Source organism: Pteronotus mesoamericanus, unplaced genomic scaffold (assembly GCF_021234165.1).
Source record: "Pteronotus mesoamericanus isolate MK-2021 breed Mesoamerican mustached bat unplaced genomic scaffold, CSHL_Meso_final scaffold_128, whole genome shotgun sequence".
Taxonomy (NCBI): Eukaryota; Metazoa; Chordata; class Mammalia; order Chiroptera; family Mormoopidae; genus Pteronotus; species Pteronotus mesoamericanus.
The window spans coordinates 929,146-986,623 of record NW_026555305.1 but is presented as its reverse complement, the minus strand read 5'-3'; the positions used below and the strand labels follow the sequence as shown (position 1 = coordinate 986,623).

The 57,478-nt window shown below is 43.4% G+C and overlaps 2 protein-coding genes and 1 non-coding gene across 4 annotated transcripts; 2 read left to right on the top strand and 1 right to left on the bottom strand.

Annotated features, from left to right (window-relative positions):
- Positions 1-3,639: 3,639 nt before the first annotated feature.
- On the top strand, positions 3,640-10,768 carry AURKC (aurora kinase C). 2 transcript variants are annotated; one of them, XM_054588283.1, is made up of 7 exons: positions 3,652-3,700; positions 3,812-3,851; positions 4,076-4,267; positions 4,812-4,950; positions 6,376-6,524; positions 10,251-10,425; positions 10,598-10,768. In XM_054588283.1, exons 1-7 carry the CDS (start codon positions 3,652-3,654, stop codon positions 10,766-10,768), a joined length of 915 nt encoding a protein of 304 aa, XP_054444258.1. The 2 variants fall into 2 exon arrangements, with proteins under 2 accessions (XP_054444259.1, XP_054444258.1); XM_054588284.1 differs by lacking the exon at positions 3,812-3,851 and having other exon boundaries at positions 3,640-3,730; positions 4,060-4,267.
- Positions 10,769-13,264: 2,496 nt separating this feature from the next.
- On the top strand, positions 13,265-50,988 carry LOC129082427 (uncharacterized). The gene is given in 8 exon segments (XM_054588131.1): positions 13,265-13,505; positions 15,370-15,496; positions 19,601-19,696; positions 25,057-26,686; positions 35,732-36,281; positions 38,609-38,735; positions 45,351-45,446; positions 49,163-50,988. Coding segments are annotated over 8 exon segments (4,446 nt in total). The 5' UTR covers positions 13,265-13,475; the 3' UTR covers positions 50,953-50,988.
- LOC129082637 (U6 spliceosomal RNA) lies at positions 41,738-41,842 on the bottom strand. The gene has a single exon (XR_008530431.1). It is a non-coding gene; the product is annotated as a U6 spliceosomal RNA (small nuclear RNA).
- Positions 50,989-57,478: the final 6,490 nt, after the last annotated feature.

The following is a 57,478-nucleotide window of genomic DNA, read 5'->3' as shown; positions in this document are numbered from 1 at the left end:
CTATATAAATGTATATACCTAATATACAAGGTGGGGCAAAAAGTTTACAGTTGCATGGAAAATAATAACATAAACTTTCACATAAAACTGTAAACCTCCTTTTGACCCACTCTATATGTAAGGTACTTACGTGTGCATAGCATCCTCATCACTCTCCTTCCTTATCCCTAAGAAATACTTGGGTATTTCATAGAAACCTGTCTCCAAATAATTTGGATTCATAAAATGGCTCTCACTTCTCCCTGATTCTAATCCACTCAGCCTCCCCTCAGCACTACATGGCCTGTTTACTTACCAAGGATAAAATTCCCTGACTCAACATCATTACCTCCATTTCTCAACCCTTGGACATCTTTAAACCTGTGCCCTTGAGGCTACCATTTCCTTTTCAAATTTTTTTAAACTTGATTTTGGAGGGAGGAAGGGGGAGAGAAAAACATCAATTTGTTCCACTTACCCATGCATTCATTAGTTACCTGTATGTGCTCTGACTGGGGATTGAACCTGCAACATTGGCGTATCTGGGTGATGTTCTAATAAACTGAACTGCCTGGCCAGGGCTACAAAACTTTTTTAAATTGAAGGATGCAATACTTACAAGTCTGATCATGGACACTGTCTCCAGTATCCAGAGCAAAGATACAAACCCCATCATTCACCATGAATCACATTGTTAGCATAAGTTATGTAGTCAAACTGATACAGTGGGGTCTATAGATTTAGGCATAACAATCACTCTTAGCAGGCATGATACTCCAAGGACTCAGGTGATCTTCATAGAGCTGGTCAAAAGCTAGTTCTGTTTCAGAATGTACCATTGGAGCAGCTGAGGCCTGTTCAGGTAACACTTTCCTGTGCAGTTCAACCCCTTGGCCCTTGGCCTAGGCTCTGCTAATCCTATCTGCTTGGGCATCTTCATATTAAGAAGCATTTCTGTACCAAATACACCATATTATTATCAGGAATTTGCCTCACATATAAAGGAAGGAGTGTGAGAAATGGAAAGATTTAAAGAAACAACCAGTTCGTCCTATAAAGATACTATGTTCATATCCATATTTTTGTACTAATTTGATTACTCGTGTTCTTTGATCAACTGTTACTTGTACTTTGTGATAAACTACCTCCCCGCTCACTGCATTGGTTTAAGTCATTACCCTCACCATCTGGAAAGTAGCGAGAACTTCTTACAGATCTTCCTCTTCTCTTGCCCCTCCTGTACTTGAATTTTCTAATTTCCACGCAGCATCCAGACTGACCCTTTAATACACAGATCAAATTACCTTACTGTTCAGCTCAGAAATGTATGGTGGCTTCCTGTTTCACGTGTAATAACTATATAATTTTTATTTTCTGTAATCTTGGCATTTGGGACCCCACTGACTGGGGAGATACTGCCCCTCCCAGCGCTAGCCAGTTCGTAGACACATCGACAACCTGCCCTGAACCTGGCCCTTCATATGCAAACTAACCACCTTTCTCTAGCTCTTGAACTCCAGGTGTCATCTTCCTGTGCCCTAAAAAACTTCAGGGCCAGGTACCAGGCAAGCAACAACTCCTATGCTCTGGAGTCCTACAACAGTTTTCAAACCAGCCAATCCTAAGATGTTTACCTACCCTGCTTCCTCTTTCCTGCAGAAAACACAACAACGGGGCTGGGCCATGTTTTCTCCTTGGAGCTTCTGCCCCCTGAACCACCCTGGTGCTTCCCTCACTTGGCCCTCAGTGGTGTGCCCCGCCTCCTACTCCATAGAGACCCATGAGCATAAACTTCCTTCATGACAATCACTTCCAAGGCTGCATGTCTTTCCTGGTTAAGCAAATCTCAGGTGCATGTAGAACACCTGAGATTACATACTACCACCTCTTAACCATGGACAAGGTTTTATACAACGTCTTCATTTATCTTGTACCACTCTAACCCGTACAGGTGCGGATGTAGCCACACTAGGCTTGTACACTAGCCTTACTACTTTTCCTCAAATCCCCCAGAGCTCTGTGAACCCAGGAATGCCATTCATTCTCAAAGACCTAGGAGCCATCTCTGAAGTGAAGACATGACAATAGGTTGCAGCCCTATCTCCCAGTTCCTGTGAAAGGGGAGGAGCCTAACTTCCGTGGGCACCTTGCTCCAAGTTGCAAAATTACCTTGTGTCCGAAAGAAATGAGAAGTTTGTTTTCTAGAAAACGAATGTAAGGGCAGGTAGTCTCCAATTACCAGTAAGTTTTGGGTGAACTATGTGTAACATGTTGCTGCCACGTTTTCTTACTTAAGGACTAATTATCTTGAAAACATAATAGGTTGTGTCTGCTTGGCTGTATAATAGGGTGAGATTTCTGTCTTTTCAATGTTAGTGAATGTCTGATGCACATCCCATTCTGCTTTAATGTTTTTTTTAATAAACTTTTCTCTACTAATTTTGTGATGAGGTTTTTCTGGATTGGGAAATTTGTTTTTGAATTGTTATTTATCTGCCCTGGCCAGATACCTCAGTTGATTAGAGCATCATCCCAATATGCCAAGGTTGCAGGTTTAATCCCCGGTCAGGGCACATACAATAAACAGTCAATGAATGCATAAATAAATGGAACAATAAATGGACTTCTCCCTTCCTCTCTCTAAAGTCAATAAATAAAAAAAATTTAAAAATACATCCATGTTTAAAAAGTAAATTCTATTTCCCAAACAATTTATCTGTTGCCTCTTTAAAGGAATTTGAATGTTGAAACTTCTGTAATATGCCAAAATAGGTGTGCGGGTGGACTTGCAGAGCTCATGAGCACAGGATATGGGGTACAGAGGCCCAAACTTTGGGGATCCCTCATGTATGTGTGTGATTGATGGGGCCCTGGGGAGTGGCCCGACCTTGACACAACCTTCAAGCGGCGGTCATCTGGGAATGCACTTGGTTTTGGAGTTTTCTAAGTTCCCCCAGCAACTTCCTGGGGTTGCTTTATATTCACTCACACGTGTGTCTTGTCTCTTAGTTCCTGTATGTGTCCTTTCATTCATGCATTCACTCTTGCATTTACAATACGTACGTAAGTGCTTATCCACTGGAGCCTTTGCTGTGTGGCTTTTTGTTTTGTTTTTTTTTCCATTGAGAACTACCTATTTGTTGTTCCACTCATGATGCATCCATTGGTTGATTCTTATATGTGCCCTGACCCAGGACCCAACCCGCAACCTTGGCACACAAAGGGGGACGAAGTTCTAACCAACTGAGCGACCCGCCAGGACGCAAACGTTTCTCGCGCCATTTCGGGCGTTTCCTCGGCTCCTTTGTTTTCAGCACCCGGCGCCTCCCGCCGCCGCCCCAGGTCCCGCCCCCTTCCGGTTCCCGTGCCGGGGTCTCTCTCATTGGCTCAGCGCCCTGGCCTCAGACATTTCAACCTATGGAAATCGGCCAGGAACTACCCGCTCAGCCAATGGGGCCAGAGTGCGAATCTAAAAGGCCTGGTCGGCAGCGCCTCGCTATTTCCTGAACCGCGGGAGAGTCGAGTCGTTGAGGATCTTCCAGGCGGCGCCCTGACGACGCAGATCCGGAGTGGAAGACCCTCAGCCTCTGGCCCCTTTTCGGGATCAGCCGGACCTGCACACCCGCCTCCGCAGAGCTCGGGAGGGCGTCCTCTCGCCACTACCGCCTCCTCATGAGTGTCCCACAGCCTGTGGTGAAGTCGGGCAATGCTCAGCCCGCAGGTGACAGAGAGAAGAACCAGGACCAGAAACAGAGGGTTGAGAGGAGCGGCCCGGGGTCGGTTGTGGGGGTGGGAGAGCGCCAAAGAAAGCGTTGACTGCCCTTTTTTTCAGCAGCTGCAGACGGCCCTACGTTGCCCAGCGTGTCCACCGCGTGAGTGCCCTTCGGCTTTGGATCTGCAGGAGAAAGGGAAGTGGGACGGACGGATGAGAAGTGAGCTTGAAGTGTGGCTCATGGGACTCAGAGCTGCGGCGCACACCCCTGGCTGGGCCCTGGAGAAGCCAAAGGGGCCGAGGGAGGGTGAACGAAAAAGGAAGGGGAACCCTCGAAGTCCACTGAACTCGCACACTGAGGCTCTTTTCTTCCTCTTCTGTCAGCCGGAGCCTCACCATTGATGATTTTGACATCGGGCGTCCTCTGGGCAAGGGAAAATTTGGGAATGTGTACCTGGCTCGGCTCAAGGAAAGCCACTTCATTGTGGCTCTGAAAGTCCTCTTCAAGTCCCAGCTCGAGAAGGAAGGAATGGAACACCAGCTGCGCAGAGAAATTGAAATCCAGGCGCATCTACAGTAAGGACTGCCTAGGCATGGTAGTTCTGTTCTGGTTCTTACCCTTGTTCTTCAGTGTCGTCGTTTTTTGCTTTTGTTTTTTTTAATTGATTTTTTCCTTTTTTTCCTTTGAGAGAAAGAAACATAGATTTGTTGTTCCACTTATTTATGCATTCATTGGTTGATTCTTTTATGTGCCCTGACCAGGGGTCAAACCTGCAACCTTGGCATATATGCATGACTCTAACCAACTGAGCTACCCAGTCAGGGCATCCTGTGTCCTCTTTTATCTCTAACATCTGAACCCAGCATTTCCCCCAAATAGGCACTTGCTTTCACCTGGAAGATTTTTTTCTTAGCTATTCATTACAGTTACACCGTATAAAGCTCCGTGCATCACACACACCAAATGCCCAGTCCCTTTTCTCCCCTCATGCTCTCCCAGATCAGGCTATTATTATTCTGGTCCCCGTACATTTTGCTTCTTATGTGACCAATCATTTGTAATAGCATCATGAATTTGGCCTCAAGGAGAAGTCTGACCCTTCCTCCATCTCTCCTCCAGACACCCCAATATCCTACGCCTGTACAACTATTTCCATGATGCACGTCGTGTGTACCTGATTCTGGAATACGCTCCAAGGGGTGAGCTCTACAAGGAACTGCAAAGGAACCACACTTTAGATGAGCGCCGTACAGCCACGGTGAGGTGGGGGGCTGTGGTGTATGGGGGCTTTGGGGTCAATGAGTTTACTGTGTGTTGGTGAGGGTGGAGGGTCACTGCTTGTGGCTGTCATGAATGTCCAGAGTGCTTTTTTCTTTATCTCTGAATTTTATATAAAGACATGTAGCCTACAATTTCACATTTGTACACCTAAATTACCCTCACATATGAACAAGTTGTGTGTATAAGTTTGGATTCTAAGCAACAGAATCTAATTCGACTGTCTTATGCGGCGAAACATTGATAGGCTACGAGGGAGTTTGCTATGTCAGTGGAACCTGGCTTAGAAGTAGGAAATGAGATTTCTCGAGGACTCCTAATGTAGAACCAGAGCTGAGATCATCCCAGCAAGAATGGTTGGTCATCTTGCTGTCAGAATGAATGATCTTCCTATTTTCCTCCTGTTTTTGTATTATTTCCTCAGGCTTCAAGTCCTGTGGTAGATAATCAAATTGGCTCAGCATAGATCCTGTGTTGGGCTACTAGATATGCTGGGGCAAAAGGGAGGATCTGTCCACTTTAGCATTTATCCTATCAGACTACATAAAAAGGAGGAGAGGAAATCCTCCCTCACCAAAAATTGTGCTCTTAAGAGGGTAGTGGAGTTGGTAACAAGGAAATAAAAGATTCCACTACAGCCCTGACGAGGTAGGTCAGTTGGTTAGATCATCGTCCCGGTAAGCCAGGGTTGCAGGTTCAATCTCTGATCAGAGCATGCACAAGAGTCAACCAGTGAATGCATAAATAAGTGGAACACCAAATCGATGTTTCTTTATCTCTCTCTAAAATCAATAACTGCAAATTTTTAGAAATGAGACATTTTAAAGAAAAAGATTCCACTACAATTATACAATGTATGATGAGTATGTCGCCTGAGGAAAATTGTGGCAGGCTTCATTTTATCAGACTGCTTTTTTTTTTTTTTTTTTAAAGAATTCTCACTTGAGGGCATATTTCCATTGATTTCAGAGAGAAAGGAAGGGGACCAGGGGAGAAAGATTATCAATTGCCTCCCTCAAGTGCCCTGACCAGGGACCAAAACCTGAAACCTGGGCATGTGCCCTGACTAGGAATTGGACCGGGTGACTTTTTGGTGTATGGGACTTCGCTCCAACCAATTGAGCCACCTAGCCAGGGTCAGTCTTCTTTTTTTTCTTTCTTTTTAAAAATATTTTTTAAAGATTTTATTTACTTTTAGAGACAGGGGAATGAAGAAAGAAAGGAAGAGGCAAGGTTTCCATTGATTGGCTGCCTCCTGCATGCCCCCAGCTGGGTACCTGGCCCATAATCCAGATGTGTGCCCTAACCAGGAATCAAACCTGTGACCTTTTGGTTTACAGGACGATGCCCAATCCACTCAGCCACACCTGTCAGAACCAGACTTTATTTTTCTTTGCTCACACAGATAATGGAGGAGTTGGCAGATGCCCTGACCTACTGCCATGAGAATAAGGTGATTCACAGGGATATTAAGCCAGAGAACCTGCTGCTGGGATTTAGGGGTGAAGTGAAGATTGCAGACTTTGGGTGGTCTGTGCACACTCCCTCGCTGAGGTAAGCCATGGTGATGGTGGGGTGGGCCGTGGGTACTAGTTAGGAATGCCCTGACTGGTATGGCTTATTTGGTTGGGCGTCATCCCGTAGTGTGAAAGGTCACCAGTTCGATTCCTGGTAATGGCACGTGACTGGGTTGCAGGTTCAGTCCTTGGTCGGGGTGCGTGCAAGAGACAACCAATCCATGTTTCTCTTCTGCATTGATGTTTCTGTCCCACTCTTTTTTCCCTTCTCTAAAAATAATTTTTTTAAAGGAATGATCCAATTTAATACATTTCACATGTAAGACCCACATACAAGCCTAGGTTTGTATTTTAATGCAGGCATGCACTACATAATGATGCTTTCTTTGGTCAACGATGGACTGCATATAGATGGTGGTCCTGTAAGATTATAATGGAGCTAAAAATTCCTATTGCCTAGTGACATAGCTGACATAATGTTGTAATGCAATGCATTACTCACATGTTCATGGTCATGCTGGTGTAAACAAACCTGCTGCACTGCCAGTTTTAAAAAAGTACAGTCTATGCAATTATATGTAGTACGTGATGATTGATAATGATAATAAACGACTGTGTTACTGGGTTGTGTAATTATTGTACTATACTGCTGCAGTTCTGGAAGGATTACAACATCTATGACTGCATCAAGAACCTTGCTTGGCCTTGGGATGATGTCACCAAGGAGTGTGTGAGTGGCATCTGGAAGGAGACACTTAAGAGGTTCTTCTGTAACTTCAAAGGATTTGCCAAGGAGGAGGAGGATGCAAAAATCAGCAGGGCTGTGGTTGAGATGGCAAACAACTTTAACCTGGGTGTGGATGAGGACTCCATGAGGAGCTCCTAGACATGGTTCCTGAGGAATTGACTAATGAGGAGTTGTTGGAACTGAAACAGGAACACATAGCTGAGGAAGAGGCAAGAGAAAAGGAAACTGCAGAAGAACCCCAAAGAAAATTTATAAAGAAGTATCACAAATTTCTGCACACCTCATCAAGCTCCTTAAAAAGTTTGAAAACATGGACCCTAATAGAACATTCATGATGTATTATCTGCTTAAAAGCAAGTCTATGATGAAAAAAAGGAAAAAACAAGTAACCCACAATGCATATATTTCTGAAAAGAGTAACGCCTTCTTAACAAGAACTTCAGGCAGGTCCTTCAGGACATATTTCAAAAGGCATTGTTATAGAAGGTGACAGTTCCATTCATGTTATCGCCACTGAAGACCTGGTGTGACAAGATGTGGAAGTGGAAGACAGTGATAGTGCTGATCCTGACCCTATCTAGGCCTAGGCTAATGTGTGTGTTTGTCTCTTAGTTTTTAACAAAAAAAGGTTTAAAAGGGAAGTCCTGGCTGGTGTGGCTTAGTGGATTGGGTGCCGGCCTGCCAACCAAAGGGTTGCTGGTTTGATTGCCAGTCAGGGCACAAGATTGGGTTGTGGGCTGGGTCCCTGGTTGGGGGCACGCAGGGGTTGGGGGTGGCAACCACACATTGATGTTTCTCTCCCTGTCTATCTCCCTACCCCTCTCTAAAAATAAATAAATCTCTTTTTAAAAAGTTTAAAAGGGAAAAAGAATTGCAAATAGGTAAAAAAAACATATAGAATAAGGTTATTAAGAAAGAAAATATATTTGTACAGCTATACAATGTGTTTATGTTTTAAGCCAACTCATTACAAAAGAGTGAAAAAGTTTTTAAAAATTATAAAGTAAAGCTGTGGCCAGTGTGGCTTAGCTGGTTGGAGTGTTGTCCTGTAGACCCAAGGGTCGTGGGTTCTATTCCTGCCCAGGGCACATACCCAGGTTGTGGTGCAATTCCCATTTGGGGCACATATAAGAAGGCAGCCAATTGATGTTTCTTTGCTTTCTCCCTCTCTCCGCCCTCTCCCTCCTTTCTCTCTCTGAAAGCAATGAAAAAATGTCCTTGGGTGAGGGGGAAAATTATTTAAATTTATAAAGTAAAAAAGCTACAATAACCTAAGATTAATTTACTACTGAAGAAAAATATTTAAAAAATAAATTTAGTGTAATCTCAGTGTACAGTATTTTAATGTAGAATACAATATAATTCTACTTTTTACTTCAAAGTCACAGAAGTAACAGCCATATGATAATTATAAATCTTACTCTCCATTTTCAAGTTCTCAATCCAAACATAGAGATTAGGGCAGGTCATTCATGGAAGGACCAGGTTCCTCATAAAAAGACAAATTACATTTGACTGGGAGCAGGGCATTGCCCAACTAACATATTAGCAGAATTATGGCAGACAAAGGCAATTCTTTTTCCTTTTCCTTTTTAAAATATCAAGGGAACAATAGAAGATTGGCTAACTGGTGTGTGGCCCGCTAAGTGTACGATATTATGAATAAAATCAATGTTAGTGTAATGTCCTAGGCTTTCACATTCCCTTACCAGTCAGTCACTCACTGACTCATCCGGAGCAACTTACAGTCCTGCAAATTCCATTCATAGTTAATGTCCTATACAGTGCACCATTTTATCTTTTATACTGTATTTTTACTGTACCTTTTCTATGTTAGGATGCACAAATACTTCGCATTGTGTTCCAATTGCCTACAGTATTCAGTATAATGAGATGCTGTGCAGGCTTGTAGCGTAGGAGCAATAGGCTATGCTATGCAACCCAGGTATGTAGTAGGCTAGACCACCTAGGTGTGTTTAAGTGCTTCCATCACGTTTGCACGATGATGCAGTCACCTAATGATGCTTTTCTCAGATATATCTCCCCCGTCATCAAGTGGTCCATAGATGTACTGCCTTTTTCAAATGTGTGTGTTATGTGTTTGAAAACAAAGAATGTGGTTTAACCATATCTTTTTTTAATCTGTTAACATATAACTATACCAATAAGTTTCCATGTAAACAAAGAACCATTGCTCCGTAATTTCAGGAAATTGACTGGATAAATAAAGGATGACTCAGTTACTTGATCTCTCTTTATGCACCAGAAGTTTGTTCCAAACCTTTATTTTTTTTCTTTTGCTTTTATTTTATTTAATTTTTTCCATCACCATTTATCCTCCCTCCACCTCCATTCCCCCACCTCCCCCCAGCAATCACCACACTGCTGTCTGTGTTCATGAGTGCTTTCTCTTTTTTTATCCTTTTTGCTTAATCCTGTTGCCAGCTGGGACTTTTCTTTCCTTTCTTTCATTGGTCTGGCTGGTGTGGCTCAGTGGATTGAGTGCTGACCTGCAAACTAAAAGGCCACCTTTAGACTCCCAGTCAAGGCAAATGTTTGGGTTGTGGGCCAGGTCCCCAGTAGGGGGTGTGTAAGAGGCAACCACACACTGATGTTTCTTTTTCTCTTTCCCTTCTCTCCCAAAAAATTAAAAAAAAAAAAATCTTTAAAAAATAAGTAAAAGTAAATTTTTTAAATTTTTTTCAAAAGATTTATTTCTAGAGAGAAGGGAAAGGAGTTAGAAAGAGGGAGAGACCCAAATCTTTCTTGATGGCCAGAATATTCTTGTGAAAACACTCTCGACCATGAGTTAAATAATTTTATGAGTTACTCCAAAATATAGAATTGGCGGGATCCAGTACTTGCCTTCTCTGAATCTTGATCCATATTAAAACTTGTTTCTAAATTCCCATGTTGGGGAGGGGACTTCCTAGGGTCTCCCATCTCACTGGGAGCTGGGAAAGGAAGATTTCCCTTATTCTGGGCCTCTGGGCAGCACACTTCCTTGTCCTCTAGGAGAAAGACAGTGTGCGGGACTCTGGACTACTTGCCCCCAGAAATGATCGAGCAGAAAACATACAATGAGAAGGTAGACCTGTGGTGCATTGGAGTTCTCTGCTACGAGTTGCTGGTAGGAAATCCACCCTTTGAGAGCACCTCCTATTCTGAGACCTACAGGCGCATCCTCAAGGTGAGATGGCCACATTGTAGGCATTCATGGGGAAGCCAATCAGTGGTGGCTGTTGGGTGTGCACAGTCTGGGAGATACACCAAGCTTGTCTCCTTAGATCCAGTGCCTTGCAGGGTCTTAGAACACGGACCAAAAAAATTAACCATACTTGTTTCTTCTCTGGTCACATCAGGTTGACTTCAGGATTCCTCCATCAATACCTTTGGGGGCCCAGGACTTGATCAGCAAGCTTCTCAGATACCAGCCTTCAGAGCGGCTGCCATTGGTTGAGATCCTGCAGCATCCCTGGGTTCGGGCCCACTCTCGGAGGGTGATTCCTCCCTCTGCTCAGATGGCTTCCTGAGCCCTGTCCCTTCCTGTCCCTGTGTGTGTGTTCAGGGAGTTCTCCTGGTCCCACTACCTCATCTGCCTTTCGTTTCTTCTCTTTCAAAATACAAGATGTTAATTAATAAAAGGGTAATCATTGTGTACCACATCTTTATAGTTGCATAAGTAAGGGGCTCAAAACGATGCCCCTCCTTGCCTCCAGATGGTGAATTAACCACCTTCCTTGAAAATTAGTGACTGTTTTCTGGAGATAAACACCAGTGGTGCATAATCTGCCATCTATCACAGTAACTTCTAGACTCAGCTAACCTGTATGTTTTCAGGAGTACAGGACTGGTCAACCCAGAGGTTCACTCTCCTCATACTGACATGCAACATGTTGCCATCTTTGCAATAAAATATCTTGTGCACCAGTACCACCCAGTTCTCAGATGAATTCACTAGCACCTCCAGGGTGTATCATTTTCTAATTGCTTCAGAATAAATCATCCTTAATAATAAATGTAACATACTTTCTTCTGAAATAACATTCTCCACTTGTAGCAGGTTAAGGAGTGTTTTTCCAAACTTCCCCTATGGCCCCTGTCACAGTTTCATGTGGCCAGTTATTCCCGTTATGCACAATAAGGTGATGCCACCAGAGTGAACACGTAGACTCCAGCTGGGAGATCAAACCTGCATTCTGTTCATTGCAGTCATCATAATTGCTGTATCTCCTGACTAAACACACTGCATATAGTTTGCCTTGGTAATGTTACTACCACCACATTGTATACATGTGAAATGTCCAGCTGGTGCAGGACCACAGCCCTGTGATGACCGGACCCAGTCATTAAACACAAATATTTTAGCCACTCCATTCTCAGATGCACAGCTCCACTGTTGCAGATCGATCATTTAACCACTCCCAGACACTAGCTTGTGATTTTTCACCTCTGCCATCGATACCTCTCTGTGCTTTCTAGATTCATCCTATCAGTTTTCTTAATACTTCAATTAAACACTTGGTAATTCCTAATAAATTAACTGGTCTATACTTAGGGATCCTGCAATAGTACTCATTTCTGGTGGTGGATAAATTTATATCACCGGGCACATTTTGGACAGTAGATTATGATGGAAAAACCAACTAGGGCCCTCCACGTTGACTGCCACATCATGTATGTTTCCATAATGGGAACTCTGCCATGCTTTACAGTAGGGGTTCCTAAGTTCTCCAATAGCTACATAGCTTTCCCCACTACTGATTTCAGACATTCTGTCTCCCATGACACAGATAATATAAGAATCCTAATTTTAATAATTTACATCATAGCCCAGTATCAATTTAAGGGTTAACCTCACGTGAAAAGAAGTGTGTCTTTCAATATAGGCAAATTATGATCGCCAATGATAGATACCATAGTTTTTGAGTGCTAATTCACATTTCTCTGTAAACTTTAATTTTTTAATTTTTATTTATTGACTTTTATTTATCTTTATTATATTTTTACCATTTAGTCCCTTTATATTCACCCCCCAGCAATCACCACACTGTTGTCCATGTCCCTGATACTGATTTTAGAGAGGAAAACAGACATCGACTTGTTCCACTTACGCATTCATTGGTTGATTTTTTTAAAAAATATTTCATCTATTTATTTTTAGACAGGGGGGAAGAGAAGGAGAAAAAGAGGGAGAGAAACATCAATGTGTTGTCTCTCACGTGTCCCCTCCTGGGGACCCAGCCTGCAACCCAGGCATGTGCCCTGACTGGGAATTGAACCAGTGACCCTTTGGTTTGCAGGCCTGCGCTCGATTCACTGAGTCACACCAGCCAGGGCTTTTTTTTTTTTTTTTTTTTAATTGAATTTATTGGGGTGACACTGGTTATCCAAATTATACAGGTTTCAGGTGAACAATTCTGCGACACATCTCAAACACTGTACCGTGTTTTCACCATCCCAACTCTCCATCACTGGTTAATTTTCTTTTAAAATTTTTACTTGAGGTCTTATTTTTAGAGAGAGGGGAAGAGAGGGAGAAAGAGAGGGAGAGAGATATCGATTGGTTGTCTCCCCTACTCGCCCTGACAGGGGATGGTACCCGCAACCCGGGCCTTTTGTCGTGACCAGGAATTGAACCTGCAGCCCTTTGCCCTGCGGGAACGACGCCCAACCGACCGAACCACACCGGCCAGGGCGCTGGTTCCTGTCTGTGCCCTGACGAACCGCAAACTTAGCTTATCTGGACGACGTTCTAAACAACCCAATTACCTAGCGGGAGGCGGCGGGCGCGGAGCGGGGGCGGTGGGTGGTAAGTCTTAAACATAGGACACCTGCTCCAGCTCTAGCTCCACAGCTGGTGGCTTGCAAGGAAAAACTACGTTACCCAGAAAACTGTGCATCGAGTGTGCGTGTAGGCCGCTAGACCAATGACGGCACAGCGTTTCCGCCAGTGGGGCTGGACTTCCTGTCCCTTATTGTTACGTCATTTGCGTGCGACCGTTCAGTCCACGCCAGCTGTGGGGAGGCGGTCGCTGTTTGTGGTCGATTCTAGAGGGGCCTTTGGAAAACGAGCAGAAGGGAGGCTAAGACGCACCTCCGCCCCTTCGAACGAGCCGTGAGCCTCCCCGTGGGCGGGGAGTGCGACAGTCAGCCGAGGTCACCCCGAGGGCAGGGAAAAGGTGACGCCCGCGTGAGCTCTCGAGACCCGCCTCGGTCGCCGCCTCTCCGGGTCCCGCGATGGCGGCGGCGTGCGTGGACCCGGCGCAGGTGAGTGGACCGTGGTTAGGGCATTGTAGCTTTTCTGTCGGTTCGGAGAGGGCTTCTGGGTTAGGGTGGAGGCTAAGTCAGCCATTGAATTCCTCTTTGTCCTTGTCCTTAATTTAAAGTGGAGCTGGCATGTCACTTTATTTCCAGTCTTAGAGCGCGAGAGGTTTAAGGAACGAATGGACAGTAGACAGACCAGACAGGAAAACGGAACTTTGACCCACAACCTGCAGCCACCTGCCCGGGAAACCAGGCCCTTACCTACAATGAACAACGCAGGAAAACAGATCACTGTCTTTAAACAATATCTTCGTTAACTGTCAGCCCTAAATGGCCAGAACTTGATTGATAACTACCACTTTTTCTAATTTTTTATCCACTTCCAACCTAAGACCAACCAAGTAAAATTATATATGCACCTTAACCAATCATACAGGATGTTACGTGATTGCATGTCAGAGACTTTATAATTATTTAAACATACATTGTCTGGTAGTCAGTGTGGCGGTTCTGTTTGGTTTTTCTCTTATCTACCTGTCCAAAATGTGCTCAGTGATGTCAGTTCATATAGTACCAGAAATGAGTACTATTGTAGGATCCCTGTGTATGGATCAGTTCACTAGGAATTGCCAACTGTTTGATTGAAATATTAAGTCAAAACTGATAAGGAGGATGAAGCTAGAAAGCACAGAGAGGCGAGCACTGAAGGTGGAGGGGGAAACCACAAGCCAGTGTCTGTTTGTTTATTTATTGTTTTTGTTTTAATAGTTTTTGTCCCAAAGATTGATTTATTTAGTTAATTTTTAGAGAAGGGAAGGGAAGGGAGGGAGGGAAACATCAATGTGTAATTGTATCTCGCGCGCCCCCTACTGGGGACCTGGCCTGCAACCTAGTCTTGTGCCCTGAACTGGGAATCGAAACGGTGACCCTTTCATTCGCAGGCTGGCGCTCAATCCACTGAGCCACACCAGCCAGGGCAGTTCTTTGTTGTTGTTGTTGTTTTTCCCATTACCAGTTATCTCCCTATACCTCCCTGATCTGGGAGCACTTACATGACAGAGCTGCAATAGTAAGGCTCTGCGTCTGAGAGTGGAGTGGCTGAATTATTAGTGTTTAATGAGAGGGTCTGGTCACCGCAGCGCTGTGCTTTTGTATCCGCAGGACTTTTCACATGGAGGAGAATGGGTAGAAGGTGGCGGCGGGAGTAACATTAGCAAGGTAGACTCCATATGCAGTGTGTTCAGTGAGGAGTCAGTGGTGAGAATGATGGCTTGAAAGCTGAGGACTTGTGATGTGGGTTTGGAATCTTTGATTTTACTCCTTTATGAATTGTCTCATAAAACAATAAATTTATTATAGATTAAAAAAAGAGCTGAGGACTTTTAGTCACTTTAAGACATGATGCAACTAATAGAAAATAATAATGAATTTCATCTGTAACGGGGGGGGGGGCGGGGAGGCATGATGTAAAGCCCCCAGCATGGGGCGGGCACCTGGCAGGGTCGGGGAGGCTCAGGCCCATCTGTTATTACCGCCACTGATACGGTTACTATCAGTGTTTCCTCATCCTTCGGACGTCCTGGAACCCGTCGTGCTGTCCACATCTCACAATCTGCGTGTCATTTCCATTGTCTTCTGTCAGTTACAACGGTCCTGCGCAGGAGGCCTTGGTCCTGCACTGCTGTGTTCTGTCCAAAGCGCTGTCCACCTCTGCCTGAGCCCAGCCCAGAGCTCGGTCCTCAGGAGGTGCTTGCGGCTCTGGGCCTGGATGTCGCCCCTTTACCACCTCGACTGCGGTGCAGAGACGGTGGCTGATCCCATCCCGCAGCTCCAAGGCCAAGTCGACGTCCTGTGTTTGACTTTCCAGGTGTCTGTGTCCTTCGATGATGTGGCTGTGACCTTCACGCAGGAGGAGTGGGGGCAGCTGGACCTGGCCCAGAGGACCCTGTACCAGGAGGTGATGCTGGAGACCTGCAGGCTCCTGGTGTCTCTGGGTGAGTCCTCCCCAGCTCTGCCACGCGGGGATCGCCTGGCGCTTCCGTGTTGCGCCCCCGGCTCCAGACCCGGTGGTCAGGAAGGTCTGGGGAGCGCTGTCTCCTCCTCCCCACAGCGTCAGTCATTTCCTAGACTCACCTCTCCTGTCTGGTCTCCAGGTGTGTCTTGGGCAGGAAACATAGTTTCCCCTTTGGTTCCCGGAAGAGGTGGGAGGACAGGGGGTGTTGTGCAGAACGCAAAGGCAGAATGCCCCGTCGGGCCCTTGGGGGACTGACACGGGGACGGGGACCCCCGCGGGTTACGCCCTGGCTCCTGGGCCTCTTGTCCGGGCCCCTCTCCCTGGGTGTGCTCCCGTCACGCTCTTGAGAAGGGCTTTTTCTGCTGAGGGAGTTTGTGGCAGGACTGGCCCCCTCAGTCCCTGCTCTGTGTGGCCCCCAGATTCTTTGTCCCTACTTTTTTGCTGCTTTATGTTGTTTTTCATTCTTTCTTGGCCGCTGGGCTCTCTGGGGCGACTTTGAGGCAGCGATGGCCCCTGAGCCCATTTTCCCCAGACTCCTCACGCCCAGTGCCCGGCACAGACTGGCCCCTGTCGGGGGTTCCTGTCTTGCATTCCAGAGAGGAATCTGACTGAGTGAGCCTGGTGGCCCCGGCGTCCCCTCCAGGGCAAGTGTCAGGACCCTGCGTGACAGGATGCTCTCCCAGACCAACGTGGGTCGGGCGGGCCCCCAGGAGGCCTTTGCCCTCGTTGCCACCAGGTATTGTTCTAAACGCAGGGCTTGGTCTTGGTCTTGGTCTTGGTCTTGGTCTTCTGTGCGTTCTCCTATCTTCATGATGGTCTCTCCCTTCCTTAAGTCCCCAGTGCCTCTAAACAGTTGCCAGCTTTGTCCCCCAGGAGACATTTAGCCATGTTTGTGGTCACTTTTTCTTTTTCTTTTTTTAATCCTCACCCAAGGATTTGAGAGACCTCAAATCTCGATTGATTTTAGAGAGAGAGAAGGGCGGGGGGAGAGGAACATCAAAGTGAGAGAGAAACTTTGATCAGTAGCCCTATGGGCCCTGACCAGCAATCAAACCTGCAACCTACGTATGTACCCTGACTGGGGACTGAACCTGCAGCCTTTTGGTGTACGAGACGACGCTCCAATCGAGCTACCTTGCCAGGGCAAGTTGGCACTTTTAATTGTCACGGCTGGGTTGTGGGTGGTACTGGCATCCAGTGGGCAGAGTCCCGAGATGCTGCTACATTGTACAATGGCCAGGACAGCCACCCTCAACAAAGAATTGTTCAGCCCACTTGTGAAGAGTGCCAGGGTTGCGAAACACCAGCTTAGATGGTCTCTTGCTTGGAGATAATCTCAGGACCACTCAGCCCAAGAGAGAGGAGGGCTGAGAATCCTAGGCACGCCTGTTTTTACAGAACTGGAAGTATGATTTGTGTCACTGAGAAAATATTAAACAAAATGAAGAAATGTTTGATATATTTAGATATTTTGTAACAAAATTTGTAAAATTAAAAGTCAGGTACCTGTCCCTGCTGCCCTCCTCACTCACCTTCACGTGCTTCCCCACGCTCACCGTGCTCCAGGTAAGCAGGCTCTTTGCCGCCTCCCTGCCCCTTGCCCATACCTGCCCCCAGGCTCTGCACTGCTGTTCTGTCTGCCTGGGGGGTGTCTTGGGTGGTTCCACCTTTCAGAACGTCTCCACGTGGCCCTGTCACCACCTCCTCACCAGCTGTTTCCTGCTCTGTCACACTTGCTTTCTCCACCACCCAGTTTATATCTTTCTAAGCCAGTGCTGCTCATCGAGGACAATGTTGTTTCCTAGGGGAACTTGACAGTTTCTGCAGCTTTTTATGGTCATAACTGGGATGAGGATGCTTTGGCCACGTAGTGGGTGAAGCCCTGCAGTGCTGCTGAGCATCCTTATCATGCACAGGACACACCCCCCCCTCCCTCCCACTCCAAAGAACAGTTTCCTGGACCTGGATGTCAGTTGTGCAGAGGGTGAGAAACCCTGTTTGGGGTGTGCATGGGCACATCCTCAGGGGCATAAAGACACCCTGTGGAAGCTGCTCCTTCATTTTATCTCTTTCCTGCCTCCCGATTGTTGAGAGAAAGTCTGGGTTTAGAGCTGAATCTTGTCCCCCGCCTCCCACCTGTTCTAATTTTCCATTTTCTAAGAGAGAGCGTGTATCGCTGACTTCACTGCTGCACTTACCGGTTGACTTGCCATCGAGGAAATGACTTTCTGTTTCCCATTTACCAGCATGAGACAGGAGTCCCATTCTAAAGCAATGCAAGAAAAATAAAAAGAGGGCCGCTTTTAAGAAAAGTGGTTCATAGCAGTCACAGCTCGCTCAGGTCCTTGGAGTGCTGGCCACAGGTCAGGCCTGTTCCCGGTACTTTCTGCTCCAGCCCCTTAATTCTCAGAGTGTCCCAGGCCTCAGCGAAATCAGGAAGACTCGGCCGCTGCAGTGCGTCTTCCATACAGCTTAACTTACTCAGTGTAAAGCACACACCTTTATTTTTCGAAGCTGTCCTCTATATTACTTTCTGTAGTAATCGTTTTTGTGACATGCGGAAGACGGTATTTGATTCTGTAAATTTCTGTATGTGACCATATCACTTTATGGAATTCTCAATTTTATTATTTTTTAGTAGTTCATGAGTTGCTGGAGTCTTCCCTCACTGAGTCTGCCCTTCCCCCAGCCCCTGTTCCCTGAGGATGAATCTCCTCACTCAGGTCCTTGCCTCACCACCCTCCTCCACTTGGTCTCAGGCTGCTGGCCCCACACAAGAGTGTTTCCTGTTTCTTCCTTGGTGGAGTGTTTGGGAGACAAGTGTCTGGAGCCAGGTCCCTGGTGTTCAGTCCAACTCTGCTCCTTAAAAACTGTGTGGCCTTGGGCAAGTTACTAAACCTGTGTGTGCCTTGGTGTGCTCATCGGTAAAATGGGGTAACATGGTATCTGCTTCCTAGGAGTGTGACAAGACTAAATGGTAACTTACGGAAAAGGCTCAGAACAATGCCCTGTGTGACTAGGTTATGTGCAGGTTAGCAGTCCAGGACCCTGCTGCTACCACCAGTGTTAAGCTCATCAGGATTCTCATCGTTCTCTTGTCTGGACTGAGCACCTTCTGGAGCGGAGTCATGTAGCTTTGTGGCAACACAGCACAGACAGCAGAGAATGCTAGACCTGGGTTTCCACATTCATCACTTCTGTTCTCTTTGGTAAATCCTGCTCTCTGGTGGAGTCTTGGGTTCTTCATCTATAAAATGGTGCTGATTACAATACATACTTGCTGGGGGTGCTATGAGGAAATCCTGAGAGAGAATCCTCATTTGTCTCTGGTCTGTAGCAGAATAATATAAAACTTAGGATCTAAAAAAGACCTAGGTCAATGAGGACATACCTTGTTTTATTTTTTTTGTTTTTGCTCATTTTTTAATTGTATTTTTTTCCATTACCATTTGTCCCCCCTCTTTCCATGCCCTCTTTCACCTCCACCCACCTCCTCCCCTTGAACATAGCTTGTTTTGAATGAAAGGAGTCAAGCCTTGACTGGTGTGGCTTAGTTGGTTGAGCATTGTCTGGCAAAAAGTGAAAGGTCACTGGTTCAATTCCAGCCGGCGCACAGGCCTGGGTTGCAGGTCTGGCGCCTGGTTGGGGTGCATGCGAGAGGCAACTGATTGCTCTTTCTCCCCCTCTCCTCTCCCTCTCTTCCTCTCTCTCTAAAAAGAAATAAATTAAATGTTTTTTTTAAAAAAAGAAAAGAGCCAGTATTTTAAATGTCAGTTGTTTAAATTACTCCATAAATTCATTTCATTTTTGGAACAACATAATGCATTTAATTTGCTTGTCATAGTGTTTTGACTATGGTTATACTCTATATACTAAGTTTTTTACATAGTATTAGGAATAAAAAACTCCAAGTCAGTATGGCATATCTTTGATTTCAGGTCACGTGTCATTTTTTTGTGTGTGTGGATGGGAGCAGCTTCATTCTGAGGTCCTGTCCACATCCTCAAGACCCAGACGAGATTGAGAGACTTTATTTCTTTTCACAAAAATCCTTGTGTCCTCTTTTTTCTCCCTCCATGAACAGGGTGTCCTGTTCCCAGACATGAGCTGGTCCATCAGCTGGAGCACGGGCAGGAGCTGCGGATGATGATGAAAGACCTCTCCCAAAGCACCTGTCCAGGTAGGAGCCAAGATGGAGGCAAATGGAAGACCCTGCAGCCCGGAGACCTTCATGAGACACTGGCCGTGGGTTTGGGGAGACTCTGTGCTACTGGATTCAGTTTGTTGCTGCCTAGTTGAAGGTTTTTGCATCAGTGTTCATGAGGGATATTGGCCTGTAGCTTTGTTTTCCTGTAGTGCTTTGGCTTTGGTATCATGATAATGCTGGCCTCTGAATGAGTTTAGAAGTGTTTTGTTTCTTTTCTTTTTTTAAATTTCATTATTTATTTTTAGAGAGAGGGAGGGAGGGAGGGAGAGAGGGAGAAACATCAATGTGTGGTTGTCTCTTGTGTGCCCCCTACTGGGGACCTGGCCCGCAAAGCAGTCATGTGCCCTGACTGGGAATCTAAAGAGCGACCCTTTTTGGTTCGCAGGCCAGTGCTCAATCCACTGAGCCGCACCAGCCAGGGCTAGAAGTGTTTCTTATGCTTTGATTTTTTTTGGAAGGATTTGAGAAAAATTGGTATTCTTTAAAAAGATTTGGTATAATTTGCAAGTAAAGCCATCAGGTTTATTAGCTTGTTGAGATTTTTTTATTAATAATTCAGTCTCCTTTGCAATTATAGGTCTGTTCAGATTTTCTATTTCTTCACGATTTAGCCTTGGTAGGTTTTGTGTTTCTACGAATTTGTCCATGTCATCTAGGTTTTCTGGTTTGTGGTATATACTTGTTCATAGTATTCTGTTACGCTCTTTTTTTTTTTCCCTATTGTTTCTGAGGAAGTAGAATTGACAGGACTGTCTCTACTTCTATTTCTCATTTTAGTAATTTGAATTTTTTGTTGTTGTTGTTTTTTGTTAGATAATCTGGCTAAAATTTTGTCATTTTTGTTATCTTTTAAAAGACCAACTTTGGTTTTTGTAAAAAATTTTTTTAGTTGATTTTTTATTTTAGAGAGAGAGAAACATCGATTTCTTGTTCCACTTATTTACGCATTCATTGGTTGATTCTTTATCTCCTGACCAGGGATGGAACCAACAACCTTGGTGTCTCAGGATGACACCCTCTAATCAACTGATCTACGAGTAGGGCCTGTTTTTTAAATTTTCTCTATTTTCTGTTCTCTGTAACATTTATCTTTAATGTATTTCCTTCCTTCTACTAGTAAGCTTAGTTTGTTGTTATTTTCCTACCTCCCTAAATTGTGAAGTTAGGTTGTTGATTTGAGATCTTGTTTGTTTTTAATGTAAGCACTTAGAGCTATAGATTTTCCTCTTAACCATATTTGCACTGCATTCTGAAAGTTTTGGTGTGCTAAGCTTTTGTTTACATTACAAACAATTGTACTTTGTATGTCTTTTTAAATTTATTGAGACGGGGGCGTGGGGGCTTGGTGTAAGGGAAAAAATGAGGGACATCTGTAATACTGTCAACAACTAAAACATAGATAAAAGAATATTGTTGAGAATTAATTTGTGGCCTAAGACATGGTCCAACCTGAAAAATGTCCCATGCACACCTGAGAAGAATCCGTATGCTATTGTTAGGTAGAATGTTATGTGTCTGTTTGCTTTAGTTAGTTTATTATGGTAAGTCCTTTATTTTTTTTTCTTATCTTTGGTCTGGTTGTTCTGTTACTGAGAATAGGGCATTGAAGTCTTCATGTATTATTGTAGAAGTTTCTTTCTCCTTCCATTCTGTCACTTTTTGATTTATATATTTTGAAGGGCTATCTTTAAGTATGTATTTACTATTAATGTCTTTTTGTTTTATTATACCTTTTAGTAATACAGTCATACTCCACATAACATTTCGGTCAGTGATGGATTGCTTATACAATGGTGGTCCCATAAGATTGTCATCTTAGTTTAATCATTTCTACTGTATTTATACTGTACCTTTTTTACTTTTAGGTATGTTTAGGTACATACATACTTAATCATTGTATTAAAATTGCCCACAGTATTCAGTATAGTAACATGCTGTATGGACTTGTAGCCTAGGAGTAATCTGCTATACCATGTAGCCTAGGTGTAAATATAGTAGGCTATAACTTTTAGGTTTGTATCTTAAGTACACTTTGTGATCTTTGCACGATGACTAAATGGCCTAGTGATACATTTCTCAGAACAAATCCTTTTGGGTATAGAATCTCCTTCGTTGTCTCCTGTTTTTTTGATTTATCATTTGTTTTTGGCTGATGTTAATATAGTCACCGGCTCTCTTCTGGTTAGTGTTTGTATGGAATATCTTTTTACATCCTCTTACTTTCACCATTTCGTGTCTTTGGATATAAAGTGAGTCTCTTGTAGATAGCACATACTTGGATCGTGAGTTTTTATCAATTCTCCCAATCTGTCTTTCAGTTGGAAAGTTTAATTGATTATGGTCAAAGTAATTACTGATAGGGAGAGACTTCTGCCATTTTGATACTTGTTTTCTACATGCATGATAGCTTTTTTGTCCCTCATTTTCTGAATTACTATCTTGTGTTTAGTTGATTTTTTTTGTAGTAAAATGTTTAAATTCTTTTCTCGTTTCCTTTTTGCTCTCCTATTGCTATTTTCTTTGTAGGATTACATTTAATGTCTTAAAGTTGCAACACAAATTTTGCTTTTTACCAGCTAAACTGCAGTAACATAAAACAACACTTCTTTACTGCTCTGTCCTCACACCTTTCAGTTGTTCATATCACAAAATCATGTCTTTATTGTATGCCCAAAAACTTAAACTAATAACTTTTAAATGCATTAGTCTCTTAAATTATGTAGTAAACTAGATATAGAATTACAGTGTTACAATAATATTAGTTTTTAAAAATATTTTTAAAAAATTGCATCTTCTAAATCATGTAGAAAACAAAATTCGAGTTAAAAACCATTTTTAACCCTGGCTGGTGTGGCTCAGTTGATTAAGCACTGGCCTGTGAACCAAAGGGTCGAGGGTTCGATTCCCAGTCAGCGCACATGCCTGGGTTTCAGGCCAGGTTCCGGGAGGGGGAGGCGCATGAGAGGCAACCACACATTGGTTTGTTCCCTTCTCTTCCTCCCTTCCCCCCTCTCTAAAAATAAATAAATAAAATCTTTTTTTAAAAAAACATTTTTGTAACACTAGCTTTTATAACTGTCCTTGTATTTATCTTTATTAAGATTGTTATCTCTTTGTATGGCTTTGAGTTCCTGTTTAGTGGCCTTTCATTTCACCCTGCAGGTCTTCCTTGAGAATTTCCTGCAAGGCAGTTCCTTTTTTTTTTTTTTTTTTTAAATGTTTTTGGATTTTAGAGAGAGAGGAGGGAGGAGGAAGAGAGAGAAAAGTATCAAAGTGAGAGAGAAACACTGTTTGGCCCTGGCTGGTGTGGCTCAGTGGATTCAGCACTGGCCTACAAACCGAAGGATCAGTGGTTTGATTCCCAGTGTAGAGCACAGGCCTGGGTTGCATGCCAGGTCCCCAGCAGGGGGCATGCGAAATGCAACCACACATTGATCTTTCTCTCCCTCTCTTCCCCTCTCTAAAAATAAATAAGTAAAATCTTTAAAAAAAGAAAGAAAGAAAGAGTGTTTGGTTGCCTCCTGTGCAGGCTCCAACTAGGGACTGACCCTGCAATTTAGTCATATGCCCAGCCAGGAATCAACCACCAACCTTTTGGTGTACAGGATGACACTCCAGCCAACTGAACCACACCGACCTGGGCTCCCTCAGCTTTTATTTATGGGAGGGTTGTGATTTTTGCCTCACTCTTAAAGGAGAGTTTTGCCAGATATGTGATTTTTAGTTGACAGTTTTTTCCTTTTACACTTGAATATATTTACCCATTCCCTTCTGGCTTCTCAAGTCCCTGATGAGAATTATGGTGATAAATTTATTGAAGATTCCTTCTATGTGAGGAGTTGTTTTATGCATGCTATCAAGATACTCTCTTTATCTTTGGTATTCAAACATGTGATTATAATTTTTCTTAGAGTTAGACTATTTGAATTTATTTTTCTTGGAATTCATTGAGATTCTTGGATGTTTATATTGATACCTTTATTAAAATTTGGGAAGTTTTAATCCCTTTCTTCAAGTATTCTCTCTTAATCTTTCTCTCTTCTGGAAATCGCATCATGAGTATATCAGTTCCCTTGGTGATGTATCACAGGTTTGTTAGGCTCTGGTCACATTTCTTCAGTCTCTTGTTTTGGCTATTGTTAAAGATTTTATTTATTTATTTTTAGTGAGAGCAGAAGGGAGGGAGAGAAACATCAATGTGTGAGAGAAACATTGATAAGTGGCCTTTCACACAGCCCCAACCAAGGACCTGGCACGCAACCCAGGCATGTGCTTTGACTGGGAATTGAACCTGCAAGCTCTTGTTTGTGGGATCACTCAACCCACTGAGCCACACCAGTCAGGGCTCTTCAATCTCTTTCTTTTATGTTCCTCAGATGTGATAATTTTCATTCTCCTGTATTCAAGTTTGCTGATATCTTCTTCTTCTTACTCAGTTCTTTCTTTGTGTCTCCCTGTGAGAAAACCTATTGCAAGATACCAGTTGCCATCCAATGGGTCATATTGAAAAATGACCCTGCCTAGAGCCTTTTACTCTGCATCTGAGAATTCATCCAGGAGAGTGACCCCGTGGTTATTAGGCACTTAATATTTCCAGTTTGTTTATACATAATTATTTTTACTTTCTTATCTCCCTTCGGCTCTTTGAACTTCTTTAAAATGTTTTTTTTAAAAAGACTTTGTTCAGTAAGTCTGCATTAGGTGTTTCTCCAAGTTTTTGGAGGAGTTCCAAACATGAGTTGCCATGTCCTTAGGGACTCATTAAACTCTTAGCATTGATGTTGACAGTACATGCATGAAGTAGTTCCAACTTTGGAATTTTCACTTGGCTTCAGGGTTCAGAGTTTTACTGACTCTTATTTCATAAACACAGTTGATTGACTAATACCTACATGACTACTCAGCCTCCTACCCTCCCTCTATTTTTTTCCAGAAGCCCAGTTATCATATAGCTCAGTGCCCTAACACTCTAATCATATAGTTAGTCTTTCAGGTGGGCTAGGCCTTGATCATAGTCATCTTTTCAGCATAAACTGTGTAGGGGCCCAAGTGAGTTACCTGTTTGCATGAATGTCCAATCTGGAATTGACTGTGTCTCCTCTGCAGCACTCTGCCTTTTAACCCAGTCACTTCCCTCTGTCTCCCTTCAAAGTGTCAATGATCCAAGGTCTAGAAAAGAAAGGAATTGTAATTCTGGTATTCAGAGGTAACAAAACATAGCAGACACAGAAGCACTACTTTTGCCTTTTTTTTTTTAAATCATGGAAATGCTGATTTTTTTCCCCGATGTTGGCATTACTAACAGGCCCTGTTGTATATTGGATTTCTTTCAGATGAGGAAGGAAAACCCAAGACCACAGAACCTACTACTTGTGAAACTGCCATTTCTGAGGGAGCCTCACTTCAGGAATTAACACAAGGAGCTGAACGCACAGAATACTTCCAGGTGGATCACGCCAAGGATCAGAGTGGGCCATTGGAATTGCAGGAAGGACAGCTGAAATCAGATACAGACCTGCAGAAGGAGAAACTTCCTAGGAAATCAAGCTCTGAACGTGGTGGCTTAGGGACAGCTGATGATGTGTGTTCAAGAATTGTGCAGCAGGCAGTACCTCCAGGAGGTGCTCTCCTTGACCATGACTCACATGAAATTGATAAACATCCCATGATTCAGGAAGAGGAAAATATCTTTAAATGCAATGAATGTGGAAAAGTTTTTAACAAGAAACGCCTCCTTGCTCGACATGAGAGGATTCACTCTGGAGTGAAGCCATATGAATGCACAGAGTGTGGGAAAACCTTTAGTAAGAGCACTTACCTCCTTCAACACCACATGGTCCACACAGGGGAGAAGCCATATAAGTGCATGGAGTGTGGCAAAGCCTTCAACCGCAAGTCACACCTTACCCAACACCAGCGGATTCACAGTGGAGAGAAGCCCTATAAGTGCACTGAATGTGGAAAGGCCTTCACCCACCGCTCCACTTTTGTCTTGCATAACAGAAGCCACACCGGAGAAAAACCCTTTGTCTGCAAAGAATGTGGAAAAGCCTTCTGAGATAGGCCAGGTTTCATTCGACACTACATCATCCACAGTGGTGAGAATCCTTATGAGTGTTTCGAGTGTGGCAAGGTCTTCAAACACAGGTCATACCTCATGTGGCACCAGCAGACTCACACGGGGGAGAAGCCCTATGAGTGCAGCGAGTGTGGGAAGGCGTTCTGTGAGAGTGCAGCCCTCATTCACCACTACGTCATCCACACTGGGGAGAAGCCCTTTGAATGCCTCGAGTGTGGGAAGGCCTTCAACCACAGGTCATACCTCAAGAGGCACCAGCGGATCCACACTGGCGAGAAGCCTTATGTTTGTGGTGAGTGTGGAAAGGCCTTCACCCACTGCTCCACTTTTATCTTACATAAGAGGGCCCACACTGGAGAGAAACCTTTTGAGTGTAAAGAATGTGGGAAAGCCTTCAGCAATCGGGCAGACCTCATTCGACACTTCAGCATCCACACTGGAGAGAAGCCCTATGAGTGCGGTGAGTGTGGCAAGGCCTTTAACCGCAGGTCAGGCCTCACGCGGCACCAGCGGATTCACAGTGGAGAGAAGCCCTATGAGTGCATGGAGTGCGGGAAAACCTTCTGCTGGAGCACCAACCTCATTCGACACTCCATCATCCACACTGGAGAGAAGCCGTATGAATGCAGTGAATGTGGAAAGGCCTTCAGCCGCAGCTCATCCCTCAGTCAGCATCAAAGGGTTCATACTGGGAGAAACCCTGTCAGTGTAACAGAAGTGGGAAGACCCTTCGCAAGTGGACAATCCTCAGTCAACCTCCAAGAACTCCTGTTGGGGAAAGACTTTTTGAATGTAAACACTGTGGAAAATGTTTTGCCAGAAGAAACATCTTACTCAGAATCTAATCATTCATACCAAAGAGAAGGCCCACAATTTTCTTCCCTGTGAGAAAAACCTATTGCAAGATACCAGTTGTCATCTAACAAGTCATATTGAAAAATGACCCTGCCTAGAGCCTTATTCAGCATCTGAGAATTCATTCAGGAGAGTGACCCAGTGGTTATTAGGCACTTAGAAAACCTTCAGCTATACTTTCTTCTTAGTTTACACTGCAGTGTTATCTCAGGAATTTTTTTCACTAAAAAGAAGGGGGAGACTTAGAAGAGAAAATGAACTAAAACCAGTTTCTTTCAGACTCCTTACCACACCTTTGACTCTTTGTCATGATTTCTTAGTTTGGTTGTCAGAAGGAGAGTTTTGTTCCAGAGGTAAAGGACCTAGGTTCTTTATGTGTCTTATGCATACATTCTTTTGCTGCAGTGTCCAGAGAGTTTGACAACTGAGGGCAGGTCTGGAAACTTTCATTGAACATCTTCTTTGTTCTAAAACATTGTCTCCTCTTAAGGAGCTTAATTTTTGTGAGAAATATGAAGGCTTGAACCATCAAATACCCTTCTATGTAAGGAGATAAGAGTACACATATGAATGGTCACATTTTTATTGCACCAGTTAACACTGTTTAAGGCTTTGATTTTTAACAGACCTTTTCTTCATGTGGTTTTAAAGACGTAATAGACATTTTCTTGGTCCTGTACTGTTGGTTTACTAGATTGCTGCAGTTATATGGTAAATTTTTTTATTGGGTAAAGTGATTCTTCTGTCCATATTTTTTATTTAAAACTTATTTATCACTCTAAGTTACTTTGAATTTTTTAGATATGCTTGACTTTTTTTTCTTTTACTAAAAAAACTATCAAATTTTGATAGACTTTGAGTTAAGTTGGCAAATCAATTTGTTGAGAATAGGCATCTTTATTGTGTTGGGTCTTCCAGTCATATAAGATGGTATGTCTCTACATTTAAGTATTGTTTATTTCATTACTGTTTTATAAATTTTAATAACTGTTCTTGTACAATTTTTATAAATCTTTGGTAGTATACAAATATAATGATTTTTGGATGCTATTTTAGGCATCCTACTAACTTGCTGAACTATAACCATTTATTTTGATAGAATGCTTGGGATTTTTCTATAGAAGTATAAATTGCAAATAGAGATAGTTTTATTTCTTTCTTCTCATCTGCATATCCTTTCTTGTCTTATTGCACTAGCTAGGATTTCCAATATAATGTTGAATCATAGTAATGAGACAGATATCCCTGACTGGTTCCTGATGTTAGGGGGGGAAACATTTAGTTTTTCATCATTAAATATGTTAGTCTTAAGGTTTTCTTAAAGGTTTCTTATCAATTTTAGAAGGTTTCCCATATTCCAATTTTCTAAATTTTTTTGTTATTTTGAATGATGTTGAATTTTTTCAAATCCTTTTTCTATCAGTTAATATAACCTTTTTTTGTGGCCTATTGATATGATGTTTTGAATATTGTTTGTATCCTTGGAATAAGCCCTACTTGGTCATGGAGTATAATTATTTTATATATTACAGTATTCAATATGCTAGTATTTTTATTGAGGAAGTTTTCCTTTATTTTCATGAAAGATAATATTTAGGGTTTTTTTCTTAATTCCATTCTTGTGTTTGTTTAGTTTTGTACTGTCAATGTCTGGTTTTGATGTCTATTTGATACTGGTCTCTCCCGACATGTGTTGAGAGTTGTTGTTCTGTTGTTTAGAAGACAGTATGTAGAATTGGTTTTATTTGTTCTTTTAATGTTTGGTAGCATTCTCCAGTGAACCATTTAGTCCTGGAGGTATTCTTTTGGATGTTTTTAATTATGTATTTATTTTATTTAATATGGATAGAACTATTGAGAGTATCTATTTCATATTGGATGAGTTTTCATTGTTTGTTCTTTCCTAGGAATTATATCATTTCACCTAAATTTTCTCATTTGCTTCAAGTATTCCTTTATTATTCTTTTGATGGCAGCAGAATTTGTTTATACACCCTGTTTTATTCCTGATATTGGAAATGTTTTAACTTTCTTTTTATCTTTGTCAGTCTTGATAGTATTTATCAATGCTTTGATCATTTGAAAGAAGTAGCACTTTATATCAGTTTTTGCTCCATTGTCTTTCTGTTCCTAATTTCACTGATTTTCTGATCTTTACTATATTCTTTTTTTCTACTTGCTTTGGTTGTATTTTCCTCTCTAGTTTCTTGAGGTAAGTGCTTAGGTTATTGACTTGAGATTTACTTTTGTAAGCATTAAATTGTATAGTTGTTCCTCAAGGCACTGTTTTAGCTTCATCTCACAAGTTTTGATATGTTTTAATTACATTTCATTCAGTTATAAATATTTCTTCATTCAAGACTTCCTCTCTAAACCAGTTTGGCATATTTGGTGTTTTCTTTTTGTTATTGAGTGCTCGTTTGTTGTACATTTGCTGGCTGTTTGGATTTGTTGTGGTTTGTTTTATTATCCATGATATAGTCTATCTAATGAATTTAGTGTAAGGCTGCTTGAAAAAAAATGTTTTCTACTGTTGTTGGATGGGGTTTCTGTAGATGTCAAAACAATGCTGTTGGTTGATAATGTTATTCAACATTTTCAGTATCCTTGCTGATTTTCTGTGTTGTGTTTCTATCAATAGCTGAAATATGGCTGTTGAAGCCCTGCCATATAATTGTGGGATTATCTGTTTCTCCCTTAAGTTCTATCAGTTTTCGCTACATGTATCTCAAAAGCTCTGTTGTTTGGTGCATACACGTTTAGGATCACTATGCCATCTTGGTCTATCGACCCTTTCATCATTATTTAATGTCACTTTTTGCCCTGTAAATTTTCTCTGCTTTGAAGTACACTTTATCTAATGTTAATATAGTCACTATTGAATTTCTTGGTAAATGTTTGCATGGTTTATATTTTTCCATAATTTCATTTTCAACCTTATCTATATCATTACATTTGAAATAAGTTTTTGTGAATAGCATATACTTGGGTCATGCTTTCTTTTTATCCATTTTACCAATTTCTGGTCTTAAATGGGTATATTTAGACCACTTAAAACTATTTACGATAATGTTAGGGCTTAAGTCTGCCATTTTAAGATTTTTGTTTTTGTTCCCCTGTTTCTGTTTTGGCTTCCTGTGGGTTACTTTAGTTTTTAGGATTCCATTTGATATAAATATGACGTTTTTGTGTATATCTCTTTGTATTTTAGTGATTACTCTAGGTATTGTATTATACATTCATAACTTAACTTACAACATCAACATTTTAGCACTTAGAAACCTTACTTTCATTGGGACCCTTTACATTCCCCATTCTTTAATATAATTAAGTATTTTCTGTTCATACACTGTGCACTGTATTGGGTGATTTTTTTCTCTTTTTTTTGGTTCACCTTTTGAAGAGTTTTTACAAAACTCACGAGGAGCATAGTCTGTTCACCTTTACTGTTACACATTCCATTGTTCGTTCTTCCTAAAATCCCAAGATTTCTTCCATTAACATTTCCTTTCTTTTTCACTAACTCCTATACTCTTCGAGGGTAGGTCTTTCTGGTAACAAATGGTTTTGTTTCTCATTTAAAAATGTCTTTATGTCCCTTTGGTTTTTGTTTTTTTTCAATGTCCCCTTCATTCTTAAAGGATATTTTTGTGGGATATAGGATTCAAGATTAGCCTTCCTGGGTTTCATACGAGAAATCTGCTGCCATTTGAACCATTGTTTCCTATCTGGTGCATCCTTTCTGTCAAGCTGCTATCAGAGTATTGTTTTCTTTGGATATGGGATTCAGAAGTTTGATTAGGGTGTAACCTGGCATGAAATTTGGAAGGGAGTTATCCTGTTTGGTGTTTGTTCAGCTTTTGAATCTGTTGGTTTAGGCCCTTTGCCAAATTTCAGAACTTCTTAAAATTATTCTTGAAATAGATTTTTCAGCCCCACACTTTCTCCTCCCTTTTAGGGACTTTAGTAACATGAGGTAGATCTCTTGTTTTTGTTCCTCAGGTCTGTCAGGCTCCCCATCTGTATTTTCCCTCCAGTCTATTTTTCCTATTACACAGACTAAATAATTTCATTTTGTCTTTCTGTGAGTTCACTGGTTTCTCTCTCATATCTAATCTGTTGAAATGGCTCAGTAAGTTTGCAGTTTGGCTTTTGAAATTTTCAATTGTTTAATTTCCCTTGGGTTTTTTTTTTTTTTTTAAGGTCTTTTTTTTTTATTTAATATTTTTTAGATGAGGGAGGGGAGGGAGGAAAGGGAGAGAAACATCAGTGTGTCGTTGCACCTCACGCACCCCCTCTTGGGGACCTGGCCTACAACTTAGGCATGTGCCCTACACTGGGAATTGAACCAGCGACGCTTTGGTTCACAGGCCGGCGCTCAATCCATTGAGCCACACCAGTTAGGGCTCCCTTGGGTTCTTTTATACATCTGTTTTTTTTGCCTACTTTAATGCCAAGGAAGGACTCAGAGAAAACAGGCAAAACCATAGTAGTCTAAAGTCATGGTTCTCTGGAGGAATGGAAGACCTATAGTCTCCTATGTCAGTATCCACAAATACTTCTAAGAACAAATATTATCACGGGGGGGAGATGTGCATGTTGTCCAGAGTTGTGTTCTCCAGGGAAGGTTTCTGTGTAAAATTCCCTAGCTCTCTAAATGCTGTTACTGCCTCACAGGAGAAGAGGTCAGTCCTCTTCCAGGATTAGTCTCCTCTTTGGGGCTGAACACATACCCCCACTCCCCAGTGTCTAGGATCACTCTTTGTTTTATGCCCCCACTGCTTGTTCTCTGACTTTTCCCTTTTAATTCCCTTCTCATAATCAATACCTGTGTTCAAGTTTCTAGTTTCACCTCCAGGTGCTGTCTGCCACACATGCCCATTGAGCTCTGCCCTTCTCTTTCCTCTCACAGACACATGTGTTACTGTTGTATCTACTTCTGTCCCTTTCCCTCCATTGACAACTAAAGAATGGCTTTTACCACTGTCACCTGACTTAAGCAGTTCTCACAAAGTTCTCTTTTGCCCCTTTCCCTCCCCCACTCCCTACCTCCATTGTTGGACCTTTTTACTGCCACCCTCCTCTGACTTAAAGGTTCTTAAAACCTGTTTTCTGTGAGTTCCTTCCCTTCACTTTCAGAGGATCTGTGTCTTCCATCTATTGAACCTTCGTGCTGCCAAGGACTCATCTGTGGTCATTGCTTTCTCATTTGTGATGTGTTCCACAGATGCGTTAATTCCCTCAAAGTACTCTACTCACAATAATCCACACTTCCCCCAAATCCATATTTCCAGGTTGAATGTTTCTCATGTCTCTTACCTCCTGGTCATCCTTCCACACCTTCTCCATATTCACATAAACTGAGTTTATGCATGTTGTCAGGTGGCAGTGGTGCTGGGAACATCATCATAATCCTAAAAAGAAAACAAGCATGGCATTACTTTGTATCAGCCACTGCTCTGAATGTTTTACACACGTCACCTTTTAACAACGTCAACAAGTCTATGTGGTAGGTAATGTGTCCGTTTTACAGAGGAGAAAACTTAAGGAACAGAAAAGTTGAGGAATTTGCCCCAAGTTCTGTAATTGATGAGGAAGCATGAGATAGGGATGGGAAGTGAGTTAGCCACAGAATCCATGCCCTTATCACTTGTCTTGTAGTCCTTCTCACAGGGTGAGTCTTTGTTTTCCTGGTCACCATTCATTTCTACCGAAACGGATAAAATAATGCTCGTTAGCTGTAACCTCCTTTTCTCATTTGACAGTACATCTTGGCCATCCTTCATGTTGAGCAAGGTCAACCAAACTCATTCTTTAAGGACTGTATAATCTGTTGTACCTCTGTAGGAAATACAGATATCTGGGCTTAAGGTTGGGGGAAGGTAGGGAAGGGCCAAGGCACGTGTTTGGTTTTAGATGTTATGTTTGAGGTACCTGAATACCATCTCAGTGAATCCTGTTATCTTCTGTCTTGTCCAAGCCAGACACCTCACAGTCCTTTTTTCTCATCACCCTGCATCCAGCCAGTGTCTCATTTTGTTCATTTTACCCTTTTATTTTCCTTAGTAGACACTCAATATGTGCATTTTAGCGAATGGCCACACACAGCACTATGTTTTTATTGTAATGTTTGGGTTCCTCACAGAGTGCTTATACAAAGCTGTGTGTATAGTCAGCACACTATATGATGACCTATGATGACCTCAAAGAGAAACTACATAGGCTTTTATGGCCATATCTCTAAGACTTTAAAAGTCATAATGAAGAATTGTGTTGGATGGCCTCAAGACCCCCAGGTTTGATGATTTACTACAGAGACTCTAAGGACTCAACATATTATCTTAATGGCTATGATTTATTACAGCAAAAGAATACAAAGCAAACTTAGCCAAGGGAAAAGCCTCAAGGACTGAAGTCCAGAGGACATGATGGACAAGATTTAGCAGTTCAGAGTACTTAATGTAAGCTTCATCAATAAATTGACAGTAAGTGTGAAATGACTACTAGGGAAGCTATTAGAAACTCAGTGCCCTGGGATTTTATTGGGCACTTTTTGTTAAACACGTAGCCAGGATTTTAGACCTCCAGAAAATAGCAGGTCCCCAGCATACACCACATTGTTTACACAAACAGTAGGCACACTGAGCCATTCATCCTTTCTGGGAATGGTGGGAAATCTAAGTTCCCAAACTCCACCCAGGGCAAACTTTGAAACTCAAAGGATAACACTCTAAGGTCTGCTATGTTAACTCTTTACAGTGACTAGAATGGTATTAAAATATTAAGTTCAAATGTCTAACAAATACTAAATACAGTTTACTACAACAAAAAAAGTCATAGCTTTGCAGCAAAGGCTCATATCATATACACGTAAACCGTTGTAGCTAAAACAATCAAGTCACAGTGGAAATTCTTACCGAGCAGTTAGGATTTAATTTAGTGATGACAAAGTACAAAGAATGGTGAGAAAGGACCTTGTTTCTCATACGTCTGCAAGTGATTTGACTTGCAAATATCTCCTTTGTTTGCCGTTATTTCTACGAAGATGTAATGGCCATCTGGCCATTAATGCTATGTTTCCATTGCACAGACTTTAACGATTTCTAACTTACTCCTTGTTCCCACTGTTGAAACTTTTAGCCTTTGCAAGAAAGAAAAAACTAAAGAATATGGGGTCATAACAATTCCTGTATCATTAAATGTGCATAACTTGAGATTAAAGAGTGTGTTGTTGCAGGCTTAGTCACATTCACGGACATTTGTGTGAGTTTCACTAGGAGGGAGGGAGAGCTGGGAGGGTCCTCCACAGAATCATGGTGCTGGAGACCTAGGGGAACCCAGTCTCTGGTTGCAGCACCCTCTGGCCCATAGGCAGCCTTCCCTCTCTCCATTGTGGGAAGCTAGGATGCCTCCAGAGTGCTCATTGATGTCATCCTTGTGTTTCGAGGGTTAAAGATACATGTGTGCTCACGGGTATGTTCCAAATCTCATAACTGAATGGTCTCAGTTAAATTGTAAATGGGCAGTGATGAGCCTGTGTCCTCCAGTCAGACTACCTGGTTATACGTCCTGACCCCTGCCTTGTTTTGGCCTCTGGGGCTTTGCTCATACTGGAGACTGACTGCTCCACGCAGGACCAGATGATCGCTAGAGGTAGCAAAAGACTCCCCTGTGAGCATGCCTTTTACCCGCAAGCAAGCAATCCAGAGTCTGCAGCCCTCACTTACCTCCTTGCAGTCTCACAGGTGGAGCCACTCTCTCTTTACCCTAATCAATCCAGGGTCATGTACCAGGCAACTAAGGGACTCAGGTGGTCTTCCTGGGGCTGGTCAAAGGCCGATTTTTCCTTGGAATGTTTAGCATTTGAGTGAGTGAAGCCTGTCCAGTTAATAACTTGAGTGCACGTCCAATCCCCTGGCTCTTGGCCTAGGCTTTGTTACAGCAAAGCAATCGTATTTGTCCAAGCAACTCCGTGTCTGGAAGCATTTCCGTAAGACACACCATCGTATTATCTGGAATATGCCTCATATTTGGAGGAGGCAGTGTAAGGAATGGAGAGATTTAAAGAAACCACCAGTTTATCCTATAAAGCTATTAACGTCCATATCCGCATTTTTTGTATTAATTCGATTATCAGTTGTGTTCTTTGATCAACTATTATTTGTACTTTGTGATAAACTACCTCCCCTATCACTACATTGGTTTAGGGCAGCATCACCACACATCTGGAAAGCAGTGAGGACTTCCTAACAGATCTTACCCTCCTGCCCCCTCCTGCGTCTTCCAAGGGCTTACGTTCCATGCAGCACCCAAGGTGGTCTTTTTAAAACATTAGATGACTTCATGACGCGACTCAAAGCCCTTTGAAGCCTACACATTTCACAGTGTATTAACTATATTTTTCTTTTAAGTCAATTACGGTTTACATGCAATATCGTATGTTTCAGTTATACAGTATACACTATGTTTTCTTACTTAGTTCTTGATGGTCTGAATTCAGGGTCTTGCTCACTGGGAGAACACTGCACCTTGCAGGGCTAGCCAGTTCTTACAGATAGTGAACTAGTCGTAGGGACTATGTCCTTCATATGTAAATTCAACAATCCAAAATCCCTAACTGGGACCACCTCCTGTTTCTGGTTCTGGCTTTTACACTTCAAGAGACAATATTGTTCTGTCCTGGTCCTCCCAGGGCCTGGTACCAGACAGATACGTAAGGCCCTATTCCCCAAAGTCGGCGACAGTATTCAACTAGCCAGTCCTAAACTGTGTCCCTGCCTTGCCTTTCTAGTGGACAAATCCAATACAGGTTCTGGGTCAAAAGTTTAAGGTCCCCCCGTTTGGTAGTGTCAGGGCGGGACTTCCGGCGTTCTTTTGTTAAAGCGTCAGGGCGGGACTTCCGGCGTTCTTTTGTTAAAGTGTCAGGGCGGGACTTCCGGCGTTCTTTTGTCGGTTACGCTCCCTCCAGCAGGATCAGGAACCCAGAGTTGATCCCGAGCCGGTGCACTCGCCTTGGCTCCTGGCGAAGGTCTTTGCCTCCTGAGCCTGGACTGCCTTGCCCTTTGTACCCCCAGTTGTGCCCACAGTGAAGAGGTGGGTCCGACTCCGCGTTCCAGGCTTCGCGGGAGAAGACAGGCTTGGACAGTCCCACACATCCGGTTGTCTGTAGCTCAAAATTACACTCTTGAGGCACCGCGGTGCTTGTCGGAGCGCGCGCTGGGCCAATCTTGGCTGAAGACAGGACCGTTTCCGGCGGACGACGCCGGTGTGGGCGGGACTTCCGGTCCCCCGATAACCGTCATCTGCCTGTGGCCAGTCGCTCTCCCCCTGCTGTGGGATCTGGAGCGATGGGTTCAGTGGGTTTCCTGGGCCGGAACCGGGAAGGCCCGTCCCGTGACCGCCCGCCGGGGCCCCAACCTCGGTCCCCGCAACCCTGAAGCGATGCCTTGGGCCTCGTGTGCGTCTTACACGGGGAAACTGAGCTTGGAGTGCGACCGTCAGCCACGGTCACCCGCTCTTGCTGGTCGCCTGAGGCGGTGGGACCTACCTCGGTCACTGCCTCTCCGGATCTCGCTTTGTCCACAGAGTCCCGTCATGGCCGCTGCGTGCGTAGACCCCGCTCAGGTGCGTGGGCGAGGGTTTGGGCGTTGCTGGTTCGCAAAGGGCTCCTGGGCAGGGCGGAGCCCCAATCAGCCATCGGATTCCTCTTTGTCCTTTTCATTTGTTTACAACAGTGTCGCATTTGTGACACGTGTTCAGTCTGCGCAAAGCATAAATCATGCTTCCTCCCCAGGGCTCCCGTCACACCTGTAAATCCTGGCGCCACCGCGATCTGCAGGTCCGTACCCTGTCCCCGGCCGACCTCTGACCTTCCGGTCTCCCCCCCTGGGTCACGGCAGGCCCAGCAGCCTGACCGTGCCCCGTTGTTTTCCATCCCCAGCCTTTGTCCTTGCACTGGCCTTTGCCTGGAGACTGTCCCTATGTCTCTGCAGGTCCTTCCTGTCGCATTCTTCTGGCCTCTGCCCAGATGTCACCTATTTTGAGAAGGATCCTTCTGACCAGGTTGCTCTCAGTTGGTTAGAGTGTTGCGGGAGCAAAGAGAAAACAGCCAAAAAGCGTGGAGTCCTTGGGCTGAGCGGCAGGCGTCACATACGGTCCCATTTAATCTCCAGTTCCTCGGAGCGGAGTTCTGTTGTTATCACTGCTTCGGACAAGAACCACCCGAGGCCCAAACTCACTGTAGTCCTTAAGGGGCAGAAACGACCAACCCGTACGGGACTGCGGCAGCCTGTATGTTTAGCCTCTTCTCTAGGAACACTGTATAGGGAGCCCTGTGGGGGACACGTGAATTAAATTTTGCAAACCAAGCCAGATTCCTTCCCATAGGTGCTCTTGAGCATGAATGGGGGACATGGCATTTCTGCAGGGGGAAGTGGGCAGACAGACAGGCATGTTGGTGGTTTAGGGGGTCCCCAGAGGACCTGTGAGGATGGCTACGGTCCCCCCGTGCTCTCCTCTTCACCGTCCGCTTGGGCATGTCCTGCGAGGGCCAGACTGTGTGGTCATTTGCTTAATGTTCCATCCTCAGCCAGGGTAGACATCATCCTTTTCTGGTGTCATGGCTTCAGTGCACAGCCTGCGTTGTCCTCAGCAGCTCCTGTCCCTGGTCCTGAAGTATTCTTTCCTCATGGGTACAAGCTGTCAGGACTCAGGTAGCATAAAGAAATGATGGCTCGTGGAGGATGCTCCCTGGGGTTCTGCAAGGTGCATAATGGGGGGGGGAGGCTCTTCCTGCCACTTCCCAAGCAGGTGCCACCTCCTCAGGTAACTCTCCCACGAGGTGGGTCGTTGGTCATGAGTCTGCTCTTCTGCCCATGTCAACAGAGATATTTTTCATGGTGGGTGAGATGAGGAGAACTGAGAAATTTATTTGAAGTGCTTCCCATCTTCATCAACTGTGGTTTTGCTTCGGTAATGGAGGAATGCCAGGGTTATGCCATTAGACTCTAGACTAGAAAGACATAGGTTCAAATTCTGCCTCTGCTCATGACACATGTAAACTTTGGGTGAACTGGTAGAGCTCCCTGGGCTGCAGGTCTCTGATCAGCACAAAGACAGTGACAGCGTTGACTTCACGGGCTGTGGACCCCGCGTTTCTGTTACAAATATATATATATTTTTTTCTTTTTTTTAAAGATTTTATTTATTTTCAAAGGGAGGGCAAAAGAGAGGGAGAGAAACATAGATGTGCGAGAGACACGTCAATCTTTTGCCTCTCACATGCCCTGTCCTGCAAGCCCGGCATGTGCCCTGAGTGGGAAGTGAACTGGAGACCGTTCGGTTCGCAGGCCAGCACTCAATCCACTGAGCCACACCAACCAGGACTATGTTTTAATTCTTATAACATTGCTGAGTGAGAATTATTGTATTGATTCAGAAATTGAAATTCCAAGAAATGAAGTGGGGTCTCCATGTTCATATTGCAGGCAAGCATTGATTTTTAAGATTTTACATTTACATCTTAGCATAACTTCAGAGTGGGGGACTTCCAGTCACTTTGACACACCAGAGAAAACCCTCAGCACAAGGCAGGCACACAGTAGGGACCAGTGAGTGTTAAGTGCAGTCTCTGTAATTATTATCAGTATTGTTTTCATTATCATTAATACCCATTTCCATTCCTTTGACATCTCAGAGTCCTCACCATTCTGTGCCGCACAACGCACACAGGACGGCCCTGGCTCTGTGACCTTTCCATTGGCTCCACGTAGTAGGCTTCTGTCTCCTACCTGCTGTCATCAGTGCAAAGCAGTGTCTGCCTCCCTGAGCCCAGCACAGGGACCTTCCCTCAGGAGGTGTTTGGTCTCTTCACCTTTTCCTTCGAGAGGTATATTTCTGACCCCATCCTATAGCCCCAAGACCAACACTGCTGCCTCTGTTTGACTTTCTAGGTGTCTGTGACCTTCGATGATGTGGCCGTGACCTTCACCCAGGAGGAGTGGGGGCAGCTGGACCCAGCCCAGAGGACCCTGTACCAGGAGGTGATGCTGGAGACCTGCAGGCTTTTGGTGTCTCTGGGTGAGTCCTCCCCAACTCCACCAAGTAGGGGACCTGTCACCTCCTTCATTCTGTCCTCTGTCTCCAGGCCTGGCTGGTCAAGAAGGCCTCTGTAGTCTTCCTACCCTCTCACCCCCAGCTTCAGTCATACTGGGCAAAAAACACAGTTTGCTTTTGGTCACAGCCAAAGGATAAGGATGTGTTGGGAGGAAGTGGGGGGCGCCTCACACAACGCAAAGGCAGGCATTCCAGCTGGGTTCTTTCAGGGGCTGGCGCAGGAACTTAGAGAGTCATGGCCGTGCCCTGGCTCCTGGCTCTCTCGTCCTGACTTCTCTCTGTAGGTCGGCTCCTGTCACTGTCTTCACAATGGCTTTTTCTGCCACAGCTGTTTTGTAGAGGGAGTGGTCACCCAGACACATTTCTCATCTCTACTTCTTTCTGTATGTTTTTATTGTTTCTGTCCACTCATTTAATCCTCCCAGCATGCTGTCCTCAGCAAGTAAGGAAAGTAGGGCCATTGCAGTGAGTCTCCCATAAAGCTTAATCCATTCAATTCAGAAGGTATAGCCCTGGCTGGTGTGGCTCAATGGATTGAGTGCCAGCCTGCTGACCAAAGGGTCACTGGTTCAATTCCCAGTCAGGGCACAGGCCTGGGTTGTAGGTCAGGTCCCCGGTGGGGGATACATGAGGGGCAACCATACATTGATGTTTCTCTCCCTCTTTTTCTCCTTCCCTCCCTCTCTCTCTAAAGTAAATAAATAAAATCTTAAAAAAAAAAAAAGCTAAAAAAAAAGTACCTCTTTACTGTGAAAAGCTGTATTTTTTGATAGTACACCCTTTTATTGTGTGTGAAAGTTGATAATAGATATTTGATGTTTGTTCAACTGTTGCAATTTGACCAAATCACTGTATGGAATTCCCAATTTTTATTTATTTATTTATTTTATTATTTCTTTGTGTATGTATATATGTATTTTTCATCCTCACCCGAGGATATACCCACTGATTTTAGAGAGGGAGGGAGGGACGAAGGGATGGAGGGAGAGGAACATTGATGTGAGAGAGAAACATTGATCAGTTACGTCCCATTTGTGCCCTGACCGGGGATTGAACCTACAACCTAACCTTTTGGTGCATGGGATAATGCTCCAACTAACTGAGCCACTTCGCCAGAGCCCCAGTTTTTATTTTTAGGGGTTCATGAAATGCTGAAGTATGGCCTCCCCAAGTCTGCCCTTCCTCCAGCCCCAGTTCCCTGAGAGTTGAAATCTTTTGCTCACGCTCCCCTCTCATCACCACAGCCTGCTCGGTCTGAGCCTGCTGTTGCCGTGCAGGGGTGCTCCCCATTTCCTCCTTAGTGTAGCACCTTGAAGATGAGGGTCTGATGCCTGACCCTTGGTGTCCAGTCCTCCTCAGCTACTTTTGAGCTCTGTCTTCCTGGGCAAGATACTGAACCCAAATGGGGCTCAGTTATCTCATAGGTAAAACGAGGTAACACAGTATCTACCTCACAGGACTGTTGTGGAGGTCAATGTCTTAGAACAATAATACTTGGTGATACCTTGCTGTGTGCAGGGTTAGCAGCTGGTGACCCCTGCTGCTCACTACTCTTAACGATCTCATCCTTGTCCTCATTGTCATGGTCATCATCCTCACACGTGGGTTCAGCATTTCTAGAACAATGCTGTGTAGCCTTGTAGTTAAGCAGGCCAGATGCTAGAGATGGCTGGACCCTGGTTTCCATCTCGGCTCAGCCATTTATCATTTCATTATTTCAACAAATCACTTTATCTGCCTGAGTCTTGGTTTCTTCATGTATAAAATGGTGCTGAGCACAGTATGTAATTCATGTGGCTGCTGTACAGAAATCATTAAATGGAACTTTTCTTTTTTAAAGTTGTTATTTATTTTTAGACAGAGGGGAAGGGTGGGAGAAAGAGAGGGAGAGAACCATCAATGTGTGGTTGCCTCTCGTGCGCCCCCTACTGGGGACCTGGCCTGCAACCCAGGCCTGTGCCCTGACTGGGAGTCGAACCAGCGACCCTTTGGTTCGCAGGCCAGCGCTCAGTCCACTGAGCCACACCAGCCAGGGCCATAGTAGTTATTTTTAAAGGCTGTTTTTACAACTGTTTTAGGCTAACATTAAAATTGAAAGAAAGGTGTAGAGATTTTTCATAAACCCTCTGCCTCCACACTTGCACAGCCTCCCCTACTATCAACATTCCCACCAGAGCAGGACATTTGTTAAAACTGATGAATCTACACGGACATCATAATCACCCAAAGTCCATAGTTTACATTAGGGTTCACTCTTGCTATTGTACATTCTATGAATTTGGACAAATGTATAATGAATGACATGTATCCATCCTTGTAATATCATACTGAGTATTTTTGCTGCCCAAAACATCCTGTTTGCCCTGTGTATTCATACTTGTCCCTCCATCAACACCTGGCAACCAGTGATCTTTTTACTGACTCCATGTGTGTTTTCCAGACTGTAATATAGTTTCAGATTGGCTTCTTTCACTAAGTAATGTGTATTTAAAGGTCTTCCATGTGTTTTCATGGCTTGATAGCTCGTTTGTTTGTTTTTTAGCTTTGAGTAATATTCCATTGTATGGATGTACTATAGTTTATCCATTTACCTACTGAAGAACATCTCTATTGCTTCCAATTTTCAGCAGTTATGAGTAAAGCTGCTATAAATATCCATGTGCAGGTTTTTAGGTGCCTGGTAATGTGTTTTTAATTTTAAATTCTACTTAATTATTACTGGTAGATAGGAAAGCAATTGACTTAAAAAAAAATATGGCCCCTGGCTGGTGTGGCTTCGTGGATTGAGCGCTGGCCTGCGAACCAAAGGGTCGCTGGTTTGATTCCCAGTCAGGGCACATGCCTGAGTTGCAGGCCAGGCCCCCAATATGGAGTGTGTGAGAGGCAGCCACACATTTATGTTTCTCTCCCTCTCTTTTTTCCCTCCCTTCCCCTCTGTCTAAAAATAAATAAATAAAATCTTTTAAAAATATATGGAATACTTCATGAATTTGTGTGTCATCCTTGCACAGGGACCATGCCAATCTTCTCTGTGTCATTCCAGCAGTTGACTTTTGTACATTAATCTTATATCCCGCAACCTTGCTATGATTGCTTATTTGTTCTAGAAGTCTTCTGTTTATTTTGAATTTTCTATGTAGGAGATCTTGTCATCTGCCAATAAAGACAGTTTTATTTCTTTCCAATCTGAATACCTTTTATTTCATGCTCCTGTGTTATTGCATTAGCTCGTACTTTCAGTACGATGTTGAAAACTGGTGATAGAGGACATCCTTGCCTTTTTCCAGATCTTAATGGGACAGCTCCAGGTTTCTCACCTTTTAAGTAGGATTCTAGCTATAGGGGTTTTTGTAGGTGTTCTTTATCAGTTTGATGTATTTCCCCTCTATTCCTAGTGTGATGAGTTTCTTTTTTTTTTTAATTGAATGGATGTTGGATTTTATCAAATGCTTTTCTGTATCTATTGATATGTTTATATGATTTTTCTTTTTTTAGTCTGTTTATGTAATGGATTACGTTAACTGATTTTTCAAATGTCAAACCATGTTTGTATACCTGGGGTAAATCCCACTTGGTTGTGGCATATAATGTTTTTATATATTGTTGGGTTTGAATTGCTTATATTTTGTGGAGGATTTTTTTGTACCTATGTTCATGAGAGATATTGTAGTTTTCTTGAATGTCTTTATCTGGTTTTGGTATTAGGGTAATGCTGGCCTCCTAGATTGAGTAAGAAAAAATCCCCTCTGCTTCTATCTCTGGAAGAGATTCAAGGAATTGGTATAGTTTCTTTCTTTAGTCTCTTGTAGAATTCACCAGTGAACTCATCTGGGCCTGGTGCTTTTTCTTTTGGAAGGTTTCAATCATTAATTCCATTTCCTTAATAGAATCCCTGTTCAGATTGTTTATTTCTTATGTGTGAGTTTTAGCAGGTTGTGTCATTCACGTAATGGCTTTCATTTCATCTTGGTTATCAAATTTGTAAGCATAGAGTTGTTAATAGTATTCTTTCACTATCCTTTAGTGCCCATAGGACCTGTAGTGATACCCCCTCTTTCATTTCTGATACTAGTAACTTGTGTTCCCTTTCTTTTTTCCTTATTCTCTCTATAAGCTTACTAATACTATTGATCTTTGCAGAGAACCGGCTTCTGGTTCCATTGATTTTTCCCTATTGATTTCCTGTTTTCATTGATTTCTACTCTAATTATTACTTTTTTGTACTATTTACTTTGGATTTAATTTGTTCCTGTTTTTCTAAAGTAGAAACTTATATAATTGACTTCAGACTTTTCTTCCTTTTTAAAAAATGTGCATTCAGTGCTATAAATTTTCCTCTAAACATTGATTTCACTGCATCTCAAAAATTTTGGTTAGGTATATTTTCATTTAGTTCAAAATATTTTTTACACTCTTGTGATTGCTTCTTATACTCATTTGTTATTTAGAAGCATGTTGCTTAATTTCCATGTGTTTGGGGAATTTCAAGTTATCTTTTTGCTACTGATTTCTAATTGATTACTTTCTGGTCTGAGAGCAGGTATTGTATGATTTCTGTTCTTTTTAAAATCTGTTAAGGTGTATTTTATAACCCAGAATATGATCTGTCATGGTAAATATTCCATGTGAGCTTGAGAAGAATGTATATTCTGTTCTTGGATGAAGTAGTCTGTAGGTGTCAATTATATCCAATTAATTGATGGTATTGATTTCAACTATGTCATTACCAGTTTTATGTCTGTTGTAGCTGTTCATTTCTGACAAGTACTGTGGTCTACAGTTGTGGTGTGTGGACTCATTTGTTTCTCCTTGTTATTCTATTAGTTTTTGACTCATATAATTTGATAATGGGATTAGTTTTTAGGCACATACACATTAAGGATGTTTTTGTCCTTTGGAAAATGGACCCCATTGTCATTATATAATGCTCTTCTTTTTCTCTCATCGCCTTCCTTGTTTTAAGTCTGCTCTCTCTGAAGTTAATACAGCTACTACTGCATTCTTTTGATTAGTATTAATATGGTATATTCTCCATCCATTTACTTTTTTTTTTTTAAGATTTTATTTATTTATTTTTAGGGATGGGGAGGGAGAGAAACATCAATGTATAGTTGCATTTTGCACGCCCCCTGCTGGGGACCTGGCCTGCAATTCCAGGCATGTGCCCTGAACTGGGAATCAAACCAGTAACCCTTTGGTTCGCAGGCCGGTGCTCAGTCCACTGAGCCACACCAGCCAGGGCTCCATCCATTTACTTTTAATCTATATGTGTCTTTATATTTACATTGGGTTTCAGGTAGAAAACATTCAGTTGGGTCCTGTTTTGTGATTGGAGCATTTAGACCTTTGATGTTCCAAGTAGTTATTGACAGTTGAATTAATATCTATCATATTTGTTACTGTTTTCTATTTGTTGACTGTGTTCTTTGTTCCTGTTTTTCTCATCCACTCTTTTTCTGCCTTTTGTGGTTTCAGTTGAGTATTTTGTGTTGTTCCATTTTCTCTTCTTTCCTAGTACATGATTTATTCTTTCTTTTTTTTTTTTTTACTTTTTTTAGTAGTTGCCCTAGAGTTTGTAATATGCATTTAACTAATCTTAAGTCCACTTTCAAATAACAGTATACCACTTCACAGGTAGCTTGAAACCTTATAACAAAAATAATCCTAATTCCTCCCTGACCGCTGTGGCTCAGTTGGTTGGGCATCATCCTCCAACGTGAAGGGTTACCAGTTTGATTCCCAGTTAGGGCACATGCCTGGGTTGCAGGTTCAGTCCCCTGTCAGGGTGCATATGAGAGACAACTGATCAATGATTCTCTCTCACATCGATGTTTCTCTCCCTCTCTTTCTCCTTCATTTCCCCTCTCTGTAAAAATAAGTAAAATCTTTTGAAAAAAATCCTAATTCCTCCCTCCTGTTTTTTGCATTTTTTGCTGTTATTTATTTTACTTATATTTCAACATACACACACACGCGCGCACGTGCGTGTGCTACATATATACATAAGGATGGACACATAATCCAATACATTGTTGCTACTGTTTTGAACAGACTGTTCTGCTAGGTCAGTTAAGATAGGTGAACATTTTTATTTTACCTTTCTGTCCTCTGTCCTGATGCTCAGGCTGGTTCCCTCACAGGAGTTGTGAGACACTTCAAACGAGAGCTTCAGAGAATCGACCTGGCGAGCTTTCAGTTCATAGGCCGGCACTCAGTCCACTGAGCCACACTAACCAGGGCGAGATTTTGTATGAATTGCTCTGTGTGGTGCCCCCGAGGATGCTGATGCACAGGGAGGTCGAGGTCCCTGGCTTGAATTAACTAAAAAGCATCTTCAGGAAATAGGTCTGAATCGTGTGGGGGTGCTGTGCAGACATAGGATAGGAATCAGCCAGCACCGATGTCTGTAGCGTGTGGGCCCCAGCAGTGGCGCTTCTGCAGTTGGTTTCCAGGCCAAAGCATTTTGTTTGCATAGATGGGAGTGGCTTCGTTCCAAGATCTCCTTACCCTGAAGTCTCAGACTAGACTGAGAGGTTTTCTTTATTCTCACCCCATTTATTCTTTCTTTCCCGTGAACAGGCTGTCCTTTACCTAAACTGGAACTTATCTGCCCATTGGAACACAGCCTGGACTTACAGACATTGAAGAGAGGACTCTCCCCAAGCTCCTGCCGAGGTAGGTGCCAACAGCTGGCCAGGTCAGGGGTCACTCTGCAAACAGTGAAGTGACCACTGCCTCTCCCTTTGTGGAGACTCTCTTGTGGCCTCTGTGGAGGCTTGGAATCCATGGAACTTTTTTTTTAAGATTTTATTTATTTATTTTTAGAGAAGGGAAAGGAGAAAGAGAGAAACATCAATGTGTGGTTGCATCTTGCGCGCCCCCTCCTGGGGACCTGGCCTATAACCCAGATATGTGCCCTACACTGGGAATCAAACTGGTGACCGTTTGGTTCACAGACTGGTGCTCAATCCACTGAGCCATACCAGCCAGGGTGGGATCCATGGAACCTTTTAACCTGTGGTCCTTCTGTCTTCACTTTTCCAGCCCGGTCACACTCTTCACCACTCCTGGGGTGTATCAGGTACCTTTGAGTTCTCAACTCCAGCTGCCTGGCATAAAGCGAGCTGTGACACACAGCAGCCTTGTGGCCCCAGGGAGGTTGTGTGATCTCATCGTGCCACTGCTGTCTCAGCAGTTTCATGTCAAAAATAGAGTCTTGCCCTGGCTGGTGTGGCTCAGTGGGTTGAGTGCTGACCTGTGAACTGAAAGGTCACCAGTTTGATTCCTAGTCAGGGCACAGGCCTGGGTTGCAGGCCAGGTCCCTGGTTGGGGGCATGTAAGAGGCAACCGGTCGATGTTTCTCTCACACACTGATGTTTCTCTCCCTCTCTTTTTCCCTCCCTTCCACCCTCTCTACACATGAATAAATAAAATCTTTTTAAAAAAGAAGAAGAAAATAAAATAAAGTCTTCATCTTGTGTTGCTTCTAAACATAAATGTCTCCTCTGTGTAGCTTCCCTTCTTACCTGCCGGAGGAGGTCTCACCCCAATCACAGCCAATTCCTACACTAGAGTCTAGATCGCACCTTCTTGGGGAAGCTTCTTCAGTTCTTTTCTGCCTCTTCTGTAGTTTTATCCATTCTCTATGCAGCATAAAAATACACTCAGGGCCTTATGTTTGGGGAAAGCCGATGCCTCCCTAATGTCTTAATACCTGTATCCACTCTCCTTTCCCTGCACAATTGCTCTTCTTGCAGAAGTTGTCTGTTCTTATAAGAGATGTCTATATTTACATGTCATGCCTCCCTCTTACTATGATTTCTAGTGCTTCTTTTAAAAAAGATTTTATTTATTTTTAGAGAGAGGGGAAAGGAATCAGAAAGAGAAGGAGAGAAACGTCAATGTGTGGTTGCCTCTCATGCGCCCCCTACTGAGGACCTGGCCCACAACCTAGGCATGTAGAGGGACTCAGAACTGAACCAGCAACTCTTTGGTTTGCAGGTTGGCACTTAATCCACTGGGCCACACCAGCCAGAGTGATTTCTTTGACTTTTTAAAGGAGGTTTAACTCCTATGCAGCATTGTGTAAAAATCTGTAGATGCCTACGTGATAAACTTTTGCATATGTATAAATCCTCGTAACCACCACCTAGATCGATAGAGTATCTCCAGCACCTCATTGGGCCCACGACCTCCATAGCCCCTACTCTGAGTAACCCCTGCCTAGAGGGAGAGAAACGTTGATGTGAGAGAGACACATCTATCGGTTGCCTGTCTCACACACCACGACCGGGGACCAAACCCGCAACCCAGGCATATGCCCTGACCAGGAATGGAACCTGTGACTTTTCAGTTTACAGGACAATGCTCCATCCAAGGAAGCCACACCGGCCAGGGCCAGAGAATATTCTTGTCATGTTTTTTGGTGTGTGTAAGCACTGATTTCTATGAGGGGTACAGGTTACAAGGTCGAGGTGCATTCAGCTTTCATAGAAACTCCCAGATTGTTGGGCAAAGAGGCTGCCCCGCTCATATATTTCCATGACTCGCAGATAAGAGCATCCATCGCTCCCCGTCCTCTCCAGCCCTTGGTAAAGTCGTTACCTCTGGTCTTTGTGGCCCCAAGGGAGGTTCCTCTGCACCAACCACAGCTTGGAAGCTGCTCCTTGCACAGTCCCTGCTCTGCTCCTAATTCTCAGATACAGCCTGGCCCATAGTTTACCGAGCTGCTGCAACATCTGGCACTGTGCTGAGTGCTTACTGGCATTTTCTCACTCAACCCTCATGGCAGCCCAGGAAACAGAGATGGAGAGTCTCCTGTCTTCTAGGAAAGGAAGTTGGGACAGGATCAGCTAAAGAATCCGTCCGGTGTCAACTGACTCTGTGCAGGCAGAATTAGAGCTGAGGTGTTCTGGCTCCAGCGCCTACCCTGGTAGCCGCCATGCCCTGGGAGCTTGCAGTGCTGCACAGACTTCCAGGCTGTACCATGCTCGAGCGTTTGGACCCCTTGGAGTCTCTGCCCATGTTCAACACTGGACTTTTATTCTCCTCTAATTCTGGTCGCTGCTCTTAACATTGGCTCATCAAACATCTCATGGCCCATTCTTTCTGCCGTTAATACTCTCCAACATTAGTTCATGCATTCTTACATGTTTTCCAGCTAGGTCCAAAAGTACATTATGTGACTAACCCATAATAAAAAAATCAAAGCTAATGCACATTGATGTTTTCCTTTGCTCAGTGTCTGTCACCATACCAAGCATGGTACATGCATTGTTTTATCTCCTCCAGCCCACAGTTCTACAAGGCGGGCTCTATTTTTAGCTCTATTATTTAGAAGAGAAAATGAAAGCATCACAAAACTAATACTGAGTTCTAGAACTTGAGCCTAGGGATTTTTTGGTCCGAGACCATGATCTTAACCACAATAGCCATGTGACCTCCAACTTTTGTTGAGTGGAACTCAGGTTTAGAGCTCAAGGAATCATAAACCTTGGTTTATGACACATTGTCATCGTGATTCATGAAAGACCTTGACTGATTGGTCTATTAATTAAATTGTTTATTTTCTGATTCATTTCTTTTTTAAAATAATACAGTTAATGTTGCCAAACTCAATAGTGGGAACATTGCTCATAACCCTGCTGTCTTAGTCTGAGCTGTTATAACAAGAATCCTACAGACAGTTCTGGAGGCTGGAAAGTCCAAGATAAGGTGCAGGCAGACCTGGTGGGGGCCTGCTTCCTGGTTGCAGGTGGTCGTTTTCTTGTTCTCTCCTCACGTGGCAGAGAGAAGAAGCAAGCTGTCCTGTAACTCTGCTTGTACAGACACTAATCCTGTGAGGGGGCTCCAGTCTCACCAACCCCATCCTCTTAGGCACTGTTGTTCCCTGATTCTGGGAAGACTGTGTTTTTGTTCATTCAGTGTCCTTAGGCTGAGGTGGGCTTCCCACTTTCTCTATATGGCCACTTCTACCACTCTCATAGGACTCAACTCAAGGCACATATGCCGTCTAGGAAGGCTCCCTGGCCTTCCTTATTCCTATCTTGGCTATACAGGCGCCCTGTCACTGGACCCTTGTAGCACCTTGAGATGTTCTTGCTTTCATCAAGCTCACCATATGCAATGTGCCTTCATTAGTCTGCACCTGCCCCTGGTCTCCAGACCCTCTGTCCCCCATCTGTCTTTTCCCTCTGGGTCTCCCCTGTAAAGGTTTCCAGAGTCTAAGAACAAAAAAAAAAGAATTGCAAACCTGAATTTCAGATCTGAATACACAGCAGCTTCAGACAACCATTTTCATCTCCTTGCTCTCACTGAAATGGTGATTTTGTTTCTTCTGCATTTCCATCACTAACAAGTCCTTTTGTGTATTGAATTCCGAATTCCCTCAGGTGACATCACAAAACCCAAGACCACAGACTCCCGCCCTTGCAACCGGGCCTTGTCTGAGAACATCTCACCCCAAAAGCAACTGACTCAGCGAGATTCAGGGGGTGCCCATGTGGGGCAAAGCAAAGACCGAGATGGACCATCAGAAGTTCAGGAAGGCCACCTGAGACCAGGGACAGATCCCCTGAGGGAGAAGCTTCCTGGGAAACTGAGCCCTGAACATGACAGTTTAGGAAGAGGTGGTGGTGTGCAATTCTGGACCATTCAGGAGCCTGTGTCTCCAGGAGATGCTTTGTCTGAACAAGACTCACACAGATCAATGAAAGATCCCTTAATTCATGAAGGAAAACAGCCCTACACATGTGAGGAATGCGGGAAAATGTTTAACAAGAAATGCTTCCTGGTCCTACATACACAAGTTCACACTGGAGTGAAGCCCTATGGATGCACAGAGTGTGGGAAAACCTTTAGCAAGAGCACCCACCTCCTGCAGCACCACTTGATTCACACAGGGGAGAGGCCCTTTGAGTGCCTGGAGTGCGGGAAGGCCTTCAACCGCCGGTCACACCTCACCAGACACCGGCGGATCCACACTGGAGAGAGGCCCTATGTGTGCAGTGAGTGTGGAAAGGCCTTCACCCACCGCTCCAATTTGGTCCTGCATAATAGGGGCCACACAGGGGAAAAACCGTTTGTGTGCAAAGAATGTGGGAAAGCCTTCCGTGATAAGACTGGTTTTCTTCGACACTACATCATCCACACGGGAGAAAAGCCGTTCGTGTGTGTGGAGTGTGGGAAGGCCTTCAATCGCAGGTCACACCTCACATGGCACCAGCAGACTCACAGTGGGCTGAGACCCTTCGAATGCAAGGAGTGTGGAAAAGCCTTTTGCGACAGCACAGACCTCATTCAGCACTACGTCATCCACACTGGAGAGAAGCCATACAAGTGCCTCGAGTGTGGCAAGGCCTTCTACCGCAGGTCACACCTCAAGCAGCACCAGCGGAGTCACACTGGGGAGAAACCATATGTGTGTGGTGAGTGTGGAAAGGCCTTCACCCACTGCTCCACTTTTATCTTACATAAGAGGGCCCACACTGGAGAGAAACCCTATGAGTGCAAAGAGTGTGGGAAAGCCTTCAGCAATCGGTCAGACCTCATTCGACACTTCAGCATCCACACTGAAGAGAAACCCTATGAGTGCGGTGAGTGTGGGAAGGCCTTTAACCGCAGGTCATACCTCACGAGACACCAGCGGATTCACAGTGGAGAGAAACCTTTTGAGTGCATGGAATGCGGGAAAACCTTTTGCCAGAGGGCAAACCTCATTCGACACTCCATCGTCCACACCGGGGAGAAGCCTTTTGTGTGCACTGAATGTGGTAAGGCCTTCACCTACTGCTATACTTTTATCTTACATAAGAGGGCCCACATTGGAGAGAAACCTTTTGAGTGTAAAGAATGTGAGAAAGCCTTCAGCACTAGGAAAGATCTCATTAGACACATCAGCATCCACGCCGGAGAGAAGCCCTATGAGTGCGGTGAGTGTGGGAAGGCCTTTAACCGCAGGTCAGGCCTCACGCGGCACCAGCGGATTCACAGTGGAGAGAAGCCCTATGAGTGCATGGAGTGCGGGAAAACCTTCTGCTGGAGCACGAGTCTCATTCGACACGCCATCATCCACACTGGAGAGAAGCCGTATGAATGCAGTGAGTGTGGAAAGGCCTTCAGCCGCAGCTCATCCCTCACTCAGCATCAAAGGGTTCATCTTGGGAGAAGCCCTGTCAGATAGAATAGAAATGGGAAGAGTGTTCACAAGTGGACAGTCCTCAGTCAACTTCCAAGAACTCCTAGTGGGGAAAGACTTTGAATGTAAACAATTGGAAAATCTTTTGCCAGAATCTGACCATTTATACCAAAGAGCACTCTTCCCCCCCCCCCCCCCCCCAGTTTTCTTCCCTGTCGGAAAACCTGTTGCAGGACATCAGTCGTCATCTAATGAGTCATTTTAGAGGTTGACTCAGCCTAGAGTCTCATTCTGCATCAGAGAATTCATCCAGGACTTTGATCCAATCTTTATTGTACATGTAGCAAAACCTTCAACCACATCTTTCTCCTTAGTTTACACTGCCAAATAATCTCAGGGGTATTTAAACAAAGCAAGAGGAGACACAGGAGTGAGAAGACAAATGCAAGCAAAACTTCTTTCACAAATCAGAGGGCCTTGTTCCCTTATTGGTCCTGTGTATACATTCACTTCTGTCCAAAATCAGGAGAGTTAGACTGTTGAGGATGTTCGAAAACACTATCAAAAACCTTTGTTCTACAGCATTGTTTTACCTGTGAACAGTATGAGTCTATGAGAAATAACCCTTAAATTATGAAAGGTTTTTAGCAATAATAGCACCTTGGATAAACCTCATTGGCTATAATACTGCCACTGTGCAAAGCTGAAATGCTTTTATATTCAGATAAAGATGTACATGTGATACAGAAGCAGCCATTCAGACTATTAAATTTCCTTTTGAAATGACAAACATAAACATTAAAAAAAGATGTACGTTTGAATTCAGATTTTTAAATATATGATGGTTCTTCATGTCTTTAACCACCCAAAACTCAATCTCCATCTTGATCTACTTGCTTATTTTCCCCCCTTTTTTTCTATGAGGTGAGGAGAACAGTGTTGCTGTGTAACCTCCCCAGATGAATTGTAACAATACCCTCTGACTGTGATTTCTAAGCTTCAGTCTTCCTTTGAGGGGCCTCCACCTCAGCAATTATCTAGGTATTGAATTAGAGCCAAAACAGAATAAAACACATGGCTGAATTAAGTTAAAGAATATGATGCCCCGGCTGGTGTGGTTCAGTGGATTGAGTGCTAGTTTGCAAACCAAAGGGTTACCGGTTCAATTCCCAGTCAGGGCGCATGTCTGGGTTGCAGGCCATTCCCGGGTTGGGGGCATGTGAGAGGCAAGTGATCTATGTATCTCTTGCACATAGATATTTCTCTCTCTTGCTTTCCCCCTTCCTTCTTGCCTCTCTGAAAACAAATAAAATCTTTAAAAAAAAATACAATAAAATCAGAAAGACACAGAGAATGCATCTCTTTTTTTTCTTTTTTATCCTTACCCAAGAATATGGTCATTGATTGTAGAGAGAGGGGAAGGGAGGGAGAGAGAGGAAGAGGAACATCAATTTAAGAGAGAAACATCAATGGGTTGCCTCTCATATGCGCCCTGACCTGGACCAAACCGACAACCTAGGCATGTGCCCTGACTAGGAATCAAACCCACCACCTTTCAGTTTACAGGAAAACAGTCCAACAAACTGAGCCACGTTGGCCAGGGCATATCTCGTTTTTAATCTTAAAAAAGATTGTGTGAAGATTCACTGTCAAATTAACTAGAATTTTAACAAAGTGGGCATGTGTTCGTGTGGGTATATGTGAGTTTCACTCTTGTCACCATGGGTTTGGTCCTGGTATAAAAACTAATGACTAGTACCTCTCCTCAGGGTATTTTGGAGTTTCTCCTTTAGCTTTTTTTTTGTTTTTTTTAAGCAACACAAGATAGTATTACCTCACAGTTAGAAATATACTCTACAGAAAGATAATCATGTCTTCACTTTGAACCCTCCTCAGGGCCTTTTAAATGACTACATGTAGATTTGTATTGCCATTGTAGGCCAAGCTATTTATGATTTATTTATTAATCGCACTATTGTGAAGACACCTCTTCATACTCTTCAGCAACCTCTAGGTCCCGAATATTTTCTCCTAAAAGTTTTATACTTTTAACTTTTACATTTAAATCTCTGGTTGATGTTTAGTTAATATTTGTACTATTCTATGAGGTTTAGGTTGAATCTCTTTCTTGTATTTTTGCCTAAGTATATTCTGCTGTTCCAGCTCCATTTCTTGAAAAGACTATTCTTCCTCTATTGAATTGCGTTTTCTCCTTAGTCAGAAATCAGTTGGGCATATTTATGCGGGTTAATTTCTGAGTGCTCTATATTATCTCTTTGATCTGTGTTTCTAACCTTTGCCAATATCATACTATCTTGATTACTGTAGTTATCACTAGATCTTAAAATTGGGTAAAGTGATTCCTGTACCTTTATCCTTTTTAAAAATTGATTTAACCTTCCATACCATTTTAACCTTTGACTTTCCATTAAAAGTGTATTATGTTCTTGTCCTTATTTACAAAACCTTTTGCTGGGATTTTGCTAGAAATCTGTGGGTCATTTAGGTGAGATTTGGAATCTTTATTATGTTGGTCTTTTAGTCTATGAACATGGTGTGTCTTTGCATTTATTTAGATCTTCTATGATTTATTTCATTAGTGTTCTGTAACTTTCAGCCTGTGGATCCCAGACATATTGTTAGATTTTTATGTAGGCACTTTCTTTTGTGTCATTGTATGTGGTATTGAGTTTTTAATTTCTGTTTGCACGTGATTGTTACTGTTATAGAGAAATATTAATTTTTATGTGTTAACTTTGTATCCTGTGACTGTTTTGAATTCACTTAATAGTTACAGCAGCTTTGTGGGGGGTAGATTTTTCATGATTTTCTTTATAAACAGTATGTTATCAGAAAACAGAAAACATCTTATTTCTTTTCCTCCTCTGTAGACTTTTCATATCAGTTTCAGTAAAAACTGTCTTTATTGTACTTGTCTAACTCCCAGTGTAGTGTTGAGTAGAAGTGCTGGAAGAGGACGTGCTTGCCTTGTTCTTAATGTTAGGGAGAAAGCATTCAGTGTTGATCATTAAACATGATGATGGCTGTGGGTTTTCATATAGAGGTTCTTTAGTTTGGAAAGTTTCTCTGCTAGTTTGCTAAGAGCTTTCATTATGCAGGAGTGTTGAATTTTGTCAAAAAAAATTTTTTTTCCTTCAAGTGATGTGATCACATTTTTCTGATGTAGCCTGTTTGTATAATGACTTGCTTTGACTGATTTCTGAATGCTGAACCAGCCTTGCATTCCTGCAGTACAACCCACCAACCCATGGAATACAATTCTTTTATTGTATCTGTATTACAGTATTCTGTTTGCTAGAATTTTGTTGAGGAATTTTGTTTCTGAAATCATGAGCATTTTGGTATATACTTTAATTTTTTTTGTACTGATGTTGGTGTCAGAGTAATACTGTTCTCCCAAAATGAACTGGGAAGTGTTCCTCCTCTTTTTTTCTAGATGAGATTCTGTAGACTTGGTGTTATTTCATCTATTTCTGTAACATTATGTCTTAGAAGTGTGACTTATAAACTGCATATTGCTAGATATTTCTTCAACTTATCAAAGTTACTAATTCAAACATTTTTTTCATGTGTTAGGTGGTATATTTGTGTTTAACAGCATCTTTTTGTTTTGTGCTTATCTTTGCTGCAATTCTGTTGTATTTTTCTTTTAAAAATTTGTATAATTTACATTCTAAACTGCTTTTATTTAGGAGTGTATATACTCCTATTTTATTAATATTTAAGCTAAAATTATAATACTTTAGTGTAAATGAGCATAGAGTTCATACCTTTACCTTCTCCTTGGACAACGTAAGGGATATTATTGAGGATTGTATGATACTTCTATTATTCTACTCAAAAAGGTCATATGTCTTATGCAGACAATGAGCAATTGTATTAATGCACAGCTGTATCCTTATCTTGGATCTTTAGTACTGCTATTGCTGCAGACCTTTCACACAGATCACTTTCCTTTGACCTTAAATGAATGTAAGCTTTAGCATTCATTTCCTTGAGTTAGTTTTTTATTACATTTTTAGTTTTTGGCTACATGTGCTCTTTCTTGAAAAACACTATTGTTGAGAATAGAAATCTATGTTGGGGATTGTTTCTTCAGCATCTTCAGTATGTCCTGCTGTACGTGTCACCCACTGCATTACTGGGTGTGGGTGGAGACAGTTTATTTTGTGTTGATAATCTCCTGGTGGTAAGGAACAGTATTTGAACCTGATGCAAAGGACTACACACCCTAGAGATTGTTCAGGGAGACGAGCTCAGTAATTATAGGGGTTCTGAGTTGTTGAGTGACAATGTCAAATGCACTGGGGAAATGATAAAATATATACCCGGTGAGCACAATCCTGTGATGGGTTGTGACAAACTGGCTGGATGCTTACCGATCCCATTTTCTCTTTCTGGACACCTAGTAAGGTAGCATGTCCCAGCTTCCCCCACACTTAATTTGGAACCACGTTAATGAATTGCAGACAGTCAAATGTTGGCAGAAATGGCTGTGAGTTGTGTCTTAATTGCTATTGCATTTGTGCACCACCCTGGGGATATCCTCAGTAGTTCTGGATTTTATACCTCCCCAGGATTTAGTACCTTCTTGGGGGCTGCAGCTTCAGGTGGCAGACGGGTGGTGATGGTGTTTTGATGAGGACAGGGCCTGATGACCTGAAGCCTCATCTGGGCCATCGCATGATCACATATCTGTACCAGGGTCTACTTGCCCTGGGGGTCAGAGGGGTAGACAAGGGCGGGGGAAGGTCCTGGTTACTGTGAACTAGATGATGTCCCATGTTACAAACTTGGTCCCATGTAATGTAGGCCTGTGTGCAGTTAATCCTGATGTTCCCATGACCAAAATCAAAATTGGCCTGCAGTAATGGATCTCTTGGGCAACATGCCTACACGTAATTTAAGAAACCCAGGCCAAAGTGACCGCCCACCCCCCGCAGGAACTTCACGACTGAGAACTAGGACAAGCAAAGGTAGAGCCCAGGACCCCAAGGAGCGGTGACCATAAAGGTGTGACAGGCTGAGACCCTGAGGGACCCTCCATTCACCTGTTTAAGAAATTTATTTCCACTGTTGAAGAAATAACTAAAAAAGCCAAAATTGTACAAATGTGTACTCTAACATGAAACTTTTAATCAAAACCTACGAGGCTGCTTGCTGAATCAGGAAGTCATTTTAAAAAATAATAAATCCAAGGATTCTGCAAAGAAGCATCCCCAATTTCGCCTCCCACAGCAGTGTATGTGAAAGCATTGTGATGTAAAAGCTAGTGTCAGTAATATTAGTACAGTGTCCTCTCTTATCCATAGGGGCCACTTCCAAGACCCCCTTTGGATGACTGAAATCAAGGATAGCACTGAACCTATACAGTCTATGTTTTTTCTCACACGCACGCATGTAGTGGATAGGCTGGACAAAAATGATTCGTGTCCCAAGTGCGCTGGAGCAGAATGGCGCAAGCTTTCATCGTGCAATTTGTTATAAATTATTTCTGGACTTTTACATTTCCAGACTGTAGGTGACCACAGGTAATAAACTGTGGAAAGCAAAGCGTCCCATAAGTGTAGTTCTTAATAAGCAATGTGATAGGCAATCTATGTGAGGGCCTTAGTATTTCCCATTGTAGTCGGAGTACCCCCCGAGGTTCTCAAACTGGAGGGAGCATCACAGGATCCCTTAAAGCAGAACGCGTCGTACCCAGCGTTTCTGATTCACTTGGTCCGGGTGGTCCCACAGAGACTGAATTTCCAACACGTTCCCAAGTCCCGCGGATGAGAGCAGGGAACTGCCTACGGGCCCATGGGTATTTGGGGATATTTAAGAGAAAGCGAAACCCCGCCTCCTTGTTTGGAAATCAGGATGTTTATTTCCGGTCTGTTCTAGCAGGACCAATAGTGGGTTGCCATGGAAAAGGGAAACAGCGCATGCGCTCAGAGGCTAAGTAGACGGCTTTACGGAGAAGGGGCTGATTGGCGTTTTTTTGCCTAGTGCTGGGCCAGTGACTGCTCAGGAGAGGGGCGTTTCCTACCGGATAGGGAGGGATTTCCTGCCCTTTCCAGGAGCACTTCCTTCCGTGTGCCGTACCTGGTTGGAAGGGGACCACGTGGCCTCAGCGCACGCGTGGGCGTCTCTGCGGCTGAGCTGAGAGGGCGAGGGACGAGCCTGAGAGCCCCTCGCGCCTGTGCGATTGTGACACCAGCTCTGGCCCCGTCTCTGGCGCCCCAAACAGCCAAAGGCTGCAGCCTGGGCCCAGGGAGGTTTTTACACCATTCCATAGCGAGGCTCGGAGTGCATGCAGGACGCAGCAGGTGTCCCTCCCGAGTCACTCTCCCGGCAGCCCTGATGAATCCCGCGCAGGTGAATGGGGAGGGTCCCTGGGGTCTCAGCCTGTCACACCTTTATGGTCACCGCTCCTTCTTGGGTTGATGGTGGTGTCCTGGGCTCTACCTTTGCTTGTCCTGGTTCTCAGTCGTGAAGTTCCTGGCGGGGGAAGTGGGGGGTGTCACTTGTGCCCGGGGTCCTGAATCTAGGCCACGGATTAAATCCA

What these genes read in the sequence shown, in the direction of transcription:
- AURKC (XM_054588284.1), top strand. Translation starts at nt 3,652, where the DNA reads ATGAGTGTCCCACAGCCTGTGGTGAAGTCGGGCAATGCTCAGCCCGCA. An exon ending in GAAATCCAGGCGCATCTACA is followed by an intron (nt 4,268 to 4,811) that starts GTAAGGACTGCC and finishes TCTCTCCTCCAG; the next exon opens with ACACCCCAATATCCTACGCC. An exon ending in GTGCACACTCCCTCGCTGAG is followed by an intron (nt 6,525 to 10,250) that starts GTAAGCCATGGT and finishes CTTGTCCTCTAG; the next exon opens with GAGAAAGACAGTGTGCGGGA.